Source organism: Camellia sinensis, chromosome 6, assembly GCF_055761805.1.
Source record: "Camellia sinensis isolate YWXY chromosome 6, ASM5576180v1, whole genome shotgun sequence".
In the NCBI taxonomy this organism is placed as follows: Eukaryota; Viridiplantae; Streptophyta; class Magnoliopsida; order Ericales; family Theaceae; genus Camellia; species Camellia sinensis.
Window position 1 is genome coordinate 195301358 of NC_138966.1, and position 72089 is coordinate 195373446.

Sequence of the window (72089 nt, forward strand, 5' to 3'; positions counted from 1 at the left end):
AGGAGTGAGAGAAAGAAAGAGATGAGGTGTAATCAGAATGGATTGGCGACAGAGGGGTAGGTGTAATCAGAATGGATCGACGAGAAAGAGAAAGGTGAGGTGTAATCAGAAGCGATCGGCGAGAAAGAGAGGGGTGAAGATTGACAGAAAGAGAGGTGTAAAAGAGAGAGATAGGTTTTGTAAAAGAAGAGATATAGAGAGAAGAGAGATAGAGTGATGGGGTGTGATCAGAATAAGGGTTTGGAAATGAGAGGGTAGTGTGTCTTGGAAGGAGAGATAGGGTTTGATCTCAACCGTTGGATCTTTATATGAAAGGTTGAATTATATATATATATATATATATATTTTTGATTTTTTATATTTGTCTAGTTGGGTATAATGTAAATATACAATTATTTTTTTACAAATAGTAGGGGTGGGCGCAGGTCGGTTGCGGCCACGGAACCTCCAATCCGCCATCCGTCCGCCAATCCGGCAGATGTGGATTGAGCGAATTGGCGGTTTGGCGGATGGATGCAAATCGGTTTGGCAGTTTAAAATTTTATAAATTTCAACATAATTCAACTTGTGCACTTCCTCAAAAAAAAAAAAGAAAAAAAAAGTATTATAATTAATGACTTAAAAAAATATTACAATCACTGCATGCCTTATCCACATACTATAATCACATCATGCCTCATCTACATAAGGTATTACAATCTGTGGTTCTTAAAATATAAAAACAATTCAAATCACCAAAACCATGAACAGAGTAGTAGTAGAGATTATATGTCTCTGTATTGTTACATCTATATCTATTTTTGAAAACAAAAATCAACCAGCATATATCATATTTTCTATTTATTATTTTTAGAGATAGATTTAAAAACCAAAAAATATAGATAAATAATACGTTTATTTTTTTCAATTCAAAAAAGATATTCAAGTTGAAAACTTTTTTCAACAGAATATTTAAACTCTTGTTTAATTGAAAACACAAACAGAATATTTAAACAAACTGAAAACGCAAAGTCTTATAAATTACTAGGGGTATTCGCGGTTTGGCAAAAGTATTAAGGTTGATAAAATATTGATAAAATATTCCCCCTTTGCGCACCCAATGCTAGTGGGTTGGTCAGAGTAAATGGAAACCCACACCTTCATGCCATAGTCCAATGCACGAAGAAGATCCAAACCTCCAACCCGAGATTTTTCGATCTCAGTGGAACCAATGGGAGGATCTACCATCCAAATATAGAAAAACTCGGGTTGGAGGTTAATTGAAATAAACCATCCATGGCACCTGTTTGTCGTTAATTGAACAATAACCATTCCCATAATAGACTAACTCGCATTGACAATCTACTGGGAAAATAAACCATGCCTGCAAACTGTCATTACCGTCTAACCTCCGATCATAAACATTTACTCTGACCAACCCACTAGCATTGGGTGCGCAAAGGGGGGAATATTTTATCAATATTTTATCAACCTTAATACTTTTTTGTTTGTATCTTAACCTCAATTGAGAAAATAAATTAGGCAACGCAAGTTCAATACAACTGAAATCACTTGCCGAAACACCTTCAACAACCCCAGTTTTTATATCGTCCACCTCCATTAACTTGAACATCAAAAATAAAAATACATCAAATTACAATTCTAAACAGTTTTAAAGTACATTTAACTCCTTAAAGTAATTTTGCATTCCTTTCCACTAACAGTAGCAGCCACTAAATATATGGCACCCTTTTGAATGCTTCCAACATTTCCCAACAGCGTATCTTTGTAGTCCGTCCAAACATCAACTGGGAAGAACCGGTCTACAACTTCTATCCCGTGACGAACGTACTCTTTGTCCTTGCCACCAACGAGCTTGAATCTCATTTTCTTTAGCATCCGAAAACGGTCAGACTGGTCAGGATCAACAATCCAGGTCTCAGGATTACCCTCGCCAACTCCAATAAATATCTTGTCAGGTGTAGGGACGGAGTCTGACGGACTATTATCACTGATGACAAAAAACAACACGTGGTGGACCACAGCTTCGTCCTTAGCATCCTGTCCCAATTGAACATTACCAATGAATTTGATACCCTTAACCACGATCTTGTCTGATTGACGGTCAGATCTCTTATTACCCAACTCAATACCATTAAGTAATCTCGCCACGCCTTTATTATCAAACTTAACGTCCCTTAATTGTTCATCGTATAGCTGTAATTTCCTTACTCCCCTCTTAGTCTTCTTAATAAATCAGGGAATATTCTGAACGTACCGTCTGCGAACATACTGGGTCTTAAAAGGTGCACGACTACGGTAACTACGCCTATATCCACTGGCCGCCGATGTCCTTGACCTCCGGTACGCAAGGGGGGTCCGGTAATGGCTGCTTCCTATTCCTTCCATTTTTTATAAATAACTCCAAATCTTTTATATGAACACTTTTACAAGATCTGTTACCTCTGCTAACCCTTCTGTTCAAACACCTTAGCTTTGATATTTTTGCCCTCTGATCTTCGTACACCGGAACAAACTTCACCGGAGCTCTCCGCCGGCTCTCTTCCCACAGTCCTAGTTGCCACGTCAAAAAGTGATCTACACACATTTGAATGAACTGCCCGTAATTCTCGGGATACTCTTCTAAGGAGTACAACATTGTATACCAAATAAATCGACAAAAATGGCAGAAAGAAAAGGAGGGACGAAACAAGGTACCAGAAAATCACCTCAGTGTAATAACTCTCCAACTGCAAAAGCATATCTCGCATATCTCTCTCCACCGACAAAGATCTGAGGCTGGACCCAGATATATAGACAGCTGTAAATACGGAGATTCGGAATTTAAAATTTGAATTCCCGCCCATTACTGTTCATTCACGCGGAATTCTGTGCACCTTTGCTTTATCTCCAAGCAAAACCACCACTAACAGTAGCAGCCACTAAATATATGGCACCCTTTTGAATGCTTCCAACATTTCCCAACAGCGTATCTTTGTAGTCCGTCCAAACATCAACTGGGAAGAACCGGTCTACAACTTCTATCCCGTGACGAACGTACTCTTTGTCCTTGCCACCAACGAGCTTGAATCTCATTTTCTTTAGCATCCGAAAACGGTCAGACTGGTCAGGATCAACAATCCAGGTCTCATGATTACCCTCGCCAACTCCAATAAATATCTTGTCAGGTGTAGGGACGGAGTCTGACGGACTATTATCACTAATGACAAAAAACAACACGTGGTGGACCACAGCTTCGTCCTTAGCATCCTGTCCCAATTGAACATTACCAATGAATTTGATACCCTTAACCACGATCTTGTCTGATTGACGGTCAGATCTCTTATTACCCAACTCAATACCATTAAGTAATCTCGCCACGCCTTTATTATCAAACTTAACGTCCCTTAATTGTTCATCGTATAGCTGTAATTTCCTTACTCCCCTCTTAGTCTTCTTAATAAATCGATGCAACCGTCCGATCGTCGTCACGCATCCGTCCAAAATACGGCGAATCAGTTCGGCTCGGTCGGTTTTGACTGATCGATATATCCGCTGCTCACCCCTAACAAATAGTTGAAAAAAAGTCACAAATGATATAAAAAAATAAAATAAAAAAAAATCACTGGAAACCTATATCCAAACAACACCTACAAACTTAAAGGGAAAGTTGGTTGAGATTTGCCAAAATAACATGTGACCATTGGAATACCATTGTTATAATTTGGCAATAGCAATGCTATTTTGACAAACACCACTAGAGATGCTCTAAACTAGCTACGTTTGGGAAGAATTTTTTTAACTTTTTTGCTTTTTTTTTTTATAGAAAAAAAGTAACATTTTATCTTATTGATTATAGTTTAAATGTAACATTTTATCTTATTGACTTATTTAATCTATTTTATATTGTCGTACTTTTTTAGTCCCAACTAAAAGTCAATCCATTTGCCAAACAAGAGTTAAAATTTAAAGTTACTAAAAGTCGCCAAATTTTAAATGTAGTTAAAATTTTGACAAAACTTTGATCTAATCTATTCATCAAATTTTTAATAATTTTTTTAACTTAAATTTGATAAAATTATTAACAAATGAAGGATTGATTTTTTTTTTTTCATTGAATTTGTTAAATAAGGTTTTTTGATGGGTTAGGTATTTTTAAAAATATTTGATGAAAATTTTGATTTACACTCTTGGAGTAAGTTTTTGAAGTGAGCTATATATCAAATCGTGCCAATTGTTGAATAAATTTTATGGAAAAAAATATATATACAGAATTGGAGATGTTGTAAGAATAAAATAAAATAATTATCTAATTACATTCTCACATTTAATTTATTAAAAAATTATTATAAATAAAATAATCATTATAGTCCAATTTTGTCAACCTCAACGAATTCCACGTGACGTTGAAACTTTCCCGTTTAATTTTAATTTTGCATCATAAAGTATTACATTTTCCCACAATGATGTTTTCTGGTCAACAACCAATAAAACCACATTGACATAATTTGAATATTTTAATTTTACCTCATAAAGTATTACATTTTCCCACAATGATGTTTTCTGGTCAACAACCAATTAAACCACATTGACATAATTTGAATATTTTAATTATCAAATTGAAGAAAAAAAATTTGAATGTTTTATTATTTTTGAGTGTGTTGTTTGTTTAGAGTTTTCAAAAATTAATTTCATACCCATTTTTGAAAACTCTTTCCAAGACGGGAAAATTTGGGCTAACCAGTTATCCTCCCAGATGTTCGGCCGATTGATCGGAACAGTACTATTTTTTTTTTTTTTTTTAACATTTGGCACCTATTATTTTTTATATTTTAAATAAAAAAAAAATTTGAATTTTTAAAATTTTTTATGGACTTTAAATAGAATTTTGAGTTGTGTCTTTGGTTATAAGATGTAAGTTTTTTTTATCAAATATCATATTACATCAAAATTTCCCACTCAATTCAAAACTCTTTTCAAAACTCATTCACCAAACAAATTTTTCACACTCAAATCATAATTTCAAAACTCACAAACTCAAAATATAACTCTATTCTCAAATCATATTTAGAAAACTCTACCAAACGCTACCTTAAAGTCTAAAATGGGATTTAATCAATAGTTGAAGAAAAAAAAAATTAAAGTCTAAAATGGGATTTAATCAATACCTTAGATAGTGCAAATGTACTTTAGCAAATGTACTTTAACAAACTCTTGGAACTCGATTCCTAAAAAATAAAAAAAATTATCAATAAGTCTCAAATATAAAATTTAAAATTCATCTAGTCCAAAAATAAAATATTTACATTAATTAAGGTTACATATAGTTAATGTACATATTTTAATTGTTACCCAAAAATCCTATTTTTTTAATAATAATAAAAAAAATTAAAGACTGCTATATCTCACCACCGTCGGAATGTCGGAATTCAATTAGATGGTCACTGAAACTTGCCGGAATGTTCAATATCACTTGAAAGTTGTCGGAGTATCGTCAAAAATTTGCCGAAGTATCACCAAAGTGTTCCGAACGTTACTGGAAGTTGCCGGAATGTCAAGAACATTCATTGAACATCAAGAACATCATCAGAGACTCACAGAATGTCCAAAATATTGTTTAAAAAATAAAGAATAAATAGAGAAATTAGAGTAAAAAAATATAGTAAAATGTACTAAATATTGATAAACTGAAAAGGGAAAAAAAAAAAACATAACAAAAAACAACAATAATGGAAAAAAACAAATGTAGGGTTTAAGCAAATAATCTCCAATATTAATCAAACTACAAAATAAGTTTTGAAATTGTAAAATATTACAGTTTCAAAGTATGATTCTATTAAGCATTTATCCTTATTAATCAAACTGAATTCTAAAGCATGTTACAAAAATCTAAAATTTTATAATTTTAAATCATGATTTATTTCAGCACCAAAAAAGTTAAAACTGTAAAATTTTACAATTTTCACCACTTATAACTAAAACTCAAAAACAACTTTTTCAGAATTTGAAATTTTCTCTATTAAAACAAGAAAAAAGAACTGTGTAATCTAAGAAGAGAAACAGATATAGAGATGATTATACTCCGACAACTATTTTTTGTGTAGATCTAACTAGATCTGATGTAAATCTACTCACATCTAATGTAAATCTAAGTAGATCTACATCAGATTTGAATAGATCTACTCATTTTCTTCGTTAGAAACTCATTTCCTTTTCTGTCGATGAGGATAAAGCAAGGAGTCAGTTGTCGGTGGTTGTCAATGAATCCCAATCGATGGTGATCACTGGTCATCGGTGACTACATATCAAAAAGAGAAAGAGAAGATAGACGTGGTCACCGTTCGCCAAAAATCAGAAAGAGAAAGAGACAGAAAAACGAAGGCACAGAGAAAGAGAAAAGAAAAACACACACAGGATTTTTGGATATCAAGAAAAGGTTGTGGGACTAAATAGAACACACCTTTTTCAAAAAGGAAATGTAGGTCATATGCCTTAAAAAAAAAAAGTATCGACAAAAAGAGTAAAAAAATTCACAGCACGAAGATTAACAGTTGCAACACCAATCACAGGTCCATGAATTAAGCATAAAAACAATTCTAACCATCTAATATCCATCTCTGGTTTATTTTTATTCCACTCTTTTATACCAATAACAGCATAGAAATGTCAACTGGTACTTAGTTCCATGTTGTTCACAAACATGGCAGCTATAGAAGCAGCACACAATTTAGCCGAGATAACAATTTGGGAGATGAATAGGGTATGGGGGCAAAGCCCAATCCTTGCAATGTATAGGCCTCTCTATCTTTTGCCTAATATGGTAAAAAACCAGGCAAATATGCAGGAGGCTAATCCATGGTATATTTGGGAGAGACGAAAAAAAAAATGAAAACAAATCATTGAGGGTGAGGAAGCTTTCCACAAAGGTACAACAGTGATAGTTATAGGAAAACACAATTTGGGTGCAAAGCCACCATTACTAGCCCCTAAAGCTGTCAATTCGTCCACTAACCGAGCAAGAATCTGAAGATGTCGCCAATTGTTATAATGCCTTCTACACGCTTGTTACCAGCCTCCACAACAATAAGCCGTCTAACCCCTGTGAAGAAATAATGAAAAATGTAATGAATACTTGATTGAGATAAATGAAATATTTCCTTTGGGATGATCTTAAAAGCCAAGTTATTAGCTAAAACTCATTTTGATAAACAAAGCTGACTTTAGCCACTAATTGGCTTATTTCCTGCCCAAAAGCCCAATGAACAAGTCAACCCAGCCAATTTTGATGTTTTCCTATTTTGGCCTTATCCCATCTTCCTTATTCCATCATTAGAATTCAATATCTTGGTCAAATTGGTTATTTTGTATTAAAAAAAAGCCAAAATGCTAGCAAAGGTTACCTAATATACTTTTGTTAAAAAATTATCAGAAAAGCCAAAAAGCTAGTAGTGTGCCAATCAAACTAGTTTTTTTAGCATTGGATTTTTCTCTAGGTTTATTTTAATCAATAAGCTAGTTTTTTAGCTAACTACCAAAGAAAGTGGCATAACTCGGAGTATGTTGTTAAATCTAGAAAGACCTGCACAAGAAAACCATGTAATAGATATTTGATATTGCACTTATCATTTGGAGTCATCCATGGCTACAATAGTTGAACTACAAATAAAGGTAGCGTTTGGTTTAGTTTTAGAATCATGATTTGAGAATGGAGTTGTACTTTGTGTGTGTAAGTTGTTGAATCATTATTTAAAAAGAGAAAATTTGTTTGGTTATGAGTTTTAAAAAGAGTTTTGAATTGATTTTTGAATTTTTTAAATGAGTTTTGAAATAAGAAAAGTTGTTTGGCTATAAGCTTTGAAAAGAGTTTTCAAAACTTAATTCAAAAACTTATAACTCATAAAAAAACACACAACTCAAAGCTTTATTGAAAATTCTATTCAAAACTTATAACCAAACTCCTCTTAAAATTCAATTCAAAAAAATAATTATTGTATTTTTTATTTAAAAAATTCAAAAAATTCCAAAAATATTTTTTTATTTAAAATATTGAAAAATATATATTATGTTTTGTTAAAAAAAAATATTCAGCTAGTACTTTAAAATTACTTTTGATTGGAAATTTTATTTTAATTCTTTTGTTAAAAAATGTTTTTTTTATTTTTTAAAAATTACTATGACAAATTAATTTTTATTTAATTTTTTTTTTGTTAATTTTAAATAAATGGCCAAATAATTTGTCATTTTGGTCTAAAAAAATAATTTCTATATTTAAAAAAATATCAAAAAAATATATAATTCTTTTTTCAAATAACAGGTGGCAATTGCAAAAAGAAAAAACGAAAGCACTGTTCCGGTCAACTGGCCAAACGTCCGGGAGGATGTCCGAGCGGACGACCGGATAGACCCAAAAATTCAAAAACAGTCCGGGCGGACGACCGTGCAGACAACCAGGCAGACCCAATTTCAAAATTTAAAATTCAAAAACTCTACTTGCCAAACATATTCTGAAAAGAATTTTCAAACGTTGGTGTGGAATCAAATTTTGAAAATTATATCCAAACACAACACTGAAATAGGAGGGTGGAATAATTCCACCCCTAAACCAAACACAGCCAAAGTTTTTCTGGTTCAATTTAACAAACATAACAGCAATCCCCTAGTACAAGGACAATTCACAGAATATGTTTTCCAGTTAACCAAAAAAGAAATTTAGCTTACACCGAAAACCGTAAACACTTAACACACTCAATGAAACCAACTAGCTTTTCAAAATCCAAGTAGAACAGAATTCCAACCCTAATACCAGGTTGATTATTCACATTACCCTTCAAATTAATTACTGTCGAACACATCAATTTTCCCAAAAGGAACACAAGAATCTCATTTATTGGTAGATGGGGTGGCCATGAGTAACTCCTAATCATATTTTTAATTTTATCAAAAATCCAACAGCTTTTATCATACATTCATATACTCCAGATTTTAGTCGCTCACAAAATTAGCACATTTCACATAGCATAAATAAGAGAGAATGAAAATAACCTGGATTTGCCAATCACTCCATCACTTTATGCAGTGGATCAGATCGTAAACACATGTGACATCTTTGATTGTTGGATCCATATGGAGAATATGGCTCTTGTCCCAGCTGCAATGCCTGGATATTTTCCAAAACAAAAACAAAGAGAAAATGAAAAGATTTTCAGCATTTCTTGCCAAATTTGTACTAACCCAAACTCTTTCAAAATCAATTCATGTAGTTTTTGCATGTACTCAAAAAAGTAGTTGATATCATAACACAATTCCTTAAACAAAGTCTATGATACATCATCACTTTTTTTTTTTTTTAGGTAAGTAATCAAGATGCTTGACTTGGAAAGCGCATAACCTCAACAATAACAAATTGAAGCACTTACCTGATTAATAGTCATCTCTTCAAGATTAATATGAGTATAAATTTTGTCCTTTGCCAAAGCAGTAATATCACTGTCAAGAAGAAAACAGACATATCACTCTTGATGGTGGAATTGTAATTGAAATTTGACTCATAATGCAGAGTCCTATATTAGAACCAGAACTGACCTTCCAGAATATACATTTAATAATGAGTCATTGTCATCAACAATGGGTAACTTGAGTGGCAAAGACAAAAGGCGCAATAACATGAGGATGAAAGGACAATGGTGAAATATAAGTAAAGCATTCTCACTAATCTTATCACCCAATCCAATCCCCATTATCCCTTTTGTCCATAATTTTGTTGAACCAAAATTATATGTAGGAACAAAAATTTAAGCACAAAAGATAAAAACTAACACATCATTCCATTCCCAACCAAAGTTATAGTGAAAGTAAAATAGCCAATAAAATATATATATATAAACCAATTGCTTGAATTTTTTTGTAGTTTAAATTACCCAAATTACTTGAAGAGTAGAACAAACATCTATTATCTATATCATAAAAAATTAAATTTGGCACAGATCACAATTCAATTACAAACTCTATACTTAAATTTGACCAAAGCTATGTATTAACAAAAAACATGGTTTCAGAATCACCAATGCATCCCTAGGCATTCCCATAGCAAGGGACTAGTCACAATAACATCCAAATTTATTTGTCCATTAAGAATCACCAATCGGAAGTTCATACCTCAAGTAGGAGTATGGGACCTCAAACAGTTTAACCCAACAAACAGACAAACAAACCATGAAGAAACACTTCTCTTATGCACATTAAGATCTGCTGATCAAATGAAGCACAACCCTTCAACTTACCAAGCAAAACTAATTATGAGAAGTTGACAGAAATGCTTGGGGCTCAAGGTCGGCAAGTTTACCCCTCCCAGAAATAATAACCTGATATTCTCTTACCTTGAACTAACAAACTCAACGCTAAACCAAGAGAACGTGGTCTCAACATTGCCAATGGCCGTCGATTTGTTTCCCCAATTCCCGGAACCCAGGTACCTAAAGGAATTGCACAGATTGGTAGTTGGAGCATCGGTAATGTCCCCAGAAGAATGTTTAAAGTACCTGCAAATGCCTGAAAATTAGCAAGACATTGGTTAGTAAGAAAACACCAATTCTTGTTCAGGAAACTAAATAAAACCTTACATTTTAGTATTCCAGAAAGTGAGGCAAGGTGTAATAGCTGCGGAATCGAGGCATCGCCTGAAGATGAATGGATAACAGGAACTGTTGCCACATTATTTTGCAAAATCTTGAGAGCAACATCTTTCAAATTCTCATCTGGCCCAGCCTGCTAAACCAACATAAAAGTCAGCAGACAAAACCTACTCATGCTGGATATTAAAATGAAGAAAATCCCTATTTCAGAGGTGGAATTCCAAAAACAGATTAAATAATTTATGTGTCACTTGCTTCCTCAAGACTGACATGGGAGGCAATAATAAAAAATTATATGAATTGAATTAATTTAACAAAGCATATAGCTCTCAATAAAGAGGGATGGCGAAAAGGGGGCTCAAAGACCCCCTTAGTGTTTTGGTTTTCCTATCCTCTTGATATGTTAGAAGCATTTTTATTTTGATCAAACCCCTCAGGTTGTGAGGGTCTTGTGTTCTCTTTGGAGATTAGGTCTTGTTAGGTTGCCTTAGTGGTCTTGTGTTCTCTTTGGAGATTAGGTCTTGTTAGGTTGCCTTAGTGGCATATGTTATCCTTGAAATAAAACACTAAGAAAAAACCTATGCTTGAGTAAACCTACAGGGGTTAAAAGTGGCACATGTAGGGGCCAAATTGTTCAGTTTGAAAAATAGGGACCAAAGTAAAATATGGGTAAAACTACAGGGGTTAAAGGTGTAATTTATCCATAAATCAAATGGAACTACACACGTATCATTGATTGCAGGAGAAATATGACCCAATATTGATAGCAGCTTAGTAAAGAATTCCATCTAGTAAGACTTTTTTTTAGTCAAAAGAAGCTGGAATTAAGATGTTGTAAAGGAAGACACAAGAAAGAGCCAAAAGGTAGTTACAAAAAGGGGTGTTCATCTTTGTTCATTGCAAAGATGTCAATGGCAAAGCCAGCATCCCAAAATTTTTTTCCTTTATATCAAGACTAAATAACTAATAACTAAAGTAGCCAACCCTGGTGATTCATTTACATGCCACAAGTAAAAACTCAGGTTCTTGTGTTCTCTCCGTGTCTTCCTTATATTCTCTTTGGAATTCTTTCCTTGGGCCAGATCTCAACATCAGCAAGTTCATCTGGAGCAATATCTTATCTCCCAAAGTACATTTCTTCGGATGGTTAGCATGGAAAAACAGAGTTAAAACAGCGGTGTTTCTGCTCGATATTGGTGTCCTAGACAGCATTGTTTCTCCTTTATTGTCACTTCTCTTGGACCATTTGGTCATCTGTGTTATATGAATGGGGGCTCTGTTGGTGTATCCCACAATCTGTAGCAGCTCTGTTCAATTGGTGGATGGGGGATAAATTCAAGCACCCACTCAGGAAATTTTGGGGAGCGATCCCACTGGTAGTCCTCTGGTCCCTTTGGAGGCTTAGGAATGAGTGTGTTTTTAGAGATGCTCATCCTAATTCTGCAGAATTGTGGGAACTTATTAAGATCAGATTAGCTCTTTGGCTTAAAGGTTCTATTAAGGATTTCCCCTTCACAGTCGAGGACGTGGTTCTCAATTGGAGACAAACCAGGCTATGCTATTAAGTTTAAAAGAATTCTATCTGTGTGTTGTTGAGCATCAGTTGCAGCATTCTTGGTACCTTTGTGTCTTCATTTGCTGATGTTATCTCACGGGTGGTTCTGCTGTTTCTGCTATTGTTCTGTTACTGATCTGATCTGTCAGTGATCTGCAATCTGCAATTTGTTGTTAGCCCATACTGTTGGTGATCTGTTGTTCTGCTTCTGAACTGGTTTTCTGGCTGGTGGTGTTCTGCTGGCTGCTGCTGCTGATTCTGTGGTTAATTTAAACACTCCAACCATCTTTGGAGTTGTTCATAGGTGATTTTGGTTATGAGAACCTTGCGGAGCAAAATGTTTGTTTTGTTCTGCTGAATTGGTTGAGGCTGCTGAATTTGTTGAGCTAATCTGATCTGTTGGGCTGGTTCGGGTTTTATCTGCTGAATTGGTTGTTTGCTTCTGCTGTTTTGTTTTCTCTTCTTGTTGGTTTCTCACCAACCGGAGCTTTGAGCTTGTCCTAGCTCTAAGCTCCTCTTCATTGATGTAACCTATTACTTTGTTTGTTTCCATCAATGAAGATTTATTTTGCCGGTAAAAAAAAACTCACATGGACAAGTTGTCATGGAAATAATCTCCCATTCCCATCAATTTGTCTGCTCAGGTATGATTTTGTATCTTTCCAAGCAGATATAGTGTGTGTCTCAAGCTCTTCCTCCATCAGATTGGAACCATGGCTACCGAGCTGCAGAATAGGTCAGAAACATTTGTTGAAATAATCTTACACTAGTTCACATCTGACTTAACGCAAAAATATAGTATGATGTTAGTAACTAGAAAACCTATATATCTTGTCTACAGCCCCTAAATTTAGAAGCTTTCAAACTTAAAGATCATGACCAGATAAGCCTACTTAGAAGCTCAAAGATTTGTACCAATGACAACACAAACACACTGCACACAAAACAAACAAATTTACTTTAAACCCCCCAAACATACCTCTCTTACAATCATGATAAAATCCAAAGCACTAAGAACTCCAACAAACTGTCCATTGCAGAAGTCCCAAAGAGGAGCCATAGGAATTCCCTGGAAATAACTAGTCTCAGAAAGGTACATATAAATGCTAGTTATTAAAAAAATAAATTAAATGCCTGAAAACATTGTAAAGAATTGACACATAAAAATGTGATCTGAAAGCATAGATGAACTTCTAATAAAATGTGACTTCAGGGAATTTGCAAATAACTACTAAAATAATCTAGTATATTGCACAACCCCACAGAATAAAATGATATTACTCATTTCTCCAACCAAATTTGGAATCCACTGGATTACATGCCAAATATTAGATAATTACACTCCATGATTTGCCAGAAAATCATATTTTATATAGTAACTTCATTGCAAACTATTTGCTTGTACACTCAATAAACTAACACTATACAGTCATTAGCACATCTTTCTAAGGTAAATAACACTCCAGCAATATCCAATAAATTTTAACATCAGAGAGAGAGAGAGAGATACTTGTTCATGCAGAATATGAAATGCTTGTTTTATAGGTAATCAACATCTAAGGCAATGACCTGCAAGCCACATGCATCCATATGAGACATGAAACATAGTTGCAGCAATCAAATCTATTTGATCTTCCAAGAGTAGATAAAAATAAAATAAAGTCAAGGGAAAATTATTCAAACCTTGCCTGACTCAGGAAGCAGCTCATAAGCCATGTGAGTAGATAGAAATATAGTAATACGGTGGCGGGAAACCTCTAAATCAGCTTCTGATACCCTTGGCAAGGCTTCATGCAATGGACCACCTGAAACTCTAACCTGCAATTATATACAAGTTGATAAATTAAAAGTCATAGAAAAGATCATCTAGCAATACTTCAAAGTCCACCTTTATCAATGTTCTCACTGATATAAGATGTGAATATGCAATACATAACACTTAAAGACAGATGTGAGCCAAAAAAAGATTTCTTGATTTTTTTTTAAAAAAAAATTCTTTTAAGACTCATTAATCGCATTCCAAACTAGGGAAACCTCCATTGGCTTTAGACACTTCCTTTTTGCATTTTCTAAAATAGGGAATAAAATTTCTTTTTATTTCAAATTATTGAAAGAAATTCCAAAATTCAAATGGGGTTATACTTTTCACAGTTTTGAGTCCATCATGTTGTTTCTGATTCAGGTGATTTTAGGAACGATCACATTGATTTGATAAGACAAAAAGGTGAAACCTGAATTAAACCAGTTATGCCGACTGTATTAGCAAGAGAATAGTAGGCAGGAAAAATCTAAGGGGTAACAACGGCAGACAAGCCCAAAACTATAGCAACAGTATGCATAAAGATAACCAAAGAATTTCTGACTTCAGCGATAACAACTTTAGGTAACATCCTATACTATACACGTAGAAATCCACCAGTATCTGACTTTTACCACCAAAATACACAAAAGTTTGTAATAGCAAGAGTTCCTAATGGGTATCATGATTAGTCAAGTACAAATGTATACAGGATGGAAAAATGCTCAGCATGCTTTTGTTTGAAAATAGAATTTACATAGGAGCAAATGACAAGAGATATTAGGTTCCAGGCAACTAGCTATAAAAAAAAACAGTTCATTATATCAGTCTCATACCAAACGCTGAAAAGCCTCGTTATCCACATCCATGTTAGAACCAGAATGCATTTGTGGATTTAGGATTCCAGGAACATAATCAGATTCCCTGGCTAAGAAAACAGTGTTCACTGTCCCATAGTTCCCATTCTCAAATGGCTAGTGCTCATCATGTCACCACTCGCCATCAACAACAATCTTGTACTGTATGTAACAGAATCAAACAAACAAACACATTCTATGTTCCTGAATTAAGTGGCAAGTATTTGCAGAGCTTAAATAATTCAGACAGTTCCCAAGCATATTTCAGCTGCACTAATGAATTAAAAATTTATTGCGAACCATCATGCTTACTTGGACCACGTATCATTTAGTTCTTTTCAAGTTTTCACTGCCCCACAAATAGCATCATTCTACTTCAGGGTAGTTCTTGATTATCTACAATCTCTTCATTGCTCTTTCTAATATGTATTGCAAAAGCTCTTCATTTATAAGCCCATATGTCGCTTAACTACCAAAATTTAATTTCATAATAAATTTTAAAAAAAAGAAGTAAAGTTTACTTTAAAACTACACTTTGCGTAACTTTAGGCAGCCTACTCTGTTGAATTGCCCCGTTGTCAATGGTGGGGGTTTAATTTATTAACGTTGTATTTGGTTGGAGGATTTGGGAAGAGAAAAGGAAAAGGAAAAGGAAAAGGTAAGTGAAATGTGAATAAAATACACCTATATTTCACCACATTTCACACACCCTTTCCATTTCCTTTTCCAAATCCCTTCCCAAATCCCCCAACCAAACATAAGTGCCAACTTGGGCATCATGTACCTTCCTTCTTGCATTTAAAATGGTCAAATAGAAGATTTGACTAATTTAGAACGCAGTTTCATTAAATACTCTTGACTTTCTACAAACATTTGTAAGCATTTATTTATGTGTGTATATACATATGTATATGTATTCTGGCTCTGGAAATTCTTTGAACTAGGTACTCTAAAAATCACCATCACTCTCGTTCTACACTCCAATTAGTCAAAGTACAACCATACTTGTTACCTGTATACAAAGCATTGATGCTTGCATGAGATTACATAAAGCAAAGCAAACTTAGCCATATAAATTAAATTTGATATTAAAACTTGAACCAATAACTCTATAATTCATTTTTCATGACAAGTGGACCAAAATTAACTCTTTGAAATAACAAAAGTGAGCAAAATTTGCACTCAGAAGTGTTGGAAGTTAGCTCCCCAATGTTAAATATCATAAAAATTATTGCACTCATACCAGATTTTTGCTACTAAGCTACATTAATGAAACCCACAATTGGGGTGAATATTGCATATTGGGACATTTTTTTTTTAAGAGAAGTTGTGCTACATATGCTTCTTTTTTCTTTTTCTTTTTTCTTTTTTCTTTTTTTTCTCTCTACCAAAAACTATTAGAGTTCTATTACATTATGTTTGAGCCACATTTACCATAAAAAACTAATACCCTCAATGCACTACCTTAAACATGATACAACTCTTATCCAAAACTGTTAATTTAGCGATTTGAACATTTTTTTTCCTGTTTATTTCCTTAATGTTTCCTTTGTGAAGCCAAGTAACATGGTATGAGGAGTTATTTTTCTGAAGTGAACCCCACAATTTATTGCATAGGCCTCAGTTTTGGCTTCATTCACCCTTTGCCAAAGACCAAGCAGGACCATGCTATTTTGTTTATTGTCAGGAACAAACTTCTCATGGAGTACACACATCCTGGGGTTTTTCAAAAGTCAGGTTATTTTATTTTTACATCTTGAATATATCTTTACTGCAGTATTGGTGCAGCATTCACCGTAGCCTATACACTGGTTGCTTAGGCTGGTTAATTCAGAATGTTTCACGATGCGAGTTCGTGAATGCATCATGGGTGCCAATGACAGCATGATGTAAAGAATCCCGCAAAATGTTTACTAATTTTTTATGCCATAAAAGAAAATAAGAGTCAACTGAAAGTGCACCCTAAAGTCCCTATTAATAACCATTAGCTTCATAAACCAATAGGGTCAATATGGTGAACTCCTCACAAAAACCTAATGCATTATGCAAAATGAGCATACGAAGAAATAGAAGTCTACTGAGTTGAATTGTGCTTACCAAATAAAAAAGCCCACTGATAAAGACTTTCCATGCTTAGAGTTAATGACATCTTTTAACATTGGTCAACATATAATTCCAAAACCTTCTAATCCAACTTCTTTCTTATTTTAATAATGTTCTTTTTTCCTTCACTAATGCACCAATTACAGCTCTTAGCAAATGTGCTAAATTCAACTTAACAAAATGAAAAAAAACTACATGAGGGTTCAAAAATATTGTTATTACAGATCATCACGGTAAACTTTTTGTGGAAATAGTAGGAAATCAAATTTAATATTGGGGTGTTTAACGCATTCATTAATATTCCATTCATTATGACAACACATCCAAGTGAAGATCCCAAATTAACTCCTCTGAATCTAAACCTTCGCTAATTTTCTACATCAATTTAAAAATAAAATCACAAAATAGTAAATAAATCATTTAAAATAAATGATCACATGACAGCTAGGACAGAATCAGTTCATCTTCCAAGCTCAACAACATTATGTTCTTGTGTGCAGAGAAGGCACATCTTCTAAGCCGAGAAGAAATTTCTATACTTTGTGTTCAATTAAATTAAGAGAGAGAAATCATATCTGAACAATTAACAACAATACACTTGCTTCTTTGTTCCATAAGCATTCAAAATAATACAACTGAATTACCTCCCTTGTAATAAGTATTATTTGCAAGAAAACAAGATGGTGCATGGAGAAATACCAAAATGGGAAGAAGTGTTTACAATCGCAGCATATGACAGCAAGAACTTAGGGGATGAAACAAATTTTAAGAAAAAATATAGCACCATTTTCACATCCAACCACATCAAAAGGCAACATACCCCAAAGGGTTGCTAGAATTTACCACCAAGCACGTACATAAGTTTCACTATGCCCATAAAAAAACGTAAATGTTTTGTTTGTTCATGGAGCCCATTTACCATATATGAACTCATCCACCATTAACGACACATAATTGACAAATTTGCATGAAAAAAATAAAAATAAATATGATTTAACAGGAAATTATTTGACAATAGTGATGAAGGTATTATTGAATTAAACTCGGCTCGAGTGGAATCATCAAAACCTCCTGAAGTTATAAACCAACTTGATGGTAACTTGGCTGCAAATAGTCTGAAATACAGTGAGACACCCTTCAACAGGAGTCATTGGATAATGGGCAGACCACCTTTACCAGAAAAAAAGTTTACTTCCCATCAATTAAAATTAAACAAATAACAATTAATTGAACTAAGAATTACAACAAAGTAATGAACAATACAGTGCAGCTAACAAATAAAACATCAAAATCACACATGAGCATTTGAGTCTCACCCTGTAAAAGAGCTACAGAGAAAAACACTTCCTCCCCGATAAGGCCACACAAACCGCGTCGGAATTAGCGCCGTGCCTGCAGCGGTTTCACCGGTTTCCTTTGCATAATCCATGCTCGAATAGAACATTCACTCCCAAAATAATTGGTAACCCTCCAAGCAACAAACAAATTTCCTATTAACCCTAAAAGGATAAATAAAAATCAAAATAATTATTTTACAACCCAGTAAACCATTGAAGCACATTCAATTCCCATAAATAAAAAATTAAAATAAACCCAGTACTTCAATGTCGAATCTTCGAATTCTACCACCGAAAACCTCAACTTTCCAATGAACAATGCCTCACAGAGTACACGATTAAAGACACAATTTTAATGAAGCAAATACACATACGATTTAGAAAAAATAATAATTTTTTTAAAAAATTGGTCAGGTTTGAATGTCTGCTAATTCACACTCAACAACATCCACACTCAACAACATCCACATCAGTAAATGTCTGCTAATTCAATAATGTGAAAGAAAGATAACATTTCTTTTGGTCAGGTAACAGGTTTGAATAGAAAATAAATGAAGGACAGACAAAAGAGAAAAACAATAAAAAATCAAGATACAAAACTCAATTGAGCAACTAAACAAAATACAACTAGTCCTACAAAAAAATTGCCTTCCAAATGTCTGAAAAAGCGTCAACAATGACCCCGTAATGATGACGTGAATTGAGTGATAAGAAACACACCAGCAGCTGCTCGAGGTCTCTCTCCTCAAACAGCTGCTTCGCTAATACCATCTCTATCATGGATGCTGTGAAATCCCCATGTGGGTCAACCGATTCCATCACCACGGCGAAGCTGTCCTTCAGTTTCCCCTCCGCCGGAAATGATGGTAGCAGCTTCTTCATCCTCTTGTTGCGAGTTAGTGAAAGTGTCACGATCTTTTCTTCTTCATCGTCACTCTCGTAACCACAAAAACCACTGTCGGCCGAGGAAGTGGTGACAGGGCGTGGTGTCGGCGTCGGAGTCGGAGGAGGAGGAGGAGGAGGGGGGAAGAGCTGGTTGTGGGAATCGCCGGAGATGGAAGTGGTAGGGTGTCGTGTCGGCGGAGGAGGAGGATGGAAGAGCTCGTCAGAATCGCTGGAGATGGGAGAGTTGTAGTTGCGACGTGGCGTCTCGTCCCACTTGCATGGCGGTGATTCGGGGAGGTCGTGTTCGTGTGTGCGGAACCCACAGCCGAAGATGGAGGAGACGCGGTGCTTGAAGGAGGGGCGGGGTTTGAAAGGGAGCGGGGTGGCCGGCTGGCAGGCAATGAAGAGAGGGCTGGGGGGGAGTTGGATAGGATTTTCTGGGATGTTCGACGAATTTTTGGTTCGGCAGAATTTGAAGGATGATGTGAAACGGGAGAAGAAAGCCTTGAATGCCATTGAATGTTGTCTCTCTTTCTCTTTCTCTTTCTCTTTCTCTTTCTCTTTCTCTATGTTTGTTGTATCTATATGATTTCAGTGTACGAATTAGCTATGCACTACAATATGTATATATAGATACAGGGGGAACGAAGAACGAAGGTGAATCAATGGAGGAAAATTTTATTATTAAAGGAAAACAATTTTATAAGGCAATGAAAATGAATATTATTATTAAACGGAAATAATTTATAAGGAAATGAAGATCAATCAATAAAAGGAGAATATTATTATTAAAAGAAAATTATATTATAAGAAATATTAATATTATTATGTATTTTATTTTATTTTTTTTTAAAAAAAGTTTGAATTGTGATCAATCGTGCACACTGGAATAGTGAAATGTAATTTGTAAAATAAATTGAAAATTTTTAATATTTTACCAATATATATTCTTTAAACGAAATAATTTATAAGGCAATGAAGACCGATCAATAAAGGAAAATATTATTATTAAAAGAAAATTATATTATGAGGAATATTAATATTATTATGTATTTTTATTTTTAAAATATTATTGTATATTATTATAAAGAATGTAGCTTCAATAAAGAAAAATACCATATTAAATATTTAATATTATTAGTATGTATTTTTATTTTGGATCATTTGCATCAAATAAATTCAAAAAAAAAAAATTAAAAAAACTAATTTTAAAAAAAAAAAGTTTGAACCGGGATCAATCGTGCATACTGGAATAATGAAATGTAATTTGTAAAATAAATTGAAGATTTTTAATATTTTACCAATATATATTCTTTAAAAAAAGTTTAATATTATTAAAGGAAAACAATTTTATAAGGCAATGAAGATGAATATTATTATTAAACGGAAATAATTTATAAGGAAATGAAGATCAATCAATAAAAGGAGAATATTATTATTAAAAGAAAATTACATTATAAGGAATATTAATATTATTATGTATTTTATTTTATTTTTTTTAAAAAAAAGTTTGAATTGGGATCAATCGTGGACACTGGAATAGTGAAATGTAATTTGTAAAATAAATTGAAAATTTTTAATATTTTACCAATATATATTCTTTAAACGAAAATAATTTATAAGGCAATGAAGACCGATCAATAAAAGGAAAATATTATTATTAAAAGAAAATTATATTATGAGGAATATTAATATTAATATTATTATGTATTTTTATTTTTATTTTTAAAATATTATTGTATATTATTATAAAGAATGTAGCTTCAATAAAGAAAAATACCATATTAAATATTTAATATTATTAGTATGTATTTTTATTTTGGATCATTTGCATCAAATAAATTCTAAAAAAAAAAAATTTAAAAACTAATTTAAAAAAAAAAAAGTTTGAACCGGGATCAATCGTGCATACTGGAATAATGAAATGTAATTTGTAAAATAAATTGAAGATTTTTAATATTTTACCAATATATATTCTTTAAAAAAAGTTTAATATTATTAAAGGAAAACAATTTTATAAGGCAATGAAGATGAATATTATTATTAAACGGAAATAATTTATAAGGAAATGAAGATCAATCAATAAAAGGAGAATATTATTATTAAAAGAAAATTATATTATAAGGAATATTAATATTATTATGTATTTTATTTTATTTTTTTAAAAAAAAAAGTTTGAATTGGGATCAATCGTGCACACTGGAATAGTGAAATGTAATTTGTAAAATAAATTGAAAATTTTTAATATTTTACCAATATATATTCTTTAAACGAAAATAATTTATAAGGCAATGAAGACCGATCAATAAAAGGAAAATATTATTATTAAAAGAAAATTATAATATGAGGAATATTAATATTATTATGTATTTTTATTTTTAAAATATTATTGTATATTATTATAAAGAATGTAGCTTCAATAAAGAAAAATACCATATTAAATATTTAATATTATTAGTATGTATTTTTATTTTGGATCATTTGCATCAAATAAATTCTAAAAAACAAATTTAAAAAAAACTAATTTAAAAAAAAAAAGTTTGAACCGGGATCAATCGTGCATACTGGAATAATGATTGTAAAATAAATTGAAGATTTTTAATATTTTACCAATACATATTCTTTAAAAAAAAGTTTAATATTATTAAAGGAAAACAATTTTATAAGGCAATGAAGATGAATATTATTATTAAACGGAAATAATTTATAAGGAAATGAAGATCAATCAATAAAAGGAGAATATTATTATGAAAAGAAAATTATATTATAAGGAATATTAATATTATTATGTATTTTATTTTATTTTATTTTTTAAAAAAGTTTGAATTGGGATCAATCGTGCACACTGGAATAGTGAAATGTAATTTGTAAAATAAATTGAAATTTTTTAATATTTTACCAATATATATTCTTTAAACGAAAATAATTTATAAGGCAATTAAGACCGATCAATAAAAGGAAAATATTATTATTAAAAGAAAATTATATTATGAGGCATATTAATATTATTATGTATTTTTATTTTTAAAATATTATTGTGTATTATTATAAAGAATGTAGCTTCAATAAAGAAAAATACCATATTAAATATTTAATATTATTAGTATGTATTTTTATTTTGGATCATTTGCATCAAATAAATTCTAAAAAAAAAAATTAAAAAAACTAATTTAAAAAAAAAAAGTTTGAACCAGGATCAATCGTGCATACTGGAATAATGAAATGTAATTTGTAAAATGAATTGAAGATTTTTAATATTTTACCAATATATATTCTTTAAAAAAAAGTTTAAAAGTTGAGCCCCATTTCTGAGTTTTCTTTGGGCCTAAAAAAATTCAGGCTGACCCTATCATGTAGGCCTGGATCATTCTGGTCCATGAGACTGTGAGTATAAACACAAGAAGTCAAACTACATTTGGTTGTTTAGTAGAGAGCGTGAGGACCTAAACAAGACAACTAACGGATGCTTGAAATATTAATCGACAATTAAATATCCTATTGAGACACATTTAAGAGAATGTTATGAAATTCCTTAGAAAATTGACACAACACAACAATCATTCAGTGGAAATGAGGTAAGGGACTCAACCAAAACACCATATGGAAAAGATTGCAAGAAGTTTCTAGATACAAATCCACTTTAACAAAGAACCAGAAGAATAGATTGAATTGCACAACTCGAGAATTTAATCATTAGGGTTTTGAATCATTTGCATCAAATAAATTCTAAAAAAAACTAATTGAAAAAAATAATTAAAAAAAAAAAAAACTCCTTGAAAATTCATTGGAATAGTGCCTGTTCTAATCAAAAGTGAAAGCAGATACTTTGATAAACCTAGTTTGTAAATCCTTCAATATGTCTTCAGACAAACAGTTGGAATCAAATTCTGTTTGAATCACAATTTCAGCTTCTTTTTAGGCCGTTTCACTACAGCATCTGCAATGTCCTTTGATGACTGCAACAGAAAAACATTAAAGACTAAGCAAATGTTACAATTTTGATTTGACTAGCATGAAATGGTCAATGGCAACAAACCTTTTTTTTTTTTTTCCTTTATCTTTCTTTTTCTTCTTCTTCTTGTGTTTCTTTGACTCAATTTTTTCACCTCCATCTTCCAAAGTATTCTATCATATTTTCAACCAATTAGGAAGAAAAATAGGTCATAGAAACACACCGGTTTATTGAAGCTTTTCCAAAAATGATTACAGGAACACAAAAATAAACCACCTCATAGTCGCCAAAAGAGTCTACATGTCGAACTATTCTTCCTGAATGTGAAGCCCCACATGTTATAGAAAGAACATTAGATTTTATTGCTGATTGCAATATGAGAAATACTATAGAGATATATGTAACATCCCAGATATCATTAATGCGAGTAGATCAATCACATACGAGCAGGAAAGGTGTCACGACCCAAACCCGGCCCTATGGGTTTAGCACCGTAACCGGCCAGTAATCCGAGATTACCGAAGGCCTGCTTAACAGTAATACAGTAAAACAGAGTACAGGGCCTGGCGGAAGCCAATACAGTAATTAAACAATGTCCAATGAGCTGTGACAGTCAGTATGCCAAAAAGATTTTTCATGCATTCATACATAAACAGTACAGAACAGTATGTACAATATTGACATCCATTCAAACTAGGGACTCAACCCTACATAACAGTACAGTAACATACAGTCTATACAGAACGGTAAAACGGTACAGAAGGGGGAATTCTTAAAACACCCCTAAGCCTTAGCAGGTAGACTCGGAACCTCGCGGTGAGGCACAAAGGCTGGCTTGACAAAACTGGAGTAACCCTGACGCCTCTAGCTGTGGTCTGGTGCCTGAACACCTACATATATATATGAGCAGTGAGCTAAAGCCCAGTGAATAACATAAAGCGTAAAGGGGTTTAGAATAAATGTCCTTACAGTAATGAAAACAGTTCATTTCAATCAGTAATTCAGTGGCTCAGTACAGTAAACAGTCATATGTGGTACATCCATTAGCATAACAGTAACAGTAGGTCTTAAAAGACCGAACAGTAATGATGGCCATCAGTCAGTAAACAGTAGTGGTTCCACAAGGAAACCGACAGAGATCTCTGTAACAGTAACAGTAACAATAAACCGTAGGTACTAAGGATGCCACAGTACAGTTCAGAAATAAAGGACATACATTCATTCAGTAAATAATACCAGTTCAGTAAACAGTTCAGTTCAGTATTCAAAAGATAATCAGTTGAACATATCTTTACACAATTGTTACTCACACAGTTCGGGCTACAGTATGCTAGAGCGTGTTTCTCCAGTCGCCAACCCTACACAGTTAACAGATTGAACACACTAAGCTACACAGTTGGGAAATCTCATAACTTAAACCCTAATTTGCCTTGGTGTGTTCTACATCGATATCCTCATCAAGATGTCTTAAACTAGGCCTAAGAATGCCTAGGATGGGATGAGGATGCAAAAATACACTTAGAAAACATTTTCAGAAATTTCAGTGAAACAGGGTCCCGCTCGAGCGCAGGTTTCCCCGCTCGAGCGTACAGGCAAACAAAGGTCCCCGCTCGAGCGTGTCATCCAGTCCTCCGCTCGAGCGCCCAATACTCCGCTCGAGCGGACTGTTCTACAGTGCAAGATGCTGGAAGCTCGATTTTACCGCTCGAGCGGCACTAACCCCGCTCGAGCGGACGACTGAAATCTGGAAATCCCAGATTCGAGCTCCAGGTTCAAAACCAAGCTTAGATGCATAAAATTCGATCCTCTTGGGCCAATTTTCTGGAAAACTCTTTTAAACACATAGAATAACATATTTCAAAACTCAATTTAGGAAATCAAAGCCCAAGGGTGTTTAATTCAAACCCAATTTCCAACCATTTTCCAAGAACAATCCTCAAACATGACATGCATGACCTTAAATCATTTTTAAAGCTTCAATGCTGTTTCAAAAGAGCTCAAACCTTCAAAAACAAGATGAACTCATGGAGTATGACCAAAAGATGGACATGCATGTGAGGTATTATGAACTACAACCTCAAAACTTCAAGAATGGCAACATGCATGCAACAATTAAGCTTCAATTCAACCACAATGAACCAAAACATGACTAAGAAGACAATGGAGCTACCTTTAGTCTTGTATTTCAAGAAGGGAGCTCAAATATGCAATCACTTCAACAATTCTTCAATTACCAAGCAATTTACCAGCAAAATCAACAAGAACAATTCTCTCTCTCTCTAACTCTCCTCTCTTGGTCGGCAAAAGCAAGAAATGAGCTGAGAAAAATGTTTGATTCAAGCATACCAAGGCTCTAACATGTTATAATAAGGGCTCACTAACAATGGCAAAACGGTAATTAAGTCCAACTCTTCAATTAGTTTATTTTAATCTAATTTAATCATACCTAAACAGTTTTCAGGTAAATATACCGTAAAATCACATTAATTATGAGGGTCACGGAACATCAGTCGATTTCTAATTCGGCCGCCGATAAGGCCTTCAATTAGCAGTTTAAACATACAAACAGGAACAGATAGTCAAACAGTCAAACAGATAGAACACAATTTAACACACACATACTCAGTCAATTCGATTCCAGTTTTCAGTCAGTCAGTTCAGTACCTTCGGTAGTTCAATTATCAGTCAAAATCAGTCTCGGTTAACAGTAATTAGCGGTTAATCAGTCATTAATCGGTAAACAGTATGAGGGTTGTTACAAAAGGCAACCATCATCATAACGTAATAGATGAAGTATAAAACAAGTGAAATTATGAGAATGCATTCAAGTAAATATATATTGTATCAAGGATTTTGTCCAGAATTGATCAAATTGAATACTCATTATTTCCACACACAATGTACAGAGAGAACCAGTTGCCGCACTGCCAAACCTCCATACAAACACCAAATGATAAGAAGGGAAGAGATCAAGCACCCACCAACAAATACAACCACATCCCAGTAGATTGATAGTCTCGGAGTGAACACTGGCTGGTAAGCCCACCTAGAACCAATTAGGTATAGTACCAATTGTAAATACAAATAAATGCGAGTACAATACTACTTTGTCAAATAGGGATAAAAACACTAAACTTTTGTAAGTCATTATCAGGATAAGACAAACCAAAATTTGGAGAAAAAATCTGTTAATGCTTACTATAGTTAGCTGTTAGAATTCCAACTCTAACAAGAAATTAGATTACAGATATCTTCTTTTAACTATTCTGCATATATTCATCTGAATTATGAAAATACCAGCTACTTGAATATGGACAAGAATAAAAAAGAAACAAAAGTCAAAATCAATGAGATTAGTAAATCACTATTATACCAAGTCTAAACCATATAATCCAACAGGAAAGACTCTTCGAAGAAAAATTAGGTCATGAGTTGGGTCATGTATATAAGGCTTATAAGTCATGAATTTGATCTACATTGCACATAAGGAAAAAAAGGGGTGTCCACAAACTTGACTAGGTTTAACTAGGTCCATAGCCTAGTTCGAGAATAAAGGAATTTAACACCATTGGGAAAAAAAACTACAAGATATAACTGGTAATTACTTGCATTTACAATATCCTTTGCATTTTTGACAGCCCGTTCAACAAGTTTGGGCTTTATAGAAACCAATCCATTAGGCTCTTGAAGTTTTCTTTCAAGGAACTTCACCAAAGCCGTAGCCTTGTTTGTTGTCAATGGCCCACCGGGGTGAGGTAACCTACAGAAAAAGCATCATATTGTGAACAAAAGGCTTAAATTTCAAGTGATTTTTTTTATATAAAATTATACAAGTTATAGATTAATGGAGAATTCAGTAGGGAATTTCTTCTTATTTAGGTTATTGAGTTGGGTACTTGGAAATTTGAGGAGGGGATGAAAAAATAAGAATTGGGTTGTGCCATATTAATCAAATAAATATTATGCGAAAACATACAATAACCGACATGATACTCGAACAATATGCTTGATCTATTCCGTCTAATTGGGGGCAAAGTCTGAATTTTCAATTCAACACTCTTTCTCATGAAATTCACCTAAGATACAATAATAGTCTCATAATTCAAGGTAGAGAGTTCTAAGTTTTGGTATGAATTAGTGAAAGGGATCAAAGAATGAATTCAGATTAGTCTGAGAGGTTGCAATGAGAGAGTAGTTGAGTAGGGTACTTGGAAATTTGAGGAGGGGATGAAAAAAATAAAAATTGGGTTGTACCATATTAATAAAACTCAATGCGAAAACATCCAATAACCCACATGATATTTTTGAGAGGGAGTTTTTTTAGTATGTCTGCATGTTCTTTAAATTTTCATCTATTCATGCTGCAAGATAATCTTGTCATATGTCTATTACTTTCATATACCCTTGTGGCAATATTAGTTGTTTTGCAGACTGTGGCACTAATAACTATTTTTTAGATGATAGCACTAATAGCATCTTGATTGGTTGTTATGGGTTAGGGTGATTAGGATTTTATTTGTTAGGTGTGTTCTGTCACGGAATTGTCAAAGGGGGAGATTGTTAGGTTTTTGTAACTGGCAATTCCGTTTGACAAAACTTTTTTCAATTATAATTTTATTCGCTCTTATATTTCAATGAGGATGTGAGTATTTAGTTGTGAATCCAATCTGAGTTGTGCCTATGCAGAGTAGCTTGTGATCTTGATCCTTTCATTTTTTGCCACTTCGCTGAAGCAAAAAGCAAAAATACTGTCGAAGTTATTTGACCGCTTGAGCAGTCATTTGTGCGTTCCAGCAAAGAAAAGAATCCCTCAGTACTTTTACAAAGCACCTAAATTTCTAGGAAGAAAGTTTTACTGCTCGAGTGGTGAATGTTGCGCTCGAACGGTCAGCCTATATGTTTTGCACCACCTTTACTCACACCGCTTGAGTGGTGAAGTGTGCTCTCAAGCGATCTTCGTGATCTAATTTTCTATAAAGTGAGCTATTTGTTATTTTTAGGGTTTGAGCCGTCCAGATTTTCAAAGAGGAAGAAAAAACAAAGTATTTTATATTGGATGGTGCTTTAAGAGTGCTTTCTTGATGATTTAAGACTAATCAATGGATCTGTAGGTTTTGTGTGTTTTCTTTAATTCACAAATGAGAGAGTTGTTCTTCGATGAATTTCAGAGAATTTGGGCCTGAAATTTTGGTAGATTCCGGAGTGGCTCGCCGTCGTGAATTCGATATCCGCATTGTAGATTCAACGTTGGGCAAGCCAATTCTGAGGTGAAGACGGTAGTGGAAGAGGCATATTGGAGTTGGTTAAATTCAGTTGTGGATTCGCTAGATAATTGAGGATCCACATATGTAGTTCCTTTTTATTTTCTTAGTGGATTGTTTTGTGACTTTGGCCCGTAATTTTTTTTATCACAATTTGAGGCACTCCAATTGTGATTTTTCCACATTAAATCGGTGTGTTGATTTGTTTTTGATTATTTAATTGGGATTGTTCTTCGTTATTTAAAAGTGAAACGTAATCACAAATCAATATCTCAGGGATTTTAATTTTTTCAATATTCAAACAGTATGCTTTATCTATTCCATCTAATTAGGGTAAAGTCAGAATTTGCAGTTCAAGACTCAGTAAAATTCTCATGAAAGTCATCGAAGATACAATAATAGTCTCATAATTCCATGAACAGGGAGTGAAAGAGATTGCAAAATGAATTCAGATTAGTCTGAGAGGTTGTAATGATGATTAATAAACTAAATTGATATTTTTTTTTTTTAACTAAAGATTTATAAGAAAGTAGTTGAGTTGGGTACTTGGAAATTTGAGGAGGGGATGAAAAAAAAAAGAATTGGGTTGTGCCATATTAATCAAATACAAAGCAAAAACATACAGTAACCCACCAGATATTTAAGCAATATGCTTAATCTATTCCATCTGATTGGGGGTAAAGTCTAAATTTTCAGTTCAATCAAGACCCAGTAAAATTCTCATGAAATTCATCAAAAATACAATAATAGTCTCATAATTCCATGAGTAGAGAGTGAAACAGATTGTTGAATGAATTCAGATTAGTCTTATAAGTTGCAATAACAATTAATTAATAAACTAAATAGATTTTTTGAAAAAAAAAACTAAAGATATAAGAGAGAGAGAAAGAGAGAGAGAGACCTGGGATTGGGTTTGGATCGGGAAGAAGAGGAAGCAAGAGGAAGATGAGCGAATTTGCTACCACGAAGAGCCCTTCTTTCTTCATCCGTGAGTCCCTCCATGTTTCTCTCTCTCTCTCTCTCTCTCTTCACCATTGCCTCTGTTACGGCGCATCTACAAGAAGTTTATGAAACAGTTCTTCCTAACATGACGACATCGTATTAACCTGCCTGCTCTAGGGGTGAGCAGCGGATATATCGATCCGCCAAAACCGACCGAACTGAACTGATCCGGAGCATTTTGGATGCGTGATGACGAGCTGATGGTTACGGATTGATTTTCTCCAATCCGCCAATTTGGCGGACAGATGGCGGATTTGAGGTTCCTTTGGCCGCAACCAAACCGCCAAACCGCGAGCACTCTTAGTAATTTATAAGACTTTATGTTTTCAATTTTTTTAAATATTTTGTTTGTGTTTTCAATTGAAAAAGAGTTTAAATATTCTATTGAAAAAAAGTTTTCAACTTGAATATATTTTTTGAATTAAAAAAAATAAACGTATTATTTATCTATATTTTTTGGTTTTTAAATCTAACTCTAAAAGTAATAAATAGAAAATATGATATATGCTGGTTGGTTTTTGTTTTCAAAAACATATATAAATATAACAATATAGAGACATACAATCTCTACTACTTCTCTGTTCATGGTTTTGGTGGTTTGAATTATTTTTATATTTTAAGAACCACATATTGTAATACTTTATGTAGATGAGGCATGTTGTGATTGTAATATGTAAATGAGGCATGCAATGATTGTGATATTCTAAAATTTCAAACTTTCTTTCTTTGAATGAGGCATATAGTAATTGTAATACTTTTTTAAGTCATTGACTGTAATACTTTTTTTTTTTTTTTTTTGAGGAAGTGCACAAGTTGAACTATGTTAAAAATTTATAAAATTTTAAACCGCCAAACCGAATTGCATCCATCCGCCAAACCACCAATCTGCTCAATCCACATCCACCGGATTGGCGGATGGATGCGGATTGATTTTCTCCAATCCGCCAATTTGGCGGACGGATGGCGGATTGGAGGTTTCATGGCCGCAACCGACCCGCCCCCACCCCTAGCCTGCTCTGAGAACAGGCTATTAGCTAAAATATGAGATTAAAAAGGAGTTAATTATCTAAAAGTTTTATTTATAAATGTTATGACAGCTCAGGTCTTATCTAAGATTTTTTGAAATAATAAGTCCTATTCAGTAAACTGATAATATTATTAGTTTTTTCTAATTTTTAAAACTAAGAATATTATCAATTTTATATAATAATATTCCACATAATTGTTTTACTAACTAATGAAAAAAATAAAGCATGAGATTAAATATTTTTGCTTGTCTACTAATTAGTTTGATTCAACTATCTAATAAAATCGAAAACATAGTTTTTTTCAGTTTTAAAACTGAGAACATTATCAATTTTCTCTTTTTTTTCTTTTTTTCTTTTTTTTTTTTTTCCAGTTTTGCACATCAATGTTTTATCATCATGCTCCTTTATAGACATAAAATTTGCAGTTTTGCACAAAAAAATAATTTAGATTTTTCAATTTTTCAAAAAAAAAAAGTTTTTGTTTTCAGAAAACACTTTTCAGAAAATTCTATTTTTTTATTTTCTGTATTTTTTTGTTTTCAATGAATTCTTTTAATATTTTAAATAATTTTTTTAATTTTTAGACACCTAATATAAATACACTTAAAAAGTATAATATTTGTGGAAATTTTTTTTAAAAAATTCACTAAATACCAAAAATACAAAAAATAAATAAAATGAAAATTCATTACATTTTCATATTTTTGTATACTTATTAATTTTTAAAAATATTTTTTCACAAGTATTTTACTATTTAGATATACCTAAGTAAAGTGCATCTAGAAGAATAAAAGAATTACTTAAATTTTTAAAAATATTCATTAGAAACAAAAAAAAAAACACACACACACACACACACACAAATCAAAAAACTAAATTTTTTCAAAAAACTGAAACCAAACACACTCTTAGTTTTTTTTTTTTTTTTGCATATAATTTTTTTTTAGTTTTTTTCAATTTTAAAGTTGATGTTTCAAAATTTTGAAAATTAAAATAAATATCAAATCATCATGTTCTTTGATAAATAATCATAAATGATGAACAATTATTGTTTGAATGGCAATTCTAACTATTAAAAGTTTAATGGAACTTGAAGGTCCAAAAAATCTTAATTATGACTTAATGAAGTATAAGTTCATAAATTAAGATTTGTGTGTAAATGCCCCTAAAAAAATTAGTATATTTGGAATGACTTTTTAAATTAATATTAAAAAAAAGTGTAAAAAGTAAAGAGAAAATCGAATTTTTGACTTTTTTATATAATTTATTAACTTTTAATTTTTAGCTAGGGTTCGTTTGTAAAGAACTATTTTAGCCTGACTCTTTGACTTTTTGCCTAATTTAGCTAGGCCAAATTAGCTACATTTGGAAGAATTTTTAAACTTTTTTTTTTTATATAGAAAAAAAAAAAAAAAAAAAGTGAAATGATTATAGTTTGAATGTAACATTTTACTTTATTGACTTATTTAGTTTATTTTGTCTTTTCGTAATTTTTTAGTCCCAACTAAAAGCCAATCCATTTGCCAAATAGGAGTTAAAATTTAAAGTTGCCAAATGAGGATAAATTTTAAAGTTGCCAAATTTTAAATTTAGTTAAAATTTTGATAAAACTTAGATCTAATTTATTCATCAAATTTTTAATAATTATTTTTACTTAAATTTGAAAAAATTATTAACAGATGATGGATTGAAAATTAATTTTTTTTTCATTGAATTTGTTAAATATGGTTTTTAGATGGGTTAGGTATTTTTAAAAATATTTGATGAAAATTTTGATTTACACACTTGGAAAAGTGAGCTATATATCAAATCGTGCTTTTAATTTAAATTGTTGAATAAATTTGATGAAATATATATATATATATATATATAAAGAATTGGAGATGTTGCAAGAATAAAATAAAATAATTATCTTATTACATTCTCACATTTAATTTATTAAAAAATTATTAAATAAAATAATCATTATAGTCCAATTTTGTCAACTGACAACGAATTCCACATGGCATTGAAACTTTCCCGTTGAATTTTAATTTTGCCTCATAAAGTATTACATTTCCCCACAATTATGTCTTCTGGTTAGCAATCAATTAAACCATATTGACACAATTTGAATATTTTAATTATCAAATTGTAGAAAAAAAATTAAAGTTTAAAATGGAATTTAATCAATACTTTAGATAATGCAAATGTAATTTAACAAACTCTTGGAACTCGATTCCTTAAAATAAAAAAAAATAAAAAAAAAAGTAAATCTCATATATAAAATTTAAAACTCATCTAGTTCAAAAATAAAATACTTGTACTAATTAATCGTACATATTTTTAATTGTTACTCAAAAATTCTATTTTAAAAATAATTAAAATTTAAAAATTGCTATATTTCACCGCCGTCGGACTTCCGTCATACGATCACTGAAAACTCACCAAAATGTTCAATATCACCCGAAAGTTGCCAGAGTATTGCCAAAGTGTTCCGAATGTTATTGAAAGTCGCCAGGATGTCGAAAACATTCATTGAATGTCAAGGACATCGTCGGAGACTCACAAAATGTCCAAAATATTGTCCAAAAAAAAAAAAGAAATAGAAAAATTATAGTGAAAAAATATAACAAAATGTACTAAACATTGATAAACTGAAAGAGAAAAAAAAAAAAAAAAAAAACTTAACAACAAAAAATAGCAATAATGAAAAAAAAAACACACACATTTAGGGTTTAAACAAATAATCTCCAATATTAATCAAACTGAAAAATAAATTTTGAAATTATAAAATTATTTTATTATTTCAAAGAATGATTCTATTAAGTTTAACCTTATTAATCAAACTAAATTCTAAAACATATTACGAAATTGTAAAATTTTACAATTTTAAACCATGATTCATGTCAGCATCAAAAAAATTAAAACTATAAAATTTTCCAATTTTCATTGCTTATAATTAAAGCTCAAAAACAACTTGTTTAGAATTTGAATATTTTCCCAATTAAAACATGAAAAAAGGACGGTGTAATCTAAGGAGAGAAACAGATATAAAGAGGATTGTACTCCGACAATTATTTTTGGTTTAGATATAACCAGATCTGATGTAGATGTACTCACATCTAATGTAAATCTAAGGAAATCTACATCAGAATTGAGTTGATCTATTCATCTCCTTTGCCGTCGGTGAGGATGAAGCAAGAAGTCAGTTGTCAATGGTTACCAGTGAATCCCAATTAATGGTAATCATTGGTCGTCAGTGACTATATATCAAAAAGAAAAAGAGAAGATAGACGTGCTTGCCTTTCTCCGAAAATCAAAAAGAGAAAGAGACATAGAAAAACGAAGGCACAGAGAAAGAGAAAAGAAAAATGGGTACAAAATTTTTGAGTATAAACAGAAAGTTGTGGAACTAAATAGAGCACACTTCTTTCAAAAAGGAATTGTACGTCATATGCCAAAAAAAAAAAAAAGGTTCTTACTTCTGCGCCCCCCCCCCCAAAAAAAAAAGAAAAATGATTGAGAGCCCTAAAAAAGTTGCCCCTAATACCCCTAATTTCCAATTTTGGAAACTGTTTTTTTTTTTTCTTTCTTTTTACCCGAAATGGAATTTCGAGCCATTCGGGGCTCTCCATTTCGGGCCCTCAATCACCGCCCAAAAAAAAAAAGAAAAAGAAAAAGAAAGCCCAGCCCTATTGTGCTTCCCTTTCACACTACAAATTAACACAAAATGCCATGAAAGTGGCATAGCAAAATGTACTCAAGAAGCCCACCTGCTGCTATCGACAAAAAGAGTAAAAAAAATCACAGCCTGAAGATTAACGGCCGCAACACCAATCACGGGTCCATGAAATAAGCACATGAACAATTCTAACCATCTAATATCCATCTCTGGTTTATTTTTATTTCACTCTTTTCTACCAATGACAGCATAGAAATATGAACTGGTACTTGGTTCCATGCTGTTCACAAAAATGGCAACTATAGAAGCAGCAAACAATTTAGTTGAGATAACAATTTGGGAGATGAATAGAGTAGGGGGCAAAGCCCAATCCTTGCAATTTACAGGCCTCTCTATCTTTCGCCTAATATGGTAAAAGACCAGGCAAATATGCAGGAGGCTAATCCAATGGTAATTTGGGAAAGAGGAAAAAAAAATGGAAATAAATCATTGAGGGTGAGGAAGCTTTCCACAAAGGTACAGCAGTGATAGTTATAGGAAAACACAATTTGGGTGCAAAGCCACCGTTACTAGCCCCTAAAGCTGTCAGTCTGTTCACTAACCGAGCAAGAATCTGAAGATGTCGCCGACTGTTATAATGCCTTCTACACGTTTGCTGCCAGCCTCCACAACAATAAGCCGTCTAACCCCTGTGAAGAAATAATGAAAAATGTCGTGAATACTGAGATATATGAAATATTTCCTTTGGTATGATCTTAAAAGCCAAGTTATTAGCTAAAAAACTCATTTTGATAAACAAAGCCGACTTTAGCCACTAATTGGCTTATTTCCTGCCCAAAAGCCCAATGAACAAGTCAGCCCAGCCAATTTTGATGTTTTCCTATTTTGGCCTTATCCCATCTTCCTTATTCCATCATTGGAATTCAATATCTTGGTCAAATTGGTCATTTTGTATTAAAAAAAAAGCCAAAATGCTAGCAAGGTTACCTAATATACTTATGTTAAAAAACTATTAGAAAAGCCAAAAAGCTACAAGTGTGCCAATCAAACTACTTTTTTTAGCATTGGCTTTTTTGTAGGTTTATTTTAATCAATAAGCTAGTTTTTTAGCTAACTACCAAAGAAAGTGGCATAACTCGGAGTATGTTGTTAAACCTAAAAAGACATGCACAAGAAAACCAAATAATAGATATTTGATATTGCACTTATCATTTAGTCATCCATGGCTACAACAGTTAAACTACAAGTAAAGATAGCGTTTGGCTTAGTTTTAGAATTATGATTTAAAAATGGAATTATATTTTGAGTTTGTGATTCGTTAAATCATGATTTAAAAAGAGAAAATCTGTTTGCTTATGAGTTTTGAAAAGTGTTTCAAATTTTTGAAATGAGTTTTGAAATAAGAAAAGTTGTTTGGTTATAAATTTTGAAAAGAGTTTTCAAAACTTAATTAAAAAACTTATAACTCGCAACCAAACATACAACTCAAAACTCTATTGAAAATTCTATTCAAAACTCATAAACAAACTCTTTTTAAAATTTAATTCAAGAAAATAATTATTCTATTTTTTATTTAAAAAATCCAAAAAATTCTGAATTTTTTTTTTTATTTAAAATATTGAAAAACATATATTATTTTTTGGTAAATATTTAGCTAGTGCTTTAAAATTACTTTTGATTGGAAATTTTGTTTTAATTGTTTTGTTTAAAAATGTTTTTATTTATTCTTATTTTTTAAAGATTACTGCGACAAATTAATTTTTATTTAAAATTTTTTTTTTGTTAGTTTTAAATAAATGGCCAACTAATTTGTCATTTTGGTTTTAAAAAATAATTTCTATATTTAAAAAATATCAAAAACAAATATATATATATATATATATATTTTAAATAACATGTGGCAATTGCAAAAAGAAGAAAAGAAAAAAGAAAGCACTGTTTCAATCAACCGGCCGGACGTTCGGGAGAATGTCCGAGCGAACGACTTGGTAGACCCAAAAATTCAAAACTGTCCCGGCAGACGACCGGGTAGACCCAATTTCAAAATTCAAAATTCAAAATTCAAATTCAAAAACTCTACTTGCCAAACATGTTCTGAAAAGAATTTTCAAACGTAGGTGTAGAATCAATTTTTGAAAACTATATCCAAACACAACACTAAAATAGGAGGGTGGAATTATGATTCCACCCCTAAACCAAACGCAGCCAAAGTTTTTCTAGTTCAATTTAACAAACATAGCAGCAATCCCCTAATCCAAGGACAATTCACAGAAAACCGTAAACACTTAACACACTCAATGAAACCAACTGGCTTCTCAAAATCCAAGTAGAACAGAATTACAACCCCAATACCAGGTTGATTATTCACACTAACCCGTCAAATTAATTACTGTCAAACACATCAATTTTCCCAAAAGGAACACATAAGAATCTCATTTATTGATAGATGGGGTGGGCATGAGTAACTCCTAATCATATTTTTAATTTTATCAAAAACCCAACAGCTTTTACCATGCATTCATATACTCCAGATTTTAGTCGCTCACAAAATTAGCACATTTCACATAGCATAAAGAAGAGAGAATGAAAATAACCTGGATTTGCCAATCGCTCTATCACTTTATGCAGTGGATCAGATCGTAAACACATTTGACATCTTTGACTGCTAGATCCATATGGAGAATATGGCTCTTGTCCCAGCTGCAATGCCTGGATATTTTCCAAAACAAAAACAAAGAGAAAATGAAAAGATTTTCAGCATTTCTTGCCAAATTTGTACTAACCCAAACTCTTTCAAAATCAATTCATGTAGTTCTTGCATGTACTAAATTAAGTAGTGGATATCATAACACAATTCCTTAAACAAAGACTATGATACATCATCACTCTTTTTTTTTTTTCTTTTTTTTTTTTTTGGGTTGGGGGGGGGGGGGGGGGGGGGGGGGTGTAAGTAATCAAGATACTTGACTTGGAAAGCACATAACCTCAACAATAACAAATTGAAGCACTTACCTGATTAATAGTCATCTCTTCAAGATTAATATGAGCATAAATTTTGTCCTTTGCCAAAGCAGTAATATCACTGTCGAGAAGAAAACAGACACATCACTCTTGATGGTGGAATTGTAATTGAAATTTGATTCATAATGCAGAGTCCTATATTAGAATCAGAACCGACCTTCGAGAATATACATTTAATAATGAGTCATTGTCATCAACAATGGGTATTGAACTAACTTGAGCTGCAAAGACAAAAGGCACAATAACATGAGGATGAAGGGACAAGGGTGAAATATAAGTAAAGCATTCTCACTAATTGCAGCTACTACTGCTTATCTTATCACCCAATCCAATCCCCATAATCCCTTTTGTCCATAATTTTGTCAAACCAAAATTATATGAACAAAAATTTAAGCACAAAAGATTAAAACTAACACATCATTCCATTCCCAACCAAAGTTATAGTGAAAGTAAAATAGCCAATAAAATATATATATATATATATAAACCAATTGCTTGAATTTTTTTGTAGTTTAAATTACCCAAATTACTTGAAGAGTAGGACAAACATACATTATCTATATCATAAAAAACTAGTTAAATTTGACACAGATCACAATGCAATTACAAACTCTATATTTAAATTTGAACAAAGCTATGTATTAACAAAAAACATGGTTTCAGAATCACCAATGCATCCCTAGGCATTCCCATAGCAAGGGACTAGTCACAATAACATCCAAATTTATTTGTCCATTAAAAATCACCAATCCGAAGTTCATACCTCAAGTAGGAGTATGGGACCTCAAACAGTTTAACCCCAACAAACAGACAAACAAACCATGAAGAAACACTTCTCTTACGCACATTAAGATCTGCTGATCAAATGAAGCACAACCCTTCAACTTACCAAGCAAAACTAATTATGAGAAGTTGACAGAAATACTTGGGGCTCAAGATCAGCAAGTTTACCCCTCCCAGAAATAATAACCTGATATTCTCTTACCTTGAACTAACAAACTCAATGCTAAACCAAGAGAAGAACTTGGTCTCAACATTGCCAATGGCCGTCGATTTGTTTCCCCAATTCCCAGAACCCAGGTACCCAAAGGAATTGCACAGATTGGTAGTTGGAGCATCGGTAATGTCCCAGAAGAATGTTTAAAGTACCTGCAAATACCTGAAAATTAGCAAGACATTGGTTAGTAAGAAAACACCAATTCTTGTTCAGGAAACTAAATAAAACCTTACATTTTAGTATTCCAGAAAGTGAGGCAAGGTGTAATAGCTGCGGAATCGAGGTATCGCCTGAAGATGAATGGATAACAGGAACTGTTGCCACATTATTTTGCAAAATCTTGAGAGCAACATCTTTCAAATTCTCATCTGGCCCAGCCTGCACAACCAACACAAAAGTCAGCAGACAAGACTTACTCATGCTGGATATTAAAATGAAGAAAATCCCTATTTCAGAAGTGGAATTCCAAAAACAGATTAAATAATTTATGTGTCACTTGCTTCCTCAAGACTGACATGGGATGCAATAATAAAAAATTATATGAATTCAATTAATTTAACAAAGCATATAGCCCTCAACAAAGAGGGATGGCGAAAAGGGGGCTCAAAGACCCCCTTAGTGTTTTGGTTTTCCTATCCTCTTGATACGTTAGAAGCATTTTTATTTTGATCAAACCCCTCGGGTTGTGAGGGTCTTGTGTTCTCTTTGGAGATTAGGTCTTGTTAGGTTGCCCTAGCGGCATATGTTATCCTTGAAATAAAACACTAAAAAAAAACCTATGCTTGATGTTAGAATTTACCAATTTACTCCTCCACCTACCATCTCCACTAGCACCCACTTCACCTACCACCTCCACTACACTACACCTACTACCACCTTCTCTTCTATATATAGGAGTTGTAATCAATCTTGTAATAGATCAATACAACACATCAGATATCAATCAATAATATATCATTTTTAACATGGTATCAGAGCGATAAGATTTAGGCCTATATTTCTTTCTTTCCGGCGGGCAGTCGGCCGGCAACCATGCCCTCGCTGCCCGCTGGAGTTTTTTTAACAGCCCTGGTATCATTGGCCTGCAGGGTTGATTAGCCATTCATGAGTTGTTGTTTACTTCAAATCCTGCTACCGAATTGCAACCCTACAACTGTGTGAAAAATCAAGTTACTAGTGAAGGCTTGTTTGGTATAAATAAAAGATTGGTTGAGACTTGGAATAGTTGATCATTACCTGTGAGTAAGCAACCATAAACAGTGCAAAATATGCATTTGCCACTCGCTTTCTGCGTTGATCGTTACCTGTGAGTAAGCAACCATTTCTCTCTCTCTCTTCACAATTCATGGCAGCTACAACATCCACCAGTTGCACAAGCTTCTGCAACCTCAGAGCCAACCCAGTGGAGCCCAGGGTCCAGTCTCCCCCAACCCATGGCTCACCAGGTGGGTGCGGAAAGCTCGATGGGGTGGCCATGTGGCTCGTCAATGGAGTCGCAAGCGCATTCTTCGCTTCCTTGGAACGATGCTCTTGCATCCGCATAGCCGCTGTAGACGACAGCGATGAAGCCAACGAGTTGCCGTTGATCTTCAACGACGGGAACTACTACCGCCATGATCACGGCGGCTCTGGTAGCCGGAGGAGGACAGGGAAAGGGAAGAAGGGGTCTGATTCACGGGGCTTCATGGCCGTGGAAGACTAAATTATGTGGTTTTTTTTTGGAAAAGTTTATGTTCTTGAATCTAAACAGGTTGTCCATGAGCCCTTAATGTTGGCACAGACACTGCTGCTACAGCAATTGCCTCACATGGGCATGTCCCTCACGCCACCCTCTTTCTCTCTCCTCCAACTCCACTCCACTTTCTTTTCTTTTATTTTTCTATGTCTATGTTTATTCTAATCTATGTTTATTCTAATCTATTCTTCACAGCACACCATTTCACTTTTCTTCTTATTATTATATCCACCTTTTCTATTCTACATTATGCTCCACTCACCACTACCATCACATTTTCCCACTTTTTCAAACCCCCTTTAATCATCTCCCTCATTTCCCTTACTCTCTTCCACCCACGATTTCACCATTTTCTTTTATTTTAATATATCTATATATATATATATATATTTTTTTATTATAAAAAAAAAAAAAAAAACATACACACCTATTTTTCTTATCCCCCATCCACAAATTTTTTTCTTTTTTTTCTTTATCCATTGTTTTATTTTATTTTATTTTTCTTATTCACAAAACAACATTCACAAAATCACACCAACCACATTCCACCACCTTGTCATTTTATTCATCTCAGGGGCTCAACCCCGATCACAATTTTACATCAAAAAAAAAAAAAAAAAAAACACCAACAACAGCAACAAATCAACCACATCCACAGGCAGGATTTTCTTCTCTACTCTGCCGCCGGTCTTTTCTTCTTGCCTCCGTCCTGAGCGGCCCTTGACGGTGCTGCCTCCGTATTTTCCACGCCGCCGAGCACGTTCACTCCCCCATACTCCTCCACTGCCGCATATGGCGGCCCTCCAAATCGGAACATCACGGTGGCCTTCCGCTTCAGCTCCTTGTTTTCTGCCCTTAGCACGCTTATCTCTGCTCGCGCATCCTTATACATGCGTTGGAGCAGAGCCAGCTGGGAGTTTAAATGCTGCACCTCATTTGTCCTACTCTGCAGCCGGTTCGACAAGTTTGTGACCGCCGTCATGCTTTCCACACATGCCTTCAGCGTATACTGATTGGCCTCCACATCCGACTGCATTGCCATTCTTTGCTCCACCGACCGCATCGGAAAGTTCAACGGAGCAAACTCCGGGATGCTTGGTTGAGTTTCCAGTGCCACCGCACCAGTTCTCTCTCTTGTTGACTCGTTGAGGTCGGGAAAGAGGGTGAGCAGTCCACGGGAAGACGAGGACGAGGCCATTTTCTGGGCAACAGAGTGTTACAGAATATCTCTCGCAACAGAGTGTTACAGACTCTCTCTCTCAGCACAACGAAGAGTTTTTCAGACTCTCTCTCAGCACAACGAAGTTTTTCAGAAGTTTTTTCGCAGTTTTTTTTTGCCTCAGCCTCAGTCTCTGTCTTATAGCTAAGGCAGCCACGCGCATCGCGCGCCTCTTGCCACCAGCCGACAAACGGGCACGCAAGCCAAGGCGCCCACGTGCCTCGCCATCATGTCCGGCACACCTTTTGATGAATTGGGCACGCCTTTTGATGGCACGCCTTTTTATGGATTGGGCACGCCTTTTTATGGCACGCCTTTTGAAAAATTGGGCGCACCTTTTGAGGATGCGATTTTTTAAGGGGTCCGACAAGACTCTGTAAACTGTCCCGACATTGATTCCGGTTAGCTCCTTCAAGGGTCCGACAAGACTCTGTAAACTGTCCCGACATAGATTCCGGTTAGTTTCTACAAGGGTCCGACAAGACTCTGTAAACTGTCCCGACATTGATTCCGGTTAGTTTCTACAAGGGTCCAGCATGACTCAGTAAACTGTCACAACAACTGTCAGAACATTGTCTGCTACAACGGTCCGACATGACCCCATAAACTGTCTTCTACATCGGTTTGACACCACCATCCAGTGTCCTCTACACCGTTATGGCACACCCATACAGTGTCCTCTACCACGGTCTGACACGACCATACAGTGTCTCCTATCTTTTTATTTTATTTTTATTTTTATATTTTCTTGTTTTGTTCCTCTCTCCAAACTCAAGTTGGTTAGTTTCTATCCTCCTTGAGTTTGCGGGGGGCTGTTAGAATTTACCAATTTACTCCTCCACCTACCATCTCCACTAGCACCCACTTCACCTACCACCTCCACTACACTACACCTACTACCACCTTCTCTTCTATATATAGGAGTTGTAATCAATCTTGTAATAGATCAATACAACACATCAGATATCAATCAATAATATATCATTTTTAACACTTGATACAGGGGTTAAAAGTGGCATATGTAGGGGCCAAATTGTTCAGCTTGAAAAATAGGGACCAAAGTAAAATATGAATAAAACTACAAGGGTTAAAGGTGTAATTTATCCATAAATCAAATGGAACTACACACATATCATTGATCGCAGGAGAAATATGACCCAATATTGATAGCAGCTTAGTAAAGAATTCCATCTAGTAAGACTTTTTTTAGTCAAAAGAAGCTGGAATTAAGAAGCTGTAAAGGAAGACACAAGAAAGAGCCAAAAGGTAGTTACGAAAAGGGGTGTTCATCTTCACTCATTGCAAAGATGTCAACGGCAAAGCCAGCATCCCAAAATTTTTGTCCTTTATATCAAGACTAAATAACTAATAGCTAAAGTAGCCAACCCTGGTGATTCATTTACATGCCACATGTAAAAACTCACATGGACAAGTTGTCTTGGAAATAATCTCCCGTTCCCATCAATTTGTCTGCTCAGGTATGATTTTGCATCTTTCCAAGCAGATATAGTGTGTGTCTCAAGTTCTTCCTCTGTCAGATTGGAACCATGGCTACCAAGCTGCAAAACAGGTCAGAAACATTTGTTGAAATAATCTTACATTGGTTCACATCTGACTTAACGACAAAAATATAGTATGATGTTAGTAACTAGAAAAGCTATATATCTTGTCTACAGCCCCTAAATTTAAAAGCTTTCAAACCTAAAGATCATGACCAGATAAGCCTACTTAGAAGCTCAAAGATTTGTACCAATGACAACACACACACACTACACACAAATTTACTTTAAACCCCCAAACATACCTCTCTTATAATCATGATAAAATCCAAAGCACTAAGAACTCCAACAAACTGTCCCTTGTAGAAGTCCCAAAGAGGAGCCATAGGAATTCCCTGGAAATAACTAGTCTCAGAAAGGTACATAGAAATGCTAGTAATAAAAAAAATTAAAATTAAATGCCTGAAAACATTGTAAAGAATTGACACATAAAAATGTGATCTGAAAGCATAGATGAACTTCTAATAAAATGTGACTTCAAGGAATTTGCAAATAACTACTGAAATAATCTGGTACATTGCACAGCCCCACAGAATAAAACGATATTACTCATTTCTCCAACAACATGCTGCATTTCCAAGCATGAAATTCTAGTGTTCATGTTAACAAAAAGAAAGCACTGCCAGAATGCTAACCAACCAAATTTGGAATCCACTAGATTACATTCCAAATATTAGATAAGTACACTTCATGATTTGCTAGAAAATCATATTTTATATAGTACCTTCATTGCAAACTATTTGCTTATACACTCAATAAACTAACACTATACAGTCATTAGCACATCTTTCTAAGGTAAATAACACTCCAGCAATATCCAATAAATTCTAACATCAGAGAGAGAGAGAGAGAGAGAGAAAGAGATACTTGTTCATGCAGAATATGAAATGCTTGTTTTACAGGTAAATCAACATCTAAGGCAATGACCTGCAAGCCACATGTATCTATATGAGAAACATGAACATAGTTGCAGCAATCAAATCTATTTGATCTTCCAAGAGTAGATAAAAATAAAATAAAGTCAAGGGAAAATTATTCAAACCTTGCCTGACTCAGGAAGCAGCTCATAAGCCATATGTGTAGATAGAAATATAGTAATACGGTGGCGGGAAACCTCTAAATCAGCTTCTGATACCCTTGGCAAGGCTTCATGCAATGGACCACCTGAAACTCTAACCTGCAATTATATACGAGTTGATAAATTAAAATTCATAGAAAAGATCATCTAGCGATACTTCAAAGTCCACCTTTCTCAATGTTCTCACTAATATAAGACATGAATATGCAATGCATAACACTTAAAGACAGATGTGAGCCAAAAAAAGATTTCTTGATTTTTTTTTTAAATTCTTTTAAGACTCATTAATCACATCCAAACTAGGGAAACCTCCATTGGCTTTAGACACTTCCCTTTTGCATTTTCTAAAATAGGGAATAAAATTTCTTTTTATTTCAAATTATTGAAAGAAATTCCAAAATTCAAATGGGGTTATACTTTTCACAGTTCTAAGTCCATCATATTGTTTCAGATTTGGGCGATTTTAGGAACGATCACATTGATTTGATAAGACAAAAAGGTGAAACCTGAATTAAACCAGTTATGCCGACAGCATTAGCAAGAGAAAAGTAGGCAGGAAAAATCTAAGGGGTAACAACGGCAGACAAGCCCAAAACTATAGCGACACTATAAGCATGCTCTTGTATGCAAAGAGATACCAAAGAATTTCTGACTTTAGCAATAACAACATTAGGTAACATCCTATACTATACACATAGAAATCCACTAGTATCTGACTTTTACCACCGAAGTACACAAAAGATTGTAATAGCAAGAGTTCATAATGGGTATCATGATTAGTCAAGTACAAATGCATACAGGATGGAAAAATGCTCAGCATGCTTTTGTTTGAAAATAGAATTTACATAGGAGCAAATGACGAGATATTAGGTTCCAGGCAACTAGCTGTAAAAAAAACAGTTCATTATATCAGTCTCATACCAAACGCTGAAAAGCCTCGTTATCCACATCCATGTTAGAACCAGAATGCATTTGTGGATTTAGGATTCCAGGAACATAATCAGATTCCTTGGCTAAGAAAACAGTGTTCACTGTCCCATAGTTCCCATTCTCAAAAGGCTGGAGCTCATCATGTCGCCACTCGCCGTCAACGACAAACTTGTACTGTATGTAACAGAATCAAAACATATGCATACAAGATCTTCAAATTGAAAAAAAAAAAAAAAAACAAACTGATCAAACAAACACATTCTATGCCTACATAATTATAAAAAAAATAGGAATAAGAAAAATAAATAACAACTGTTAATGTTCCTAATTAAGTGGCAAGTATTTGCAGAGCTTAAATAATTCAGACAGTTCCCAAGTATATTTCAGCTGCACTAATGAATTAAAAATTTACAGCGAACCATCAAGCTTTACTTGGACCACATATCATTTAATTCTTTTCAAGTTTTCACTGCCCCACAAATAGCACCATTCTACTTCAGGGTAGTTCTTGATTATCTACAATCTCTTCATTGCTCTTTCTAATATGTATTGCAAAAGCTCTTCATTTATAAGCCCATATATCGCTTAACTACCATAAATTTAATTTCATAATAAATTTTAAAAAAAGAAGTAAAGTTTACTTTAAAACTACACTTTGCGTAACTTTAGGTTACCTACTCTGTTGAATTGCCCTGTTGTCAATGGTGGGGGGTTTAATTTATTAACGCTGTATTTGGTTGAGGGATTTGGGAACAGAAAGGGAAAAGATAAGTGAAATGTGAATAAAATACAACTATATTTCACCAAATTTCACACACCTTTTCCATTTCCTTTTCCAAATCCATTCCCAAATCCCCCAACCAAACATAAGTGCCAACTTGGGCACCATGTACCTTCCTTCCTGCATTTAAAATGGCCAAATAGAAGATTTGACTAATTTAGAAGGCAGTTATAACTGAAAAATTTGTTAAATACTTTTGACTTTCTACAAACATTTGTAAGCATTTATTTATGTGTGTATATGTATATGTATTCTGGTTCTAGAAATGCTTTGAACTAGGTACTCGGAAAATCACCGTAACTCTCGTTCTACACTCCAATTAGTCAAAGTACAACCATACTTGTTACCTGCATACAAAGCATTTATGCTTGCATGAGATTACATAAAGCAAAGCAAACTTGGCCACATAAATTAAACTTGATATTAAAACTATAACCAATAACTCTATAATTCATTTTTCATGACAAGTGGACCAAAATTAACTCCTTGAAATATCAAAAGTGAGCAAAATTTGCACTCAAAAGTGTTGGAAGTTAGCCCCCAAAGTTAAATATCATAAAAATTATTGCACTCATACCAGATTTTTGCTACTAAGCTACATTAATGAAACCCACAATTGGGGTGAATACTGCATATTGGAACATTTTATTTTAAGAGAAGTTGTGCTACATATGCTCTTTTTTTTTTCTTTTCTCTCTACCAAAAACCATTAAGAGTACTATTGCATTATGTTTGAGCCACATTTACCATAAAAAACTAATACCCTTAATGCACTACCTTAAACATGATACAACTCTTATCCAAAACTGTTAATTTAGCGATTTGAACAATTTTTTTCCTGTTTATTTCCTTAATGTTTCCTTTGTGAAGCCAAGTAACATGGTATGAGGAGTTATTTTTCTGATTATTCCCAATTTGTCTGTATCTTTACCCCAGTTGTTACCAAAAGCCGGATAATAAGATTATAACTAAAAACTAACAATGACCTTCAACGAAGTTTTGCTTGGAATAGCAATAGGAGTCCATCTTTTTAATGACTTCATTTACTACAATATTGTCATTTTCTTTAACTGATACACGGCGTCTTGGTATGAAAGTGAAAACTATACTTCATTGGGACCCCAAAAGGAAGAAGCACTCACCCTTACATAGATCTTAAAATATCTTATGGAGCAACAAAAACATTAATAAATGTGAAAAGACACATATTTTTCAATATGAGGGTTAGACATTTATGTTTAAACTTTGAAATGTGCATTCCAGTTTTCTCAGACTACAATTTTTTGCAAGTTTATACTGGTTTCTGTAGATTACTGATGTATGTTATAGTCAGGATTAGGGATGGCAAAATGTTCCGATCCACCGGGCCCTGACTCCCCCCCCGGACCCTAATGGGATGGGTTGAATAAGGTAGGATCAGATTTTGGGAAACTTCTGAAAAACCCAATTGGGTTTGGGCCGTGGTGGGGGAGAGTATTTTTACCGACCCAATCCAACCTGCAAATATAGTAATAAATAAATAATAATATTACATATATATGTAATATGTGCATAATATACTGTTGAATTTTTATAGAATATATATATATATAATATCTATTGAGTTTTTATTATGTTATATATATAATATAATTTTGGGATATTCATCAATAAATCTCATCTCATAAAAAAGTATTCCAATTAGTCCCAAGCTTTTTTTATTGATCTTTTAAGCCCTCAGAGTCACTTTCCGTGTGATCCTATTTTTTATTTTAGTAGTGTTTAGGTGGACAGATATACCTTTTTATTAATGTGATACGTACGATGCGATACTCCTATGTGACAGGTATTAATGTGACACGCCAACGATGTGACACACCAAAAAAATTAAAAACTCCTTAAGTCTCGTTTGGAAATAGGCTATTTTAGTAACTTTTTGACTAAAATATAAAGTAAAAAAAAACTAATATATTTGGAATGACTTTTTGATTTTTTACAAAAAAATGCACAAAAAGTAGAGAGAAAATGAAATCTTTGACTTTTTGGTATAGGTTATAGGCATTTGGTTTTTTTAGTAACTTTTTGACTTTTAAGCTAAAACAAACACTTGCCAAACGAGGCCTTAGTGTACTTTTTCTAAATGTGACGTGTGATGGTTATAATGTGACGCTCCAAAACTTTTACTCCAAAAAAAATAAAAAATCCTTAGTGTACTTTTTCCAAATGCGACAATGTAGCGGGTATGATGTGATACTTCAAAAAAAATAAAAATTACTTAGTGTACTTTTCTCAAACGTGACAACGTAGCGGGTATGATGTGACACTCTAAAAAAAATTTAAAATTTCTTAGTGTACTTTTTCCAAACGTGACATGACACTCCAACGTAACGGGTATGATGTGACATTCTAAAAAAATTAAAAACTCTTTAGTATATTTTTTTCCAAATGTGACACTTTAACGTGGCGGATATGATGTAACATTAAAAAATTCTTTAGTATACTTTTTCTAAATGTGACACTCCAATGCAACGGATAAATGAGTCATTACACATTCAAAATAACTAAATGGATCACAAGAAAAAATATGAGACTATATAGATTACAAGTCCAAAATATAGGGCTTATTGGTCAATCTCTCTATAATTTTAATATATGTATAATATATAATATATACTTCTAATTATAAATAGTATTTTCTAGTTTTAATTATTAAATTTTAATATTATTCTTAAATTTCTTATTGTGTTGCGGATCGGATAGGGTCAGAGTGGTAGTTATATTTGCGGGTGCAGGTGCGGGTCCCCAACCCATACCCTACCCTACCCTACCCGTTGCCATCAAGACTCATGGGTGGTCACATGGCCCTATGCGGTGACTTCAATCCGCTCACCATGTAAATCAACAAGTGTTCGAAGAAAGTACATCATTCTCAAGCATCATGTTGTGGCTTTTGTTTGAGAGACGTATAATTCTATGTCTCTCCATGTTGAATGTTCTAAATCTCTCAACAGCTCTGTTCCACTACGAGTTTTAATGGCCAAGCAGGCAATTGCCTAAATAAGCCACCCAAGTATAGTGGGAACTTGTGGCATGCAAAAGTTACAGTTTTCCCATCGGAATTGCATAAGAGTTGATTTTGTATTTTCTGTGTTGCAGTGTTTTGACAAGGAAAATACAAACTAAATTGAGATTATAAAGAAGGTTTGATTAGAAGCTGTACTATATTTTGGCCACAACATCATGTCCATCACTGAAGGGGCAGCCTCTGCACCCGATATAAGGATGTGAAGTGAACCTCATAATTTATTGCGTAGGCCTCAGTTTTGGCTTCATTCACCCTTTGCCAAAAACCAAGCAGCACCATGCTATTTTATTTATTGTCAGGAACAGACTTCTCAAGGAGTAGACACATCCTGGGATTTTTCAGAAGTCAGGTTATTTTATTTTTACATCTTGAATATATCTTTACTGCAGTATTGGTGAAGCATTCACCGTAACCTATACACCGGTTGCTTAGGCTAGTTAATTCAGAAGTTTCATGATGCAAGTTCAAGAATGCATCATGGGTGCCGATGACAGCATGATTTAAAGAATCCCACAAAATGTTTACTAATTTTTTATGCTGTAAAAGAAAATAAGAGTCAACTGGAAGTGCATCCTAAAGTTCTTATTAATAACCATTAGCTTCATAAACCAACAGGGTCAGTATGGTGAACTCCTCACAAAAACCTAATGCATTATACAAAATGAGAATACGACAAAATAGAAGTCTACTGAGTTGAATTGTGCTTACCAAATAAAAAGGCCCACTGACAAAGACTTTCCATGCTTAGAGTTAATGACATCTTTTAACATTGGTGAATATATAATTCCAAAACCTTCTAATCCAACTTCTTTCTTATTTTAATAATGTTCTTTTTTCCTTCACTAATGCGCCAATTACAGCTCTTAGCAAATGTGCTAAATTCAACTTAACAAAATGAAAAAAAAACTACATGAGGGTTCAAAAATATTGTTATCACAGATCATCACGGTAAACTTTTTGTGGAAATAGGAGGAAATCAAATTTAATATTGGAGTGTTTAACGCATTCATTAATATTCCATTCATTATGACAACATGTCCAAGTGAAGATCCCAAATTAACTCCTCTAGATCTAAACCTCTTCACTGATTCTTTACATCAATTTAAAAATAAAATCACAAAATAGTAAATAAATCATTTAAAATAAATGATCACTTGAAAGCTAGGACAGAATCAGTTCATCTTCTAAGCTCAACAACATTATGTTCTTGTGTGCAGAGAAGACACATCTTCTAAGCCGGGAAGAAATTTCTATACTTTGTTGTTCAAGTAAATTAAGAGAGAGAAACCATATTTGAACAATTAAAAACAATGCACTTGCTTCTTTGTTCCGTAAGCATTCAAAATAATACAGCGGAATTACCTCCCTTGTAATAAGTATTATTTGCAAGAAAACAAGATGGTGCATGGAGAAATACTAAAATGGGAAGAAGTGTTTACAATCGCAGCATATGACAGCAAGAACTTAGGGGATGAAACAAGTTTTAAGAAAAATGATAGTACCATTTTCACATCCAACCACATCAAAAGGCAACATCTATTAGAACAATTACCATACCTAAAAAGGTTGCTAGAATTTACCACCGAGCACTTGCATAAGTTTCACTATGCCCATAAAAAACGTAAATGTTTTGTTTGTTCATGAAACCCATTTACCATATATGAACTCATCCACCATTCACAACACATAATTGACAAATTTGCATGAAAAAATAAAAATAAATATGATTTAACAGGAAATTATTTGACAATAGTGATCAAGGTATCATAGAATTAAACTCAGCTCGAGTGGAAACATCAAAACCTACTGAAGTTATAAACCAACCTGATGGTAACCTGGCGGTAAGCTGCAAATAGTCTGAAATACAGTGGGGCACCCTTCGACAGGAGTCATCGGATAATGGCCAGACCACCTTTACCAGAAAAAAGTTAACTTCCCATCAATTAAAATCAAACAAATAACAATCAATTGAACTAAGAATTACAACAAAGTAATGAACAACACAATGCAGCTAACAAATAAAACATCAAAATCACACGTGAGCATTTGAGTCTCACCCTGTAAAAGAACCAGAGAGTAAAACACTTTCTCCCCCATAAGGCCACACAAACCGCGTCGGGATTAGCGCCGTGGCTGCAGCTGTTTCACCCGTTTCCTTTGCGTAATCCATGCCCCAAGAGAACATTCACTCCCAAAATAATTGGTAGCCCTCCAAGCAACAAACAAATTTCCTATTAACCCTAAAAGGATAAATAAAAATCAAATACTTATTTTACAACCCAGTACACCATTGAAGCACATTCAATTCCCATGAATAAAAATTAAAATAAACCCAGTACTTCAAAGTTGAATCTTCGAATTCTACCACCAAAAACCTCAACTTTCCAATGAACAATGCCTCACGCAGTACACGATTAAAGACGCGATTTTAATGAAGCAAATACAAGTACGATTCAGAAAAAATAATAATTTTTAAAAAAATTGGTTATCAACAACTCCACTTGAGTTGTATGGACGAACCCAGAAAAACCCAGGTTCAGGCGGATTCAAACTAACAGTAAATAGGCTTTGAGAACAATAGCGAACGCGAACAAACGATCTGGTATGAAGGCAAAATCAAAACCTTAAACCTAGTCTGAAACCCTAAAAGAATAAAAAAAAAATTGAAACTTTGCTGAAGCAATTGAACAGCTATTGGAAATATATTATGGAAATATTGGAGAAGCGAACGAAGGTGGACTGTTGGGGGATATATAGAACCCTAGAATTTGTGCAATTATGGGGGTGTTTTGGGCAAATATTTGTATACTTTCCTTTTGTGGAACTCTCAATCCGTACTACATGATAAGAATTTTAAGTGGGATGTATATATGTATTATTGGGTTCTTTGAAATGATTTAAATAAATGTATTTTTTATTTTTTTATAAAAAGATGTATAGAAAAATAAAAATGATGTGATGATAAAAAGATAAAAAATATAAATTATTTTTAGATTGCCAAACTTAATCTAAATATGTATAAAAATATTAATGACAATCGAGTGGATATTTGCTAGAATTAAGAAATATATAAAAGTATATAAAATGTGTATTGAATTGATTTTTCCCTATAATTTGTGCAATTTTGGGGGTGTTTTGGGCAAATATTTGTCTACTTACTAAGAAATTTAAGTGGAATTTATATATGTAATAGATATGTATAGAAATATTAATGACAATCGAATTGATATTGGTTCAAATTATGTAATATGTATAAAATATATAAAAGTACATAATAAAATATATAAAAGTACATAAAATTTGTATTGAATTTTTTTTTTTTTTTTTTGTAAATTTTTATTATTTGAAGTTTAACTTATAGTTACTAAACGATTGGGGTTTTTTTTTGAGGTCCCTCGTATTAAGATTTTATAGCATAAAGGACATCTAATATTTTCATAATGTCTAAGGTCCCTCAAGTTGATCCAGAGAAAATTGGTTCAGAGAAAATTAATTCAGAGAAAATTGGTCCAGAGAAAATTCACATCACGAAGAAAATTGGTCCAGAGAAATTCTAGTACTTTCTAGAGAAATTTTGAAAATTTCTCTACACAACGTAGTAACTCTTTCTTCAAGCAACCTGCTGGAAATCCAGAGAAAGTTGGAAAATAAGAGGTTGCCAAATTTCTCTGGACAACATTGAGGACTAGTTCAATCCAAACCAGAGAATTTCTCTGGATCAACCCAGAGAAATTTTAGTTCAAACCATAGAATTTCTCTGGACCAATAGAGAAAAAATTCAGTTTAAACCTGAGAATTTTTCTGGACCAACCCAGAGAAATTTCAGTTCAAACAATAAAATTTCTCTTCACCAATCTAGAGAAATTTCAGTTCAAAGCAGAGAGAGAATATCATTTCATCGAGTGAATAAGCAACAAATAGCAACCCATATATATATATATATATATATTAAACAAATTTCTCTGAGTTTATTTTTTTGAAATTTCACTGACTTGTCAAGATATTTCCATGGCATCATTCAAGACATCAAACCCTAACCCTACACTTGATGATCCTCTTTCACGATGTAACCCAGGCAACACTCATGTGCATCTCTCATTTATTAAGCCAATCTTAATCCCAAAATGAAAATATACTTATGAACCTCCATTTTCATTCACCTCCAAAACCCTTAAACCCAATAACGAGAACGAGGAAAAGAAGTAAGGAAATAGTCAAAACAAGACTTCATTGAAATCAGTGAAAGTCTTAAATTTTTCATTGAAATCAAATCTACCATTTGATTTCAGGTACTCATACTCTGAGACTAACCCTTCGATTGAACCCATTGGGTACTGTGAACCACCGAGATTCTCTTCCCTTGGACTTGGACAACTCAACCGGAAATGGACTGGCACTTATGCTCTGGCTGAAGAAGCAGTTGATTTGCTATAGGTAGGAGAACAACGACGTGAGGTTCTTGGTAGACCACTCTCCGAATAACAAGTTGTTGTGCTTGTGGAATGGTTTCGTCATAATGATTGTTCTCAACAGATTAATTTGGGTACTCTCTCTCTCTTTCTCTCTCTCTCATCTGTATTTCCTCTCTCTCTATATATATATATATATATATCACTCACTCATCAGATTTGAAAATGAGTGCTATAGTGTAATGGTAATCTCAAACACACACAGATCGATTGACTGTGTATTTTTGGTGTTTGATTTGGCATTTTGTTGAGGATCTGAAAAAGAAGAAAAAAAAATGGGCTTGTGAAATCAACAGATAGATAGAGAAAGAGATGAGGAAGACAGAGAGGGAATACAGCGGAGAGAGAGATAAATGAAGTGCTGCTTTGCCATCTCTTCTCTCTAGGGTTTCAGAGAGAGAGAGAGAGAGGAAGTACTGCTCTGCAGTAGAGGACAAAAGACAAAGAGTTAAATTTCTCTGATACATGTTTAAGGACCTTAGGCATAAAAAAATAATTTTGTGGATCTCTTCCATTACGAAAAGTGAGAGAAGGATCCTAGACTAATTTTCCCTAAACGATTTTAACCAACTCTACCGATAGTAATTAAGACTTAATATTTTTTTCAATATCAAATTATATTAAGAGAGAATATATGGTTGTGTTTGGTATGCAATTCTAAATATGATTCGACACCTACTTTTGAGTTTGGTGTTTGGTTACAACTTTCTAAAATTAATTCTACACCTTATTTTGAAAATTGGAAATCAAGCGAGATAATTTTTCCTATCCCGTCGTCCCCCGGGACGTCTAGCCAGTTGACAGGAACAATAAATTTTATTTATTTTTTGCAATTGGCACTTATTATTTTTTTTATATTTCAAATAAAAATATTTGCAAAATTTTTAAAATTTTCTATGAGCTTTTAATAGAATTTTTAATTATGTGTTTGGTTATAAGTTGTAAGTTTTTGTATCAAATATCATATGTCACATCAAAATTTATAAACTCAATTCAAAATTCTTTTCAAAACTCATAATCAAATAAATTTTTCATACTCAAACCATAATTTCACAGCTCACAAACTCAAAATATAATTCTACTTTCAAATCATATTTAAAAAATTCTACCAAACGCTACCTATATATATTTTTTTTCATCAAAAGTGCCTTTTGAATTTTTCCTTCATTCTCACTACTCTGCCATCCCTCTTTTTATAGTTGCTACCTTTCATTTATTTCTGTTGGGATATATCTTCTTATTGGAGTTTGAGACCCAATTGGTATATTAAAAGAGTTTGGTTTGGTTTAGGTATAATATATTTTATATATTATATCTGACTTTTGGAATCCTAATAGGTATTTGATAGTCAATTTGATAATAGTTAGGATTTTTATATCAAAGCTTAAGAGTTAACCCCATATATATATATATATATATATATTGTTTATTCTTCACAAAGTACTGGACGACTGCTACAAACTTTTCACCTTTTCCGAAGTACTGTGCGGCTGGTTTGTGTGAGTACGCATTGGGTTTATTTCGACATCGTGTGAATTGATTTGGTTTGTTATTCTTGGGTCTTCTGCAATTCTGGTTTCGAAGATTTTTGTTCATTTATTTGGTGAGGTCTTTTCTCTTGTTTATTTGTTGATTATTTCGAATTCACGTAAGGGTGGCTTGTGAGACCATTCGTGTCTCATTTGTAATCGTTTAGAAACTATTTGGCTGCTAGTGGAATCGAATTTCAATCTCGTTGACGTACCTCACATTGAGAGAACCACATAAAAATTATTGTGTTGCTTTTTGATTTAATTTTTTCGCATTAGTTTTTTATTCCCACTGATTGATTTACTTGTGGAAAGTCTTATATTTTTCCTAACAACTGGTATCAAATGTTACGGTTTATTTGGATTTATTTATTTGTGTAAATCAATTTAGGGGAATGTGGGTCGTATGTCTAACTTCAATTAAAGCAATTTAGTAACTTGGAAAACTAAAATGGATAACCTATTATTTTGTAAAGATTTGTATGGACCCATTGAGGGTGACAGTAGCAAACCTAATGATATGAAAGATGATGAACGAAATAGGCTTAATCGAAAAGCTGTTGGTGTTATCCGTCAATGGATTGATGACAGTGTGTTTCATCATGTTGCTGCTGAAACTTCAGCACATGATTTATGGAAAAAAATTAGAAGGCCTTTATGATAGAAAATCACCCACAAATAAAGGTTTTCTGTTTCGTAAGTTGGTTAATTTAAAATATAAAGAGGGCAGCCCTATTCCGGAACATCTAAATGAAATAAAGAGTATTGTTAACCAACTTGCTTCTATGAAAATTGTTTTTGATGATGAGTTGCAAGCTTTGATGCGTACTTAGTTTTTTACCCGAAAGTTAGGAGACTTTGGTTGTGACAGTTAGTAATTCGGCGCCCGATGGAGTTGTCACAATGGGTCAAGTCACTAGTAGCTTGTTAAATGAAGAAACTAGAAGAAAATCAGCGGGTTCCTCTCATTCAGAGGCATTTGTTGTGAGAGGCCGAAGCAAAACAAGGGAGAGGAGTAAAACTCCTTATGATCGTGATCAAAGCCGTGACAAATCAAAAGATGGTTATTTTTCAAATAATGACTTTGAGTGCTATTATTGCCATGAGAAATGGCACATGAAGCGAGAATGCCTAAAACTCAAGAACAAAGAGAAAAGACGTGACAAAAGTGTGGATAAGAAGCAAGAAGACACAATGGCAGTTACTACCAATGGTGATCTCATGGCCGTTTGTGAAGATGATTGTATCAATTTTGTGGCCCAAGAGAGCAATTGGGTGATTGATTCCGGTGTTTTTTTTTCATGTGACTTATTGAGTTGATTTTTTCACTACCTACACCAAAGGAGATTATGGTTCTATTCAAATGGGTAATGAAGGTTTGTCCAAGATCATTAGCATGGGTGATGTTTGCTTAGAAACAAATTTGGGCTGCAAGTTGTTGCTTAAAGATGTGAGGCATGTTCTCGACATTCGCCTCAATTTGATCTCTATTGGGAAGCTAGATAATGAAGGCTTCAACAACAAATTTGGTGATGGAATATGGAAGCTCACAAAGGGTTCTTTGGTGGCGACTAAGTGCAAGAAGACTTATACACTTTATTCGATGCAAGGAAAAATTTGTAAAAGTGTTGTCAATGCACTTGAAGATGATACTTCTATCGAATTGTGGTACGAGCGGCTTGGCTATATGAGTGAAAAGGGGCTACAAGTTTTGTTCAAGAAAGAGCTTCTACCCAGTTTGAAAAGTACATATCTTAAAACTTGTGTTCATTGTTTTGTGGGTAAACAACATAGAGTTTTTTTTCATAAAAATTTTGCTTCTAAAAAAGAAAATGTTTTGGAGTTGATTCATTCGGATGCTTGTGGTCCTTTAAAAGTTAGAACACATAGTGGTGCACTTTATTTTGTTACTTCCATTGATGATTATTCAAGGAAAGTTTAGGCTTTTCTACTAAAAGCTAAAGATCAAGTTCTAGAAGTATTTAAGCATTTTTAGGCCATGGTTGAAAGAGAAACAGAGCAAAAATTAAAGTGCATCCGATCAGACAATGGTGGTGAATACATTGGGCCATTTGATGAGTATTGTCACAGCTAAGGTATTCGGCACCAAAAGACAGTTAAGAAGACTCCTCAACAAAATGGCGTTGCCGAGAAAATGAACTGCACCATTATGGAAAGAACAAGGTTTTGCTTTCACAAGCTAAATTGCCAAGATCTTTTTGGGGTGAGGCAATGAAGACAGCGGTTGACGTGATCAATTTGTCTCCTTCTTATTCTTTGAATGGTGATGTTCCAGAAATAGTTTGGACTGACAAAGATGTGTCTTATAAGCACTTGAGAGTGTTTGGTTGCCGAACTTTTGTTCACATTCCAAAGAATGAGAAGCCCAAGCTTAATAGTAAGTCAAGACAATGTATTTTTCTTGGCTATGGGCATGATGAATTTAGGTATGGATTATGGGATCCGGTCGACAAGAAAGTCATTCGAAGTCGTAATGTTGTGTTATTTGACGACCAAACAATTGAAGACTTTGGTAAAGGTGATCAACCGGAGCAAAAAACTAGTGATTTCATTGATATGGATCCATCTCCTTCATCCTCAGTTGATGATGAAAATGAGAGAGATGTGCAGCAACCTATTGAAGATGTAGAGGATGATGTTAATCCTAATGAAGTTGAGTCGGAAGTTGAGGAAGAACATCCATCTCAAGAATCGTCACTACAACTTGAGTTGAGAAAATCTACAAGGGACCGACAACCTTCGAGAAAGTATCCTCCTAATGAGTTTGTGCTGATTTCTGATCAAGGGGAGCCTGAGAGCTACCGAGAAGCAATTGAGCATGCAAAGAAAGGTGATTGGAAAAAGGCCATGGAAGAAGAGATGAATTCCTTACTTGAAAATCACACCTATGATTTAGTGAAGTTGCCTAAGGGGAGGAAAATTTTGAAAAATAAGTGGGCCTTCAAATTGAAGAATGTGGGTGTTTGGTAGAACTTTTTTTCAACTTAAATCAGTTTTTTTGCTTAAATTAAGCTATATTGGTGTGTTTGGTACAACTTATGAGGATAGATTATGGCTTAATTTAAGCCAAATTTCGGCTTAAATGGAAAGTTGTTGATGGCAAGAATATGAGGTACAAGGCACGTCTTGTTGTGAAAGGCTTTGGGCAAAAAAAGGGTATTGATTTTGATGAGATTCTCTCGCCGGTTGTGAAGATGTCTTATATTCGGGTTGTACTTGGCATGGCTATAAGTATGAACCTTAAAGTTGAACAACTTGATGTAAAAACCGCATTTCTTTATGGTGACCTTGAAGAAGAAATTTACATGGAGCAACTAGAAGGTTTTATGGAAAAAGGGAAAGAGAAATTTGTTTGCAAATTGAAGAAAAGTTTGTATGGTCTCAAGCAAACTCCGCGGCAATGGTACAAAAAAAATGACTATTTCATGATGAATAATGGTTTTTCTAAAACCACTTCGGACCATTGTGTGTTTGTGAAAAATTTTCCGGATGATAAATTTATTATTCTTTTGTTTTATGTTGATGACATGTTAATTGTGGGTCAAGATTACACCATGATAAACAAGTTGAAATTGGAGTTCAACAAGTCTTTTGCTATGAAAGATTTGGGGCTGGCAAAGCAAATTCTTGGTATGAAGATTGTTCGTGATCGCAAAGAGGGGCTGATTTAGTTGTCTCCAGAAAGCTACATTGAGAAGGTTTTTAAGAGATTTAATATGGATAAAGCAAAGTCGGTTGGTTGTCCACTTGCGAGTCACTTCAAGTTTAGTTTGAATCAATGTCCTACAAGTGAGAAAGACAGGGAAGATATGCAGAAAATTTCTTATGCTTCAACAGTTGGTTCTTTAATGTACGCCATGGTTTGTACAAGGCCGGATATTGCTCACGCCGTTGGTGTGATGAGCCGGTTTCTCTCTAATCCGGATAAAGAACATTGGGCAACGGTAAAATGGATTCTAAGGTATCTTCGAGGGACTTCAAAGGTGTGTTTATGTTTTGGGGATGGTAAGCCGATGCTTGATGGATTCACAGATTCTGACATGCCGGTGATGTTGATTCTAGAAAATCTACTTCGGCGTATTTAATGACTTTTGCAGGGGGAGCTGTGGCATGACAATCTAAATTACAAAAATGTGTTGTTCTCTCAACTACCGAAGCTGAATTTATTGCCATTACGGAAACTTGCAAAAAAGAGTTATGGTTGAAGAATTTTTGCAAGAGTTGGGTTTCAAGCAAGAAAAATATGTGCTTTATTGTGATAGTCAAAGTGCTATTCACTTGAGTAAAAATTTTACTTTTCATTCGAGATCGAAACACATTGATGTGAGATACCATTGGATTCGTGATGTGTTAGATTCGAAATTGTTACAACTCGAAAAGGTTCACACGGATGATAATATTTCGGATATGTTGACTAAGACTTTGTCGAGGGATAAACATTTAAAGTGTCGAACTTTGGCGGGTATGGTTGATGTCTCCAGCTACGTCAATAGGGGGAAAATTGTTGGGATATATCTCCTTATTGGAGTTTGAGACCCAATTATTTTATTAAAAGAGTTTGGTTTAGTTTGGGTATAATATATTTTATATATTATATCTGACTTTTGGAATCCTAATAAGTATTTGATAGTAAACAGTTAGGATTTTTATATCAAAGCCCAAGACCTAACCCCATATATATATATATTTTTTATTCTTCACAAAGTACTGGACGACTGCTACAAGTTTTTCACATTTTCCGAAGTACTGTGCGGCTAGTTTGTGTGTGTATGCGTTGGGTTTATTTCGGCAGCGTGTGGATTGATTTGGTTAGTTATTTTTGGGTCTTCTTCAACTCTGGTTTTGAAGACTTTTGTTCATTTATTTGGTGAGATCTTTCCTCTTGTTTATTTATAATTATTTGGAATTCACGTAAGGGTGGCTTGTGAGACCATCCGTATCTCATTTGTAATCGTTTGGAAACTATTTGGTTGCTAGTGGAATTAGATTTCAATCCCGTGGACGTACCTCACATTGAGGGAACCGCGTAAAAATTCTTGTGTTGCTTTTTGATTTAATTTTTCCGCATTAATTTCTTATTCCCACTGATTAATTTCCTTGTGAAAAATCCTTATATTTTCCCTAACAATTTCTACAATCTTTTACAACTCATTTCTCTTGGTACATTCATCTCTTGCAGATTCTATTGTTTGGTAGTTCTTTAGCTAGTCCGCTGTCTCTTTCTCTGACTTTTTTTCTTACAATTCCACCCCCTCATCACCTATAACAACTTTGTTTTATCGCGACATATCTCTCTATCTCACCTTACACTCCAATTCATCCCTCACACACCTGCAAGTATTACACTTTCCCCACAAAATGATATCTTTTCCACTGTCATTACTTTACAAAAAAATGTAAGCCACTACTTTGTTAATCTTTAAAATCTTAACTTGTTACCTTTTAAATCATAAATGTTAGAGAGATATCTAGATACAAATTCTATGGCAAAAACAAAAAAACATAGGAATAAAGATGAAACTAACTATTTGCTATAAAAAAAAGACTATGATTTAAAAATAAAAATAAAAATAAAAATTATCCTTCCCACCCTAATATACGGCATGCCTCACCTCGCCACACGGGTATTTTCAACTTAATAAGAAAACAAGAAAATGATGAGATTTAGTTTCCCACGTTTTATATCACTTCCACGCCAATTTTATTGTCTAAATACACTTATATGTATATATTTATATATTAATTTGTTAAATAAAATTAAACTAAAACACATAAATATTAACATTTCTCTAATTTGATAAATTTGATTGTTATCGTTAAGTAGTCATTGTATTTCATATAATATATTATTTTGTAAGTGTTGTCCATTATAAGGTTGACTAGTTAGTCTTCCACCTCTCACGTGTCTTGCTCCCCTTATTCTTGTATTTTAAATCTCTTTGGCTTTTCTCAACTTCTTGCTTTTGCTTTGGTCACATATTTTTTTTTCTCAAACCCTTTCATACATTACAAAAAAATGTCATCAATTAATGTTGACCAGTTATCCTATCACCTCTACATTCTTACCTTATGTCATTATCTTATAATCTCTTTGAGTCTCTTACATTTACTCTTACTCTTACTTCGAGCACTTTATTTTTTTTAAATCTAATTTATCTTGTAAAAAAAAAAAAAAACCGAACAAACAAACAAACAAACGGGGATATAAGATCCCACAAATTCATCCCGATGTAATCTATTATAACAAATGCATTATAATTGACCTGCAATATTACTATTTTTAATATTAATAGTAATAATAATATTAATAGTAATAATAATTAATATTATATTATATTATATTTAATTGTTAGGACAAAAGTGAAAACAAAAAAGACATACAACAAAGGAAAACTAATTAAACAAATACACGGAAAGAAAAAAACACAAGCTTTTCTCTGCTGTGCATGTATATACACACATCCATCGAACAACCCCACATCGTACCATTCGAATCGATTCCGCTGGCGATCAAGCGCGGCTCTGAAGAAGGGATTGAGGGTTTCTGAGTTCTGAGTTCGATTGTTACAATCAAAGGCTCCCAATACTCAGATTCATTCTACTTCGGTGAATATATATATATATATATGTATCAAATTATTGTATTAATGATGATCAAGTAGGTTCAATGAGGGTTTGTGATTACGCTCGATTAAGTCGGTTTCAGAGGAATTGGTATCTGGGTTTCTGTGGGTTTTTGAATTGTTTTGTTGGGTCGAGAAGTTATTTGCGATAGGAGTGTGATATGTTGGACTTTAGGGAAGGTGTTTTTTTGGGGTAGGGTTAGGGTTTTTGGGGCTAGAGTTAGGGTTAGGGTTTGTTGGTGTTCTGGAGGGTTGATATGGAAGATACAGAGCTTGAAGAGGGCGAAGCTTGCTACTACAAGGACGATACAAGCGTTGACCCTGACATAGCTCTCTCTTACCTTGTAAGAGTTCAATTCTGTTCTTACTGTAATTCGGTTCAACTTTTCTTTAGTTGGTTGATCAATTAGGGTTGGAAGTCTTTTTCTTCAGACTATAAAACTTAATTGGACTGCACAATTTGATGATGCTAATAAGTGGTTTTAAGGTATAATCTATCCATGAATGGTGTTTTTATGTAACTTATTGATCACAACCCCTGAGAGAAGAGAATACATCATTTTTGAATATGAACTTGTGGAATGTACCTTAGTTGGCTTTAGATGCACTATTGTGGTGTTTGATATGGATTTTGTTCAGCTAATAAAAGAAAGAAGAGGAAAACAAAGAAGAAAAAGAAAAAGGTCCAACTACATTAAAATTTGGGTAAAATACACATCCAGTCGAAACTAAATACACAAGTGGTTTATTTTTGTCAGAATATGGAAGGGAATTTGGAGAAGTGGATAAATCAAATTGCAATCCAGCCTTACAGGTGCTAACTTTACTGTCACTAGCATCTTGGCTCATGCCGATGTGTGCACAATTAAACGGTTGAAACGGTCGGCAGTTTTTTTTTCTGAACGTGAGTTAGGTTTGATGTTACATGTTTACCTTCTTTTTTTTTTCTCCTGGTTGAATAACAACACACATAGGAGTTATTATATGCGGACTCCTAATTCTCTTGCTTTAGCGCAAAAGTAAGGCAGGGAAGTACAGATAGCAGGTGTTTTTTTGGAATAAAATAGGGTGATAACAGACATTATCACCAAGTAGAGTGTTCACTTATATAATATAATAGATAATAAATACAATAAATTGTTGTTGTTATTATTATTACTATTATTCTTTTTGGGGTTGTTTAGTGTATTATGATAGGTCACAGTTACTCGTACTCTTCATGATTCTGCCTTGAAGTATGTTCTATTTAAAGATTTAGTTTTTTTTATTTTTTTTTAATTATTTTTTATCTCAAAATTTTTTTTGGTTATAAAATAATTTTTTTTTTCTTCTTCTATTTGTTGAAGGATGAGAAGCTTCACAGTGTGTTGGGGCATTTTCAGAAAGATTTTGAGGGCGGGGTTTCTGCAGAGAATTTGGGTAAGTTACCCAGCAATGGAACTTTTAAGATCATGAAGAAAAGCATAACTGCTTTTCCCTTCTCCAAAATGATGGCTTGGAATTACTTATTTTGTCAGGGGCGAAATTCGGTGGGTATGGTTCATTTTTACCCACTTATCAGCGTTCTCCCTCAGTTCGGCCTCAGTCAAAGACTCCACTGAGAGTTCAGAATTTCAGCTCACCAAGATCTCCTGATGTCTTGCCCATCGAGGTATTTAAAAAAGTTTCCTTATTATTATTTGTTGAATTGGTAGGAACAAGAAACATTTGGCTGACTGTTCAGCTTGGGAAATTTTAGTTTACATGAGTAATGCGGGTTGTGTTACTATACAGCGTGCTCCCCAGAATTCTACAGCTCCCTCAGATGCTGCTCAATCTCTAAGGCTTAACACTGCTTCCTGCAGTTTGAACAAATTGCATACTGCAAGGGCCTCATCAGGGGATATTTCAGCCAAACAAAATTCGTGCTTGCCTTCTGCTGTAGTTATTGAAAAGTTCCCTATGAAACATGAACCTGTTTCGATTAAGCCAGTTAATCCAACTGACCAGAGAACACTGAAGGTTCGAATCAAAGTGGGTTCTGATAACAGAGCAAGGAAAAATGCTGCAATCTATAGTGGCCTTGGGCTTATTTCTCCATCATCGTCAATGGGGAACAGTCCTGATGAGAGCGGTGGGATGTCATCTGAATGCCAAGAGAACGTGGATGAATCTCTTCACAGCATACTTCAGGTAAATTTTATTTCTTCATTTTTCTTACAGAATACTTCATTTATGGAATGGACCTATAAGAACATGGTTGAACTTGCATTTGTTGGTTCTCTTTTCATGTCGTGGAACAGAGTATGACATCTTTTCCAGTCCCTGGTGGCTTTCTTTTATCACCTCTCCATGAGAGTTTACTTTGCTTGGCAAGAAAGGAAAAACTTTCACAAAACAGTAAGCCTGTTGCTGCCATCAAGAGTGGGCAAGAGCATGCTGTTGCGTTAGCAGATGATTCAGCTTCCTTGATGGGGGATAGTAAAGTGCCAAAAGACAAGAAAGCAAAGATAGTGGAGAAGAGTGACAATTTGATAGTGTTGAAGCAAAAACTTGGTATGGATTTTGATGATAAAAGAACTACTATTGTGAAGCGCGAAGTTGATATTGAAGTGCGAAATGTGGAAAATGAGTCCCTGGACCAGAAAGGGTGTTTCTCTAATGACACAAAACCCAAGCGTATTTCAAATTCAGTATGCAATGTTGTGGACAGTGTGAAAGGTGCTGCCATGGCACCTGGGATTCCTAGGGAAGCTGGGAGAAACATATCATTGAAGAAGAGGGAAGTGACTAAGGATGGGATGGAAGACAGATTATCAACTGGGCTAGTTAAGGAGTCCGAGTCATTATCTGATCAAAAGGGTGGTAAGTATGAAAAGGCAGAATTGAGGACTAGGAGTAGTTCAATGGAGAAGATTTGTGAAAGCAGATTAAAAAATTATCATAGGAACGTTTCAGCCGATCTTAGAGAAGATGTCCAGAGCAAAGGAAACAAAGTTTCTGACCCATCGAAAGCTGACACTGATGTTTCTAAGTGCAGGAGAGATCATAATGTTGGGGCAATGGATCATTCCAGTTACAAGGTTGGTCAGACAACTACATATCATGGACAGGTTGAAGCTAAAATGCCTCATGGCATGGTAAAGTTTTCATTTGAGGGCAAAAATAAGTCGAAGGGAAGCCACAGTAATGGTAAGTCGGCTTCTGAAGCTGATGAAAGCTTGATGACCAGAGCATATGAAGTGCCAAAAGAGAAGAAGAAAGCTGCTAAAATGCACAATTCAAAGTCACAGAAGGATATTCAAGATGGCCATGATAACCGTAAAGATCTACTGCCCAAAACAAGAGTAGAACAGATGAATAACCAAATAAATTCATTGGAGAGGCCATTTGGTGATAAGCCAAAGAGATCTAACCCTGAGGCTGTTGAGAAAGAACAATGTACATCATTGGATAAATTGAAGGAGATATCTACTTGTAAAAAGGTTGATACCCAGTTGACATCTGAAACTTGTTTGAAAGAGGCTGCAAATGATGTCCATCCTTCTGCTAAAGGAGTTACTTCTGAGATGGAACCGACTTCAGTGCCTCTTGTAGTTATAGAAGAAAATTGGGTCTTATGTGATCGTTGTCATAAGTGGCGCCTTCTACCAGATGGTACCAAGCCAGACCAACTTCCCGAAAATTGGTTGTGTAGCATGCTTAACTGGCTGTAAGTTTATTTTGCTAGCACTTGAAATATTAGAATGACAAGCTAGTTTATCCGGTTGAATAGATTAATTGTGTTATGCAAGACTTTTGCTGATAATAATTTATTGTATTTTTGCATTGCTCTCTATTGTGCATAATGTACACAGGCACAGTGTCTTTAATTTTACGTACAGACATATACACCAATGGCACCTTTGAAGCCTGAACCTTTTACTTATTATAAATGTTCTTCACAGGCCTGGAATGAACCGTTGTGATATCAGTGAAGAAGAGACAACAAAAGCTCTCTATGCATTATACCAACTTCCGCTTCCTGAGAGTCAGAATAACCTTGAGAAGCATGCTGATAGAACTGCAGCTGGAGCATCTTCAGCTGATGCCTTGCATTTGAACCAGAACCATCTGAACCTTAGTTCCCATGGCCTGCTTAATCCACGAAAGAAGAAACAGGGATCAAAAGGAACACCTTGCGCAGCCAGTAATGGTGTTCCAATTCAGATTTCAGGCTCTACTAAAAACATTCAAGAGGAGATGGTGAAATGCAGAAGCTTAAATGACATGAAGCAGCCCATTTCGGAGTCCAATTTAATGAACAACTGTAGTGTTGAGCATTTGAGCAAGTCTCGCATTATCCCTATGGAAAGAAATACTCATAAACAGAAAGAAAAGCATGTAAATAGTGGTAAGGAAGAGATAACATATATATTCTTAATTCCTACCTGCTTATTTATGTGAAATATGTAATGCATTTGTCTGATGGAACATATATTTGCAGGTGATGCCAAGCAAAAAAGGCTGAAAAGCAAGAGAGAAGCTGACCAGTATGTGTATGGGACTACAAAGAAAATTAAGGCTGATGTTGCATTTGGTATCAATAAGTATGGCACTACCGAACCTACTGGGAACATTGATAAGGTAGGTCGTGGTTTGCCAACTATGGCAGCTGTTAGGAGCACGGAGAAACACAATGGACATTTTTACTCCAAGGATGCAGAGTCTGACTGGAAGGAAAAGGTTCAAATTTCTGCAAAGAAACGGGAAGAATGCACTTCAATATCACTTCACACTGGGTCGTTGGATATGAAAAAGTATGATGAAAGAGAATTATCTCTGAAGAAGAGGAAATTAAAGGATTGGCAGGAAAGTCAGAATTATGTAGAGGCATCACGAGACAATGGTAATCATCTAACTGAGAGCAAGGTCTTTGTAAAGGAGGAGTCTAGTGATAGTGAATTCAGGAAGGCAAAGAAATTAAAGGTGTCTAGGACAGAGGGGAAGCAGTCCAGTACAAGCAAGGGTGAAGATAGATTAAAAAGAGAAAATAAGGTGACCGAAACCTTCTTGTCGTCTGGTAATAGAGAAAATCCAGTTCATGGTTGGGTAGAGGCCGGGAATATTGTGAAGGATCAACAGCCAAGGAAACACAAAACAAAAATTGCATCTAAACCAGCCTCTGATGTTGTGGATTCATTGAAAAGGGATTTGGGATCTGAACAATTTTCAAGGGCGGCCACTTCAAGCTCTTCAAAGGTCTCAGATTCTCGTAAAAGTAGGGTCCTCATACCTGAAGTGAAAGGCTCACCTGTAGAATCAGTTTCCTCATCTCCCATGCGGACTTCCAATTTAGACAAGCTTTCACCTGCAAGAAGGCACATCTTAGGGAAAGATGCTGGAAGGAATGGTGATTTTCCTGTGATGGATAGCCCAAGAAAATCCAATGGGGATGGCAACATTGAGAGCAATCGATATTGGGAAGCAAGGAGAGAAGTCTTTGGTGTCCCTCATTCAGAGCCTCTGGAATTTCCCGTGCTAGATTTTCAGGACAACAATAGTCAAAAGTTTGGTGGCAAATTTAAATCAAGGGTCAAATCTCCTTCTGAGTTTCAGAATGGCCATTTAGTTAGGAGTGATGCTAATAACGTGGAGAACCCATGTGCAGGTGATCTGCATGCTTCGGACCATTGCAACAATGAGAATAGATTGAACAAGAATCATTATCATGATAATCCAGAAAAATCCGGAAAGCGTTCCTCTCTGCTGTCCAAGGACAATGATAGAATTTCCATGAACAATTTTGAAAGGGTTAAGTCAAAGGTATCTGATCCACCTTGTGAGATGGATGCATTGAATCCAAAGCAGAGCCTGAGGGATGGGGTAGAGATTGGCTCATGCCATGTTGCACCACCGCCTGAAGAACCGAGTCATTTAAAATGCAGGATTAAACCCATCAAGGATGACAAGAGTGTTGGTACCAAGGGTTCTGGAAAATGGGAAAGTGACAATGGAAGAGAGAATCAATTGGAATTCGTGGAGCATAATAGTTCAGCTGTGAAATTTGGTGCCCATTCCCTCAAAGATAGCAGGGTAACTAAGATTACCCCACAGCAGAACCTGATTCAGGATTTTGAGGGTGAAGTACAGAAAAGTGATCCCACCCAAGTGGAATCAAGGGGAGGGAATTCACAAGCTTTCCTGTGTCATGCAGGTAAACAAGACCCACCAGCTCATGTTCCCCATTCAGCACCTAGATCGCTGAAAGGAAGTGCTTTTGATGTAATTCCAGTTGATTCTTCTGGTCATGGTGACTTATCAGAGGTGTTAAAACAACCAAAAAATGCTGTTAACCACCTGGGACATCCTGTGCCTAACCGGCGTGCGGTCAGGGATGCCTCCAGTCAGGTTGCTAGTAATGTTTTGAAAGAAGCTGAAGATCTCAGAGACAATGCTGATCGTTATAAGGTTCTTCTAGATTGCTTTTTAACTTGCCTATTTTTCTTTTTGATTGGAAGATTGATATGCAGGTTTTACCTTTCTTTTTTTTCTTACTGTTGGTATGATTTAATTTTCTTTTGTAGGGTTTTGGGTTTGGTTTTGAATGTAACTTGACATACTTCCTAGCTGCCTTGAAGTTTCTTCATGGTGCTTCCCTTCTTGAAACCTGCAACGGTGTTAGTAGTAAACATGGAGAGATGTCTCAAATGCAAATCTATAGTAATGCTGCCAAACTTTGCGAGTAAGTAGAGTTTTTGCCTCTGCCAAATTTAGGGAATGTAATTATTGTCAATATATCATCTCAGTCTTAAAGAGGACATCTTTCTTATTGGCTCAACTTGTATATTAATACTAAACTGCATAGTTTTGTGTGTAGCATTTTCTGAGCCAAAACTTACCTGAGCAGCTTTCCTGAATCTCTCTCTTTATTGTATTTTATTCTATTTAATATTTATTTATTTATTTATTTTCTTGGGGGGGGGGGGGGGGGGGTGGTTGTGTGCAATTGTGTATTCTGTGAGAAACAATATCAAGCTATGTCTTGGGTGTACCTTTCTGTGAAGTTTTTGGCATAGCAAATATTTTTATTTTTTCAATAGCAGTCTGGAATATCTGATGTTGTATTTCAACAACTATGAAACATCTGTCAGTTTTTCTTCCCTTTCAGCTCTCAGGAAATATTCTTTGATTGATTGCTCTAGAATTTTGGCTTGATAAGCTGTGATATGTTGCTTTATTTTCACCCTTCGAACTAAATAGCTGTTGATATGTTTATACAATGTTAAAATACTGATCAAAATATTTGTTCATATTAGATTAATACTATCAATGTATCAGTGTATTGCCTATTGTACTTTTCAACAAATTAAAAATCAGTTACTTGATCTTTTTGCAATGAGTTCTTATGAATTGACACTTATTCCCAAGGAGCATGGGGCACGGGAAATCCCATGTGGACCAACCCTTGCAAGGCTGAATACTTGGGGATGAACAATGGTGACGTAGTATATATAGGTGTCGCAAAAAACCTCCATTGCGGTGTTGCTTAGTGACTTAGAGAGAGCTTTTGAAATTTCTGAGAAATGATATTTCGATGGGAGGTTTTTATCTAGTGATAAAACCTGATCCTTTCTTGTTTGTGGTTTTCTATACTTGTAATGGTCTTATCTCAAAAGTAATGGTTAAGATCTTGACCAATAAGGAGATAATGTGCTATCTCAATTTCTAGAACATTCCAAAAACACCAATTAATGGAACATGCAAAGCCAAACTTCATTTTTTAATGGATAGATTGAATGTCTCTTAGTGATTCTAGACATGGGTAATGTTTGACACATTGCAATGAAGTATTATGATTCAGATAAAATCGATGAAACGGAAGAGATCCAAATGAATGGAAAGGAAAAAACAAAGGATGAAACACTTCCACTTTAACGAGACATGCTATAAAAATAGCCCAATTTATGAATCTTCTTATTTGGATGGGATGGGAATCAAGAAAATTCGAAGTTAAAAATACTTGAAGATAAAAATATAGACATAGACCTCTTCTAGTTTGAAAAACCTTGTGTAACTCTTCTTTTCAATTATAATTGATGGAATCAACTATTACGGTATGTAAAAAATAATCGATTTGAAAATGTTGTAGGAAATGAAATGTCACAATATTTCTTTTATACATGCCGAAGTCACAGAAAAGAAAGAATATCTTTTATGTTTTGGAAAATGATACAAAGGAAAATGCCGTTTTCCATAACTGAAAAAACTGCTCTGATGAACTTTACAATCATTGGGTTTCAACCAGCAAACCAAAAAGTAATGTGAAAAAGTAGTAAATTTATTAAAAGATTGATACTTAAGATAAACACCAGAAAATATAAGAAGAGATTCGCCCCTGACATAGTTGATGCCTTCTCCTACAAATAAACTCATAGCACCAACTCCATCAAATAAAGGGGGTGAGTGGGAGTATTTAGTGTGGAAGTTGAGAGAGGAACATTGCTATATAAGGAAAGGGGAGATGGGATGGGAAAGTAGGCATTACAAGAATTAATGTTTTACTTAGGATTTATATCTTTAGATTACTAACTTTAAGGTTTATTATAGAATAATGGGGTGAGAAATTTTTGGCAACTGTTGTTGGATAAGATTTTGATTATGGATCTAGATTGATGTCATTATATGGTAGATTTGGTCCTTCTTGATTTCTAGGGATTGGGCTGCTATTTGCCATCCTTAGTGATTGGTTTTCCTTGTTTTCTTTTAGTTTTTTGATGGTTGTTTTTATTTTGTTTTGTCCTTCTTCACTGTATGAGGACTTGTTGTCTACCTTTTCTATTACTTTACTTAATAAATTTCATTGTTGATTTTCAAAAAAAAACAAAAAAATGGTAGATTTGGCATTTCTGATGGTTTATTTATGCATCAGCATACCACCTTTTATTTGTCTTTACCCTGAACTTGGTTAAACTGGCAGAATCTGTGCCCATGAATATGAGAAGCGCCGAGAAATGGCTTCCGCTGCATTGGCCTATAAATGCATGGAGGTAGCATACATGAGGGTGGTTTGTTGCAAAAATGCCAGTACAAATAGAGATCGGCTTGATTTGCAAGCAAGTTTACAAATGGCTCCTCAAGGTATGAATGAAGTTACAGAATGCTTAGATATACATAAACTTTTGTCTTCCTTTAAAGTGGCCTACTCGCTCTCTATTATGTTCATCTTCACTTTCTAACAATTGCCTGACACCATGCACAGGCCAGGGGGTGAATGGGTAGATTTGGTTATATATTTTTCCACTAGTAACCTTTAGTTGTTATTATCAGAGAATCATTGTGGTTTGAGATTCAAACAGAACCAGCATCATTTCATCGTGTTCTGTGCAATATCTGAAATAAGCCCATTTGTTTCCAGCAGCATTTGAAATGCATTAATTAACTTTGCAACTATGGGAAACAACTGGTTCCATATGATACCCCATTTTTTTTGGCCTAGTGATTGAATTTGAGTATAGTAGAAACTGTTAACTTTCTCTGCTTTTTGTGTAATATTGGGAGAAAAGACAATTTTATTTGATTGTTTTGATCATGCAAGTAGAAGATGCAATTGTGTCGTCGGTAACTTTTCTTTGAGGTCATACTAAGGTGTTAAATTTTATCTGCTATTACTAGTATGTTTCGTGCACTTGTAGCTGTGATTATTGTCTAGCCAAAAGGGGGAAAAAGAAAAAAAGAACTGGCCGAATCACTTGAGAATGCTGTATTAGAAATGCTTTTGATATTTTTTATTTTATCTGTTCATATATAGTCTGGTAATGTTAAGAACATCTGCATTATGGTACTACTTGGAGATGTCATTGGTAGGGGTTGGATGCCCTTTGTGGTGTATTCTTTGTTTGTATTCGCATTAGAAACAGTGGATCTGATGTGACATTGAAAAAGACATTCCATAGGCATATTAGTTGGCATACAAATTGCCCTTCATTAATGTTATTGTTTCCCATCTGGGTAACACAAACGTTATACCTTGCTGCCCCCTCTCCTTGATTGCTACATTGAGGATAAGTGTGCATAAAATGCATTTGTGCTTTATATGTTACCTTTAATGAACCACATAATGTTCTTATTGATTTTACACTTCGTGATCATTTGCTTAGGTGAATCTCCTTCATCTTCTGCATCAGATGTTGATAACTTGAACAATCAAGCAATGGTGGATAAGGCTGCTCTTTCTAAAAGCATCGGTGCTCATGCTGGAAACCATGCTATTGTTGCTCACAACCGTCCCAACTTTGTTCGACTGCTCGACTTCGTAAGTAGATTATTATACAATAATTGCCTCATTTATTTGCTCTCATATGAAAACAGAGAAGCACTTACGGTCTGGCATAATTATATATAGTCATGTGTGTCATTCACTCTGAACTTATTATAGGTCTTTATGATGTTAGAAAAGTATACTTAATGAATGGAGGGAAATTTGAGGATATTGGCTTTTGTTCCTTACATCACTTGCATGCAAATGAATTGCACTCTGCAAAAAATGGCCTCAGTTATACCGGAATTACAAGCACCTACTACTGCCTCAGTCGATGACGTTTTTGAAATCTCAGTGAATTGTGATATGATCACAAAGAGGTCCTCAAATATAGATTTTTAGCTTCTAGGGTGTGATTTACGGCTTGTTTTTATATGTGTTTACAAGTGATACTTGTAATTAATATGATGGGTGGTCAGACCATGAGATAATTTATTAACCTAAATTGGTTTTGTTGTGCACATTCTGTTCTTTGTAACCATGCTTCTTCATGGAATGTCAGAAGAATGAACATTTCATCATTTAATTGTTTTTTGCAGACAAAGGATGTAAATTCTGCAATGGACGCCTCCAGGAAATCCCAGGATGCTTTTGCAGCTGCTAATGTAATTCTGGAAGAGGCTCAGAATAGGGAGGTCATTATTTCCATTAAGAGGGTCATTGATTTCAGTTTCCAAGATATAGAGGAACTAATATCTTTAGTGCGGCTTGCAATTGAGGCCATCAGTCGCC

At 34.1% G+C, this 72089-nt stretch overlaps 3 protein-coding genes and 1 pseudogene across 7 annotated transcripts in view; 1 reads left to right on the forward strand and 3 right to left on the reverse strand.

Moving 5' to 3' along the window:
* Positions 1–6735: 6735 nt before the first annotated feature.
* LOC145789284 (sucrose nonfermenting 4-like protein) lies at positions 6736–18367 on the reverse strand (annotated as a pseudogene).
* Positions 18368–18893: 526 nt separating this feature from the next.
* On the reverse strand, positions 18894–19661 carry LOC145793964 (transcription repressor OFP7-like). Its single transcript, XM_082876882.1, has one exon. It carries the CDS (start codon positions 19659–19661, stop codon positions 18894–18896), a length of 768 nt encoding a protein of 255 aa, XP_082733008.1.
* Positions 19662–34241: 14580 nt separating this feature from the next.
* Positions 34242–51263, reverse strand: LOC114295737 (sucrose nonfermenting 4-like protein). Of its 4 annotated transcripts, none has more exons than XM_028240043.2 (14): positions 50776–51263; positions 50494–50676; positions 50261–50348; positions 44583–44765; positions 43626–43760; positions 43451–43510; positions 42829–42918; positions 42449–42583; positions 38304–38448; positions 38059–38232; positions 37231–37294; positions 37065–37134; positions 36647–36761; positions 34242–34741 (listed from the first exon to the last, which is right to left on the reverse strand). In XM_028240043.2, exons 2-14 carry the CDS (start codon positions 50619–50621, stop codon positions 34650–34652), a joined length of 1479 nt encoding a protein of 492 aa, XP_028095844.2. In that variant the 5' UTR covers positions 50622–50676; positions 50776–51263; the 3' UTR covers positions 34242–34649. The 4 variants fall into 4 exon arrangements, with proteins under 4 accessions (XP_028095844.2, XP_082731920.1, XP_028095846.2 ...); XM_082875794.1 differs by having other exon boundaries at positions 44583–44802; positions 50776–51210; XM_028240045.2 differs by adding an exon at positions 45668–45719 and having other exon boundaries at positions 50494–51210.
* Positions 51264–60839: 9576 nt separating this feature from the next.
* The window catches only part of LOC114295735 (cysteine-tryptophan domain-containing zinc finger protein 3), an 11287-nt gene continuing 37 nt past the window's right edge, over positions 60840–72089 (forward strand). Inside the window, exons 1-11 of one of the 2 annotated variants that reach the window (XM_028240042.2) lie at positions 60840–61422; positions 62425–62497; positions 62596–62729; positions 62852–63250; positions 63361–64769; positions 65005–65450; positions 65544–67507; positions 67624–67781; positions 70017–70177; positions 71197–71351; positions 71897–72089. The exon at positions 71897–72089 is cut by the window's right edge and continues 37 nt beyond it. In XM_028240042.2, coding sequence (XP_028095843.2) covers positions 61336–61422; positions 62425–62497; positions 62596–62729; positions 62852–63250; positions 63361–64769; positions 65005–65450; positions 65544–67507; positions 67624–67781; positions 70017–70177; positions 71197–71351; positions 71897–72089 — 5179 coding nt within the window. In that variant the 5' untranslated portion in view covers positions 60840–61335. Of the gene's footprint in view, positions 61423–61836; positions 61983–62424; positions 62498–62595; positions 62730–62851; positions 63251–63360; positions 64770–65004; positions 65451–65543; positions 67508–67623; positions 67782–70016; positions 70178–71196; positions 71352–71896 lie in introns of those variants that run through there. The other variant, XM_082875795.1, reaches the window with a different exon arrangement.

Coding starts and splice junctions, on each gene's coding strand:
- LOC145793964 (XM_082876882.1), bottom strand. CDS start 19,661: ATGGCATTCAAGGCTTTCTTCTCCCGTTTCACATCATCCTTCAAATTC.
- LOC114295737 (XM_028240043.2), bottom strand. CDS start 50,621: ATGTTCTCTTGGGGCATGGATTACGCAAAGGAAACGGGTGAAACAGCT. Junction 50,349..50,493: donor CTCTCTGGTTCTTTTACAGG/GTGAGACTCAAA, acceptor TTTCTGGTAAAG/GTGGTCTGGCCATTATCCGA. Junction 38,233..38,303: donor ACTTTCTGGAATACTAAAAT/GTAAGGTTTTAT, acceptor GCTAATTTTCAG/GTATTTGCAGGTACTTTAAA.